Source organism: Aotus nancymaae, unplaced genomic scaffold (genome assembly GCF_030222135.1).
Source record: "Aotus nancymaae isolate 86718 unplaced genomic scaffold, 86718_ANA_hifiasm-v0.15.2.pri h1tg000014l, whole genome shotgun sequence".
NCBI lineage: Eukaryota > Metazoa > Chordata > Mammalia > Primates > Aotidae > Aotus > Aotus nancymaae.
In genome coordinates this window covers 98,861,801-98,933,889 of record NW_026988425.1, presented here as the reverse complement: position 1 = coordinate 98,933,889, position 72,089 = coordinate 98,861,801, and positions in this window count along the sequence as shown.

The following is a 72,089-nucleotide window of genomic DNA, read 5'->3' as shown; positions in this document are numbered from 1 at the left end:
TTGCCACCAATAGTATTGTGCTCTCAAGATGCAGATTTTTGAATGACACAAAAATCAGATTTATTTTCTGAAGATCGTAAAAGAGGGTAACATCTTTCTGAAGATGGTAGAAGAGAGACTTCTCTACAGAAGTCATGTATATCTGGATAAATGGGCATTCTATGGAAAACAGAAAATTAAATAAGCAAATACATTCTGGACTTAGGCAGAAGATTCTTCTTTGAGAAACTTAGCAACATAAGAGAAAATACTGAAGACAGTATTGAAAATTTCCAAGTAGAAATTAATACTTTATAGCAAAATCTAATGTTGATAAAACCATGTGCTCAGAGCTTCCGATTGGCTTTATAGCATCCTACTCTTAAATATGAGATAGTAACCAAGGATCACCACGTTTTGAAGGGAAGTAGAGACAAAATAAATTAAATTGATAAATAACTTCAAGTAAACTTTCATTCAGTGTGCTGGAGCCTACTGGCTCAGGGGCAAGAGTCAACTTTGATATCTGCTCTCAAGTTCTCATTCTGTGATTACATGTTAGTAGTTTGAAATCCACCATGGTGGGAGAACTCCTATCATTGAAATTGGCTAGCTCTGAAATATCAGGCTATTATTAATTTTCTCAGAGACATACAGGAAGAATTGTATCTGTAAACAAAATGAGGATGCTCTATTTTCAAATAAGGACAAGTCAAAAACTAAAACAAAACTCTTAGAAATTAAAAACATAAAACCCAAAATGAAAACCTCAATGGAACTTTTGGATATCAAAGTTTTTGCTCCCCAAACCTAGGGCCAAACAAAACAAGATAAAATAGAAGAAAGAAAAATATTAAACTGCCCATTTAGAAGTCCAACATCCTAGAGATACAAAATCCTCCCCTCTCCCAAAAGGCAGCAGAGAAAATGCAGTGGAAGAAATAATAAATAATATTATTCATGTTTCCCAGATATAAAAATTATTAATTTCCTTATTGAAAGGCCTCACTAAATATCCAGAACCATGAATGAAAACAAACGTATGCCATGATACATCATCACTGATTTTCAAATCATGCAGATAACAAGAAAATCTTACAAGCTTCTCCAGAGAAAAAAATAGTCTTATACAAAGACTCAAAAAAAAAGGTTTTACCTTTTCGATTTCAATTTAGGAGGCTTGAAGGCAGAAGAGCAATGCCATCAAATTACTGAACAGGAATGATTTCCAATACAGAATTTTGTGTTCAGTTAAATTCTCATACAAAAATAAGAGTTGGAAGTAGCTAAGACTACTGGACATTTTTGCCGAAACTGAGAAATGTAACAACAACAGAAAGAGGAATATATGTGATGGAATCCAAAAAACAAGTATTCAAATATGGCAGAGATGCAAAGAAAATCTCCAGGATTATGATGAAAGGAGAATTCTATACTTGTACTTTAGACGTAGATTGAAGTAGGTGAGAAACAGCCAATAGAGATTCTTTGAGAAAATATACTTGATGGGATACCTGCTAAACCGAAATGTGTGTCAAGTAAATTTTTACAATTGCCTGGATATTTGAAGTTCTACAAGTAGAAACTATTTAAACAAACAGCAACATGAAACAAGATAAAAGTCACTCTGAGGAAAATAAGTTGTTGCGACAAGAGAAGAATTATAGTATGTTCCATGGCTCAGTGATGAATACCATTTATATAGTCATGTTAAACACTGGAAAATGTTCTAACTTAAGATTTGATTATAACTGCATTAGTAAGATGGAAGTTAAGTACGCTTGTTTCTGTGAGGTTGAGGGAAGGAAAGGGAAAAGGATAACAGAGAAAATACCATATATTTCTTAGTGGGAAGTTAATAGATAATGCCTAAAATTAAGTAGGTAACTATGTAATGATACTTTTCATAGATTCGGTGACACAAATAAAAAATACAAACAGAAATACTAACATATTAGCATAAAATTGAAAGTAGGTGACTCTGGGAGGAACAAATGGCAGGGTCTGTAATAAAGGTTTTTCATAATAATCTTTGTGAAACTTTTTGACCCTTCAAACTGTGTATATCTTAAACTTTGATTTAATTTAAAAATATTTGATTATAAAATGTTACACATGTACACAGTGTGTACAATATTTAAAATCACTGGCTCTGGAGTCAGGTTGGGCTAATTCTGGAACAACAAATAACTGATTCTATAATCTTAGAATTAACTCTTCTATCTTCTGACTTTGAAAAACAGTGATTATGCTAGAGCCTATTGTTTATTTTCATGTAGATTTAATACATTATTTTTTGTAAAATAATAAAAGTTCTTGCCTCATGGCTCTTGTTGTCATTGTTGGTATTGTTGCAAATACTCCTGCAAATACTAGTAGTACTATTACATTGTAATACAAACTTCTCATTCTAGACCTCTAGTCCTTCAGTTCCCCACACTAAAAAAAACAACCAAAAAACCTAGTAACTTTTAGTGTATAGGTATGAGAAATGCATATATTTTCTATTTTTAAAACAAAGAGAAAGCCAATATATATAAGATTTACCTAGCGTGTATTATTTAAAAGATAATGTATAGCCTGTAAGCCAGTAGATATGTATCCTTTTCTTCATGCTGCAAGAATCTTTCATTATATAAATGTCCTGTAGTTATCTCCTTACTTACTAACGGTTATAAAGTAGGCTCTAGTCTTAGATTCTGAAAAAGTAATATTTTCTCAAGCAAGCATGCACAGCTGCTGTATAATTTCCCTGAAGGTGTAATATAGGACATTTAAAAAGTTTTGAACTGATTTGACTGAACAGTAAGACTCTCTCAAAATCTAAAACTTAGCATGTTGCACACTCTGCCAGCCTTTACAATCTGAGGGTTTAGTGGATTAAAGCAGTAATTGAGAGATTGTGTGCAGAAATATAGTATGGTATTTTTTCATGAAATCAGGATAATCTCACCAGGCTGATGAGAATTCTAGCATGAGGCTGGAATAAATGAATTAACATTGATACAATTTTGTGCATTTATAATTTTTTATTTTAACAAATATTGGTTGAATACCTACTATGTTCCAGTAAGTGATGGTTGCAGTAGAAAAAATGGACAATATTACCAACTGGTTCATCAAATTTTCAAGGTTTCAAAGTAGAAGGTAGAAAATACTGAGGTTCATTATACTATATGACAAGAATTTATTAAACTGCATTTGGAGCAAAACAAAATAAAATGAAATAACAAAAAACTCAAAAAAAAGCAAAAAATAGAAAATGAAAGAAAAAACAAAACCCAATACTTTAATTTTTTTTGCTTGAATTATTGGACTAATTACATTTCTTTTTCTTAGCCTAAATGCATTTTAAACACATGTATCTTATGAGTTATAAAAAGACTTTGTTTAAATGACCACATTTGATTCAATTTAATTCCTTCCTTTGCTATTTTCTGATGTTTTCTTCGGGCATTTGCTCTTGTAATTATCTAGAGCATTACACAGTCCTGAGATGACCGTGAGGACACTGTAAATGGATGTTCCTGTCTTTCCAGTAAAATTATTAATCTATCCTTTATGTTGATGTAGTAAAAGTTACATCAGACAGAGTATTTGTGAAGAAAAAGTAAAGATGTTCAATTTATCAAGGTCTCCAACAAACCACAAGCCTGGAATGGAATATAATTTAATGAACAAGTATTTACAGGAGAAATGATTGGGAAGATTTGTGATAAAACAGTAGATGTAATTTCCATTATTTTCAAAAAATAAAAATTAAGTTAACACTTTCCAGTGATATTTCTAGAAAAAAAGTCAAAAAGCAAAATATGATATTCATGTGCCCAGTTCTAGACACAGAGAAATCTAGATGGTGTCAAACATAAAAATAATTCTGAAGTTTAAGAATATAGGAAGACTTCATATGCTAAACATCTACTGCTCAGACATAGCTCACAAATTATTTGACTAGAACATGGTGTTCAAAATATGCCGTCAGTTAAAAACCAGGAGATTTTTTATACGAATCCAAATTTTCTGGGTTTTCTTGAACAATCTGTATAGCTGGCACATTAGACCTAATCCAAGTAATGGTACACATTTTCTAGCTTGCCACCATCTTTGTCAATTTGCAATAATGCCATAGCCCTGACATTGAATCTTAGTTTCCTTGTAGCATCATGTTTCCTTTGTTGCCTTTCTTTTCCTGGTACAATCAAAAGTAAAGAATGAATGACAGAGTTTCATGTTTTAAGGAAAATGAGAGAAGTACTTTTTAGTGGGAACGAATATTCTTACTTTTTAATATATACAGTATGTGTTTCCAGAATGTCAAGATAGCATTTATATAAAGCCAGCCAAATTTCCTTATTTGTTTTTCTGTCTGGATTCTGTTAGTTTTCTGATTTTGAGATACTGCATTTTAGATGATACAAACAGAATTTTTGTTTCTGGTTAGGAACATAAATGACAATGCTAAGTTCTAAGTGCTAAATTCTAAATGCTAAGTCCCATGCAGGGCAACCAGAAAATGACAATAATAAAAATCTGTTGACTACATTTCCAGTGCAATGAGAAGTAAGAGGAAAACCAGAAGTCCAATTATCATTGAATGATACCCAAAGCATCTGAGACCAAAAGAACCATTTAGGAAGCCTGTGCAAGTCACAATGTTTCCATGGGAAAGAAGGAAGGGTGTGGAGGGGCCATGTGATGGTGGACCATAGAAATCTCCAGCAAATATTCTTCCTCAGATAGACTCCCCTCTTTCCCCTGAAAGATGGAGCAACTCTGAGCAAGACTAACATGGTAAAGCACCCTAGTAGTGAGGAAAAGGTACCAGAGATGACAGATTTTAGGATTTGGCATAAAAATATACCTTCAAAAATGAACACAATACCCAGGAAGACAATTGCAGTCATTCCTAGACAGAGCAGTCAGTGAAGAAACCAGACAGATGTGGGATTGTTGGGAAAGGCTATCACGAACAAGAGCAGGCTCCCTGACAACTATACATATAAAAACAGCTTGTTTCACAACAGTTTATTGCCATAGCCAGAGACTACGAAATCTTTAAACAAGAAATCAATAGAAAACTCTCCTCCTATCACCATATCAATACTGCCACAGTAATCTGCTACTAGTTCAGACAAAAACACATCTCATTAAAAAACGGGCAATAAAAATCAAGTTTCCATTAAAATATTACAAAAAAACCGTGAAAAATAGCACAACTTCTGCATAGATGATGACAATAAGAAAAACATTTTTATAAAGGGATTAAAATTGTACCACCAACCTGTACATGATGAAGAATAAAAGCAAAATAAACCATCAGTGAGGCATTTGTATCTATAAAGTGACATTCCAAAACAAAAGTACAAGAACAAAGGAAGGACACAGTCAGATAACAGGGGGTGATGGATTGATTTCAAGACAATGTGGAACACAATGGCAGAGTACAAGAGAAAGAGAAAAACATAGAAAAGTTTCTTTAGAAGACTCAGTTTTAGAAATGAAGACTAAATTGTAAGGAACAGGAAGGAGGAATATAGATACTATGGAAAGCCAGCAGAATTAGTGAGATAGATTGTATTAGTCCATTTTCACACCGCTATAAAGAACTGCCTGAGACTGGGTAATTTATAAGGGAAAGAGGTTTAATTTACTCACAGTTCAGCATGGCTGGTGAGGCCTCAGGAAACTAACAATTATGGTGGAAGGCAAAGAGGGAGCAAAGTACCTTCTTCACAATGTGGCAGGAAGGAGAAGGGCTGAGCGAAGTAGGAAGAGCACCTTCTAAAAGCTATCAGATCTCGTGAGAACTCACTCGTTATCAGGAAAACAGCGTGGGGGAACTGCCCCCATGATTCAATTACTTCCACCTGGTCTCTCCCATGACACATGGGGATTATGAGTATTACAATTCAAGATGAGATTTTGGGTGGGGACACAGCCAAACCACATTGTAGATGATTAAAGAAAAAAGTATAGATAATATGCAAAGGTGATTCAAAATATATTTAACTAGAATTCTTCATAAATCAAGCCAAAACAATGGAACTGATGAATAGTAAAACCATAACTCAAGAAACTTTTTTCTCAAGTTAGAAAGGAACTGAATATCTGTATTGAACTTAACACTGTTTTATGAAGGAGAATCAGTCTAGATTCATCCAGAATGAAAAAATCTCATTAACTGTAGCTTTGGGATTCAGAGGTGAAACACCTGTAATACATTCAGGAAAACCAAGTGTGAGCCCAAAACACTAAACATTCTACAGCCAGTGAAGACATCTCTCAGGTTTAAAGGATATATTCAAGCTGTTTTGAACATATAAAAACTCAGGGAATATTTTTTTCCTAAGAAACTACAGGATAATAAGGACCAATCACCTGTTATAAGGGGGTTAATGCATGAAATAGTTTTGTTAATTTTGTTATGCTATGATTAAAACAATTTAGTTTTTGTTTATGGATTACATTTAGAATTAGACAAAATGAATAAAATGTCTTATGAAGTCAGTATAGAGAACTTTCTGTTTTTCAGAGTTCTAAGGCAATTTTCAAAGAATGAGAATTTTTATTATTTTCCTTTTTAATTTACTAGTTACTAATTTACAACATCTTTTTCTTTCTAAATTGTACTGTAATAAAGACATTCCTATTTACATATTTTACTTTTTTATGTCATCTTTTGTCATTCTTTCTTTAGGCTTGTTGCTATGAATTCTCATCTATGTTACATTTTTGTTGTATCTTATGAGTCTTCATATATGTCAACTATTTTTGGTGACTGATTCCATTTATTTGGAATTTTAATTTTTTATTCTAAATCATTTGGGAAAGTCTTTTTTAACTACCAAAATTTGTTTATACTCCAGACATTTCTCTTTTTAAAAAATGTAGGTCAGTCCTGTAGCCTAGATAAATTAATCTTATGCTTCGGAATACACTGATGCTTTTCTTTTGAAACTATATTTAATGTGAAAGAGGCTTTGGTCTTGTCCTAGTAATTTCCATTCTAAAGAAACAAATGTTAATATGAAAAGTAATAACACTTCAAGTGAATTAACAAGTATTTAAAAATGACCTAAATAGAAATAATTTAAAATATATGGATATACATTTTAGGGATATTCTCCAAATTCACAATGTTTAAATGGAAAGTATGAATGCCTTTAAAATAATGGATATAAAATTCAAGCAATATTCATTAGTATGAAAATCTTTCTTACAGAATACATAGAAATGATAGCTAAATTTTATCAAATGTCCTTTTAAATGTGTATTTAAGGTAACAGGAAATAAACCATTAAAATCTCATAGAGAGCTGAAAACCATAGTAGTGAGCTGCTTGAAGCAATAGTGACTTGTAACATTTTGGTCATATTCATATGATTAATAACAAGAGTTATATTTTATTTGATGTTTGTAGAGGCAGTAAAAATAATTCAGCAGAATAAGATGAAAATTTGTAATTTAGAACCATTCTGTTCAAGGCAAGCTTCTTATGGAGGCATCAGCAAACTGACATAAGAACAGAAAATCAAACACCGCATGTTCTCACTCACAGGCTGGTGTTGAACAATGAGAATACATGGACACAAGGAGGGGAGCATCACATACTGGGGTCTGTTGGGAGGGACAGCGGTGGGTAGAGAGTTGGGGAGGGATAACATGGGGAGAAATGCCAGATATAGGTGACGGGGATGGAGGCAGCAAACCACATTGCCATTGATGTACCTGTGCAACAATCCTGCATGTTCTGCACATGTACCCCAGAACCTAAAGTGCAATTAAAATAACAACAATAATAAACCAGAATAAAAGTCTACCCTATCTCTTTCATCTTAGGAAACTTTTATATGTTTCATCCTAGGTCTGAGAACAAGACTGTTTTGTTCTCAAGTGTATGTCTCCTTCCAATTTATGCTGTCAGTATGAATCAGGAGAAAGTGCAATCATTTAAAAGGATGTACAGGTTGATAATCCTTCTATCTTCTACAAATAAATATAATAATTATAATAATAGCAGGAGGAAGAAGAAGGAGAATTATCTGAATGAAAGTAGAAGTGCAAGAAATCATGGAAAAAATGGTAATAGGAGATTAAAAAGTCAGTGGAACTCAAGCAGTAAAACTTGAAATTAATACTAAATCAGGAAACAAAGTTCTATATCTGAAAATTTTAAAAAAATGGTAAACCTCTTTCACTAGACAGAGCTTCAATAACATAACAATCTAGGTGTCTCTCTGGTGATCCATTCATTCACTCCTCCCTAGAAGATAATGAATGTGGCTTCATCTGACTGGTGATTTTTGGAAAAACAGCCTGCACATAGTGGTTTACTCCCTTTCTTTAACCCATTTCTTTCTTGTGATCCTGGCCTCCTGTAGCATACATGATTTTGGTTCTGCTTCTCCAGTCACTCACTTTTCCAGGGACAGAATTTTTCTTTGGCTAGCTGAACGAAGGCCTAGGAATAAACTCTTTTGGTGGAAAAATTCAACTTAGGAAGTTTAAGATCATTAGTCTAGGAACCCTGGGAATCAGATATGAAGTAGAATTTCAAAGAACACTGGTGTGAAGATACTTTTAGGGCTTCAGTGTGTGAATTTAATTTTAAATATTTATTTATTGTTTATTATACTTTAAGTTCTGGGGTACATGTGCAGAATGTGCAAGTTTGTTACATAGGCTATACATGTGCCATGGTGGTTTGCTGCATCCATCCCTCTGTCATCTACATTAGGTATTTCTCCTAATGTTAGCCCTCCCCAATCCCCCCCACCCCCTACTACCCCTCTCCTAACCCCAAAACCCCCTAATAGTCCCTGGTGTCTGATGTTCCCCTCTCTGTGTCCATGTGTTCTCAATGTTCAACACCCACTTATGAGTAAGAACATGTGGTGTTTGGTTTTCTTTTCTTGTGTCAGTTTGCTGAGAATGATGGTTTCCAGCTTCATTCATGTCTGTGCAAAGGTCATGAACTCATCCTTTTTTATGGCAGTATAGTATTCCATGGTGTGTATGTGCCACATTTTCTTTATCAGTTTATCATTGATGGGCATTGGGGTTGGTTCTAAGTCTTTGCTATTGTAAACTGTGCTGCAGTGAACATACGTGTGCATGTGTCTTTACAACAGAACAATTTATAACCCTTTGGGTATATACCCAGTAATGGGATTGCTGGGTCAAATGGAATTTCTATTTCTAGGTCCTTGAGGAATTGCTACACTGTCTTCCACAATGGTTGAACTAATTTACACTCCCACCAACCGTTTAAAAGTGTTCCAATTTCTCCACATCCTATCCAGCATCAGTTGTCCCCGGATTTTTTAATGATCACCATTCTAACTGGTGTGAGACGGTATCTCATTGTAGTTTTGACTTGCATTTCTCTAATGACCAGTGATGATGAGCTTTTTTCATATGTTGGCTGCATAAATGTCTTCTTTTGAGAAGTGTCTGTTCATATACTTTGTTCAGTTTTTGATGTGATTGCTTTTTTTTTTCTTGTTAATTTGTTTTAGTTCTTTGTAGATTCTGGATATTAGCCTTTTGTCAGATGGGTAGATTGCAAAAATTTTTTTCCCATTCTGTTGGTTGCCAATTCACTCTAATGATAGTTTCTTTTGCTGTGAAGAAGTTCTGGAGTTAGTTAGATCCCATTCATCTACTTTGGCTTTTGTTGCCAATGCTTTTGGTGTTTTAGTCATGAAGTCCTTGCCTATAACTATGTCCTGAATGGTATTGCCTAGGTTTTCTTCTAGGGTTTTTATGGAGTTAGGTCTTATGTTTAAATCTTCAATCCATCTCGAGTTAATTTTTGTATAAGGTATAAGGAAGGGGTCCAGTTTCAGCTTTCTGCATATGGCTAGCCAGTTTTCTCAACAGCATTTATTAAACAGGGAATCCTTTCCCCATTGCTTGTTTTTGTGAGGTTTGTCAAAGATCAGATGGTTGTAGATATGTGGCGTTACTTCTGAGGACTCTGTTCTGTTCCATTGGTCTATATCTCTGCTTTGGTACCAGTACCATGCTGTTTTGATTACTGTAGTATAGTTTGAAGTCAGGTAGCATGATGCCACCAGCATTTTTTTTTTTTTTTTTTCCCCCACTTAGGATTGTCTTGGCTATGCAGGCTCTCTTTTGGTTCCATATGAAGTTAATGTGGTTTTTTCCAGTTCTGTGCAGAAAGTCAATGGTAGCTTGATGGGGATAGCATTGAATCTATGAATTACTTTGGGCAGTAAAGTCATTTTCACAATATTGATTCTTCCTAACCACGGGCATGGAATGTTTCTCCATCTGTTTGTGTCCTCTCTTATTTCCTTGAGCAGTGGTTTGCAGTTCTCTTTGAAGAGGTACTTTAAATCCTTTGTTAGTTGTATTCCTAGGTATTTTATTCTTTTTGTAGCAATTGTGAATGGGAGTTCACTCATGATTTGGCTGATTGTCTGTTATTGGTGTATAGGAATGCTTGTGATTTTTGTATATTGATTTTGTATTCTGAGACTTTGCTGAAGTTGTTTATCAGCTTAAGGAGATTTGGGGCTGAGATGATGGGGTCTTCTAAATATACAATCGTGTCATCTGCAAATAGAGACAATTTGACTTCTTTTCCTATTCAAATACGCTTTCTTTTTCTTGCCTGATTGCCCTGGCCAGAACATCCAATACTATGTTGAATAGGAGTGGTGAGAGACAGAATCCTCGTCTTGTGCCAGTTTTCAAAGGTAATGCTTCCAGTTTTTGCCCATTCAGTATGATATTGGCTATGGGTTTGTCATAAATAGCTTTTATTATTTTGAGATACGTTCCATCTATACCTAGTTTATTCAGGGTTTTCAGCATAAAGGACTGTTGAATTTTGTCGAAGGTCTTCTCTGCATCTATTGAGATAATCATGTGGTTTTTGTCTTTGGTTCTGTTTATTTGATGGATTACATTTATAGATTTGCATATGTTGAACCAGCCTGGCATCCCAGGGATGAAGCCGACTTGATCATGATGGGTAAGCTTTTTCATGCGCTGTTTGGATTCAGTTTGCCAGTATTTTATTGAAGATTTTTGCATCAGTGTTCATCATCGATATTGGCTTGAAAATGGACCATAACTGGAAGTAAATCACTCCTCAGCCAATGCAAAAGTATGGAAATCATAACAAACAGTCTCTCAGATGACAGTGCAATCAAATTAGAACTTAAGATTAAGAACTCCCTCAAAAGCACACAACTACATGGATATTGAACAACCTGCCCCTGAATGACTACTGGATAAATAATGAAATGAAGGCAGAAATAAAGATATTCTTCAAAACCAATGAGAACCAAGACACAACATACCAGAATCTCTGGGACACATTTAAAGCAGTGTTTAGAGGGAAATTTATAGGACTAGATGCCCACATGAGAAGTGAGGAAAGATCTAAAATTGACACTGTAACATCATGATTAAAAGAACTAGAGGAACAAGATCAAACAAACTCAAAAGCTAGCAGAAGACAAGAAATAACTGCAGTCAGAGCAGAACTAAAGGAGATAGAGACACAAAAAACCCTTTAAAAATGAATCAATGCAGGAGCTGGTTTTGAGAAAAGATCAGCAAAATAGATAGACCATTAGCCAGACTAATAAAGGAGAGAGAGAAGAATCAACAGATGCAATAAAAAATGATAGAGGATTATAACCACCGATGCCACAGAAATACAAACTACCATCAGAGATTACTATAAACACCTCTATGCACACAAACCAGTAAATCAAGAAGAAATGGATAAATTCCTGGACACTTACACCCTCCCAAGACTAAACCAGGAAGAAGTTGAATCCCTGAATAGACCAATAACAAGGTCTGAAGTTGAGGAAGCAATTAATAGCCTACAAAACCAAAAAAAGTCCAGGACCAGACAGATTCACAACTGAATTCTACTAGAGGTGCAAAGAGAAGCTGGTACTATTCCTTCTGAAACTATTCCAAACAATATGAAAAGAGGGAATTCTCCCTAACTCATTTTATGAGACCAACATCATCTGGATACCAAAACCTGGCAGAGACAGAACTAACAAATTTATTTATTTTTTAGAGATGAGGTCTCACTGTGTTGCCTAGGCCTGACTCAAACTCTTGGCTCAAGCAATTCTCCCACCTCGGCCTCCTGAGTAGCTGGGACTAAATATGTGCACCACTGTGCCCCGTGGGTACATGCATTTAGATTTGGACAATTTTATTTATTTATTTACTTACTTACTTATTTATTGTGGAGAGAATTATGTAGAAGGGTCATGCACTGGATGATCCCGAGATAGCTTTAGTCTATCGGTCTCAAACCCCCGTTCTGGGAATGCAATATACTGAAACGGGGAAGAAATTCCTGAAATGGATAGGGATAGGGAGGAAATGTCTTGTTCTTGTCCCTCTAAGGAAATGTAACATCTTGAATTAGAAAGGAACTGCCCAGGACAGCTTAGTCTTTGCTACTGTCTCCCAAGAAAAAGAATGTCCTTCAAAGCTTTGCCCAGTGGGTCTATATCGAACCTAGAGCAAGCTGCCTTTCAGATACCCTTAGCTATGGCACAATGAGAGCACTTGCAGTCAAGATTCCGTCTGCCCCAGGCAGGCTTGTTGAATCTTGCGGGACTGACTAATAATAGCTCCTAGGCTTCCATCGTCCCTTGCCTCCTATCTGTAAGGAGTACATTCTCTTCATGTACCTTGCTGCCAAGCTTAAGTGGACAATACTCGACAAGCTGCGCCAAATTTGACTTTGCATTCAGGATCAAGGAGGAAACTTTGGAACAGATAATCTTGAATTCTTGCGATTAGTTCACTGGCTAAATAGTAAAAACCTCAAAGAACTGTTGAGTATGATTTAAGGTGACATAATCATTGTGAGGAGGCATCCAGATATTGTTGATGTGCTAGGGAATGTGCCAGAAAAATTTATGGAAATAAGTCTGTAAGTGAAGTCATGCTAAGGGCAAGTCATATTAAGGGAGAGTTGGTTAGGACAATACTAAAACAGGTCTAAGCCTGGATGACAGGAGAGAATATTTCTTGGGTGGATTTGTCCAATTTAAGAAAGTGAAGGTGGTAGAACCAGTTTTAACTATGGGTTTTTGGGGGAGATGCAAACTGAAATCTGTGGGACATAAAGCAAAGGATAAATAGATAAGAAATCACAGGTTCAGTGAATAGTTCCAGTTCATGAGGATAGCGGAGGAGAATTAGTGACTTTACCTCATTTTAAATGTTACAAACAGGTAAGCTTTATTGGGAAATTGACTAGAGACATATTTCACTACTGCACAAGAAAAAAGTGGTAGAAAAACTGCCTTTTAATGACTGGGGCATTTCTTTTCTTTCTCCCCTTTCTTTGAATTTTCCTTCCCTTCTATTCTGTGCCTCCATGAAGAGAGGTCATCATGTTTGCCTCAGTGTTTCCTGTGACTGGGTGGGCAAGTCTGTTTGATTAGGACATTCAAATATGGTCAGCACTCTCCAGTTCAGCTTTGTGTCACATAGACAATGGTTAGTAGCCCAGCACCATACTTGCAAGTTAGTTTTATGAGCATTCATTAGGAAAATCTTCTAGAGACTTGGTCAGTAGGCTGGTATGGGTCAGCCCACACCAGTAGGGATGGACTACATATCAGAGCCCAGGAGGGAGAACCTGACCCTTGGGATGCAGGATTCCTTAATCTACATGACTATGGAAACATTAAATCCTTTCCTGGTTACAATCAGGGCCCACAAACAAATAGAAAATATGATGTGGCAGAGCCATGGTTTCATCCCCATTGTGCCAACCCCATGATTGTAATTGGGTTTGGAAAAGATCAATTACCTACATCCTTGGCATGATCAGGAGCAGAAGTCAGTCCAAGACTTAGAATTCTTGTATGACTCCGGCAAAGTGGTGGCAGAATTTACCATACTATGTTTGTGTCTGAAGAATTATATGCATGCTGGGGAAGAGGGGAGGAAATTCTGGAGTCCAAGTCATGGGATGACAAAGTTAACCCAAAGGATGACAGAGTTAAAGTTGATTTCCCTGGGTCCTTATACTTGGCCAGTTTATTTTCCCAAAAGAAGTAGTCTTGGGCAATTTAACCCTTACCTTTCAATAAATAATGATGATAGCATTTTAATTACTCACTGGCCCTGTACTTCTGTTAGAGATTGGAATAGGTTGAACTGGGAGGGAAAATGATTATTATTTCTTGACCCCATCAAACATCCTAATGATTTTAATCAAATCTTTTCTAATATTAAAATTTTCAAGATAAAATTTATAGCATCTAATATTTATTTTAATGAATAGGAAAATGAGCCACAATGTATTGCACATCCAATTCAATAACTTAGAAAATTTACAATATTTAGGAAAACAGGATGTGAATTAAAGTAAGATAAAAAAAATGCCAACAGACTAGAAAAAAATATAAAAAAATTCAAACCCAATAGCTGACATTTTTTTAAAAGGAGAAATTAAAATACTTTAATAATGAATGGTGAGAGGACATTAATTCGAGAAACTGAAAGCCATCATTAGAAACTACTATGACTGATACACAAAAAATGTTTGGAAAAATACAATTTAATTCCTGAATACCTATCATATATTGTTACAATTATATGAATATGTTTATTTATGTTATATATACACACAATACACAAAAAGAGAGAAACATGAATCTCCATTGAAGAAATAGAAAACATTTTCTTGGGCCGGGCACGGTGGATTAAGCCTGTAATCCCAGCACTTTGGGAGGCCAAGGCAAGTGGATCACGAGGTCAAGAGATTGAGACCACCCTGGTCAACATGGTGAAACCCCGTCTCTACTAAAAATACAAAAAATTAGCTAGGCATAGTGGCGCGTGCCTGTAATCCCAGCTACTCAGGAGGCTGAGGCAGGAGAATTGCCTAAATCCAGGAGGCGGAGGTTGCGGTGAGCCGAGATCGCGCCATTGCACTCCAGCCTGGGTAACAAGAGCGAAACTCCGTCTCAAAAAAAAAAAAAAAAAAAGAAAATGTTTTCTTTTTTTTTTTTTTTTTTGAGATGGAGTCTTGCTCTGTCACCCAGGTTGGGTGCATATTAAAATGATGACTTGAGTCAACACTTATTTATTTATTTATTTATTTATTTTTTGAGACATAGTTTTGCACTCGTTGCCCAGGCTAGAGTGCAATGGTGCAATCTTGGCTCACTGCAACCTCCGCCTTCTGGGTTCAAGTGACTCTCCTGCCTCAGCCTCCAAAGTAGCTGGGATTACAGGCACTTGCCAGCACACCCAGCTAATTTTTGTAATTTTAGTAGAGATGGGGTTTCACCATGTTAACCAGGCTGGTCTCAAACTCTTGACCTCAGGTGATCCTCCTGCCTAGGCCTCCCAAAGTGCTGGGATTACAGGTGTGAGACACCGTGCCTGGACTATAATTCTTAATAAAATGTTAGCAGAAGTTGGAAAGCATAACTTACTTTAGTGGGGTTTATTCTAGGAATAGATTGGTTCAATATTAAAATATATATATTTACATAACACGTTATTTGTGATGTAGTAAATTATTATCTGAGCATTTCTGTAGATGCTGAAAGCTGATTTGACAAAATTTAGTTCCAAAGTTTGTTTTTAAAACTTTCAAAAATAGAAAAAATGAGAACTGATGAAAAGTTTTCCCAATATAGTAAAACATATTAATCTCAACCCAAAGGCCAGCATTATTTATAATGGGAACACACTAGAAGCATTCCCACTGAAATAAAAAATGACTAGAACCCTGGGATGTGCCTCTAGTCCCAGTCACTCAGGAGGCTGATTGGGGAAGATCACTTGAGCCCAGGACTTTGAGGCCAGTCTGGGCACATAGTGAGACTATGTCTCTAAAAGGGTAAAAAAAGAGAATACCCTCTATCGTTACTATTTTTTTCAGGAACTCTGTGTACCCATTATACAATATAATTACCAAAAAATGAAAGGTATAAACATTGATAGAGTTTAATTATTAATATTTATCAAAGATTTGATTTTATACCTATAAAGTTAATCAAGTGAAAGCAACTTACGGTAATGAAAAATAATTATTTTTATTTTTAGAGGACTAATACAGATGTCCTCAACTTACAGTGGAGTTACATCTTGATAAACTCATCATTAATTGAAGACATCATGTCTAAAATGCATTTAATACTCCTAATCTTTCAAATATGATAGCTTAGCTTAGCCTGTTTTAAACATGTTCAGAACACTTACATTAGCCTAAAGAAATACCTAATTCTTCAATATCTAAATAAATCCTTGCCTTTTATAATTATTACAGTTTTGATTTTGAGTGGGGACCCTCTTCAATATAAAACAACAATTTATATAGTGAAGAAGAAGACAAGAAATATGATGAAGGAAATGTCCCATTTATATTAGTAACAAATAAGATATATTAGATGGAAAATTAACTTGGCAAGAAATGCTCAAATTCTACTTTTAAAATATTTTAAAAGATTCAAAGAAGACACAAAGTTGTGAACAAATGGAAAGGCTATTTTCTTAAAAAGTAAGTCTTTCCATTATCTTATCTGTACCTCTTATCACATTGCATGCTTAAAGTTATAACACTTCAAAAAGCCATCAGGATTTTATCTGAAATATTCCTAGTGTTTACTATTAACTGCTTCATTCCCCACTTCAGCCCAACAGGACACTGGCCTTCACAGGCTTATACAAGCAGGACTGTCTGACTCATTTTTAACAATAAAACCACAGAGGAACTTGCTGTGTTATTTCCAGGCTGAGGCAGTGAAAAGTCTATGGGTACTTCCATTTCTCTCTCCCACTTGTGACAACCTTAAAAGACACTTTCTTTTGAGATGGTGAGTCTGACCCTTGGAGCCATCTGAATTGTTGAATTACTTTGTTGAATGGAGCCATGTAGGGCAGTTATTTGGACATGGCAGAATTTGTCTGAGCCAACAAGAGGAAACAAAACAAACTTTGCTTTAAGCCACCGAGAATTTGTAGTTATTTCTTCTTACAATGTAACCACTTCTTCACTAATAAGAAGGAGACTTGGTGTTGGAAGTATTTTTGTAAATAGACCATAAAATATGTGATGTTGAATTAACAATAAAAAGTATTAAAAATGTGACATGCAATAGATAAATGAAACATGGAGTACATACCTCATTAAAAGATAAAAAATAACATCTGGTCATATTCCACTTATAAGTAACCAAAAAAAAAATAAGAAGAAGAAGAAGAAAAACTGAAAGTATCTGATAAATATATTCAAGCAATGAGATCCAAATATAGGCCATTATTACAATTCCTATTTAAGAAGATAATAGTAAGCCCTTATAAAAGTGGATTGAAAAATATAAATAAAAGGTTTAAGATTCTCAAAAACCTAAAATACCTAAAGAATATTTTGCCATTTATAACACTTTTCATAAAAAATGCAAGACTATAGTGACAAATTCACCTCATTAATAGGAGTGATTAGCATATTTTTAAAACATAATAAAGTTGGGTTTGGTTCCAGGCCACTGCGATAAAGTGAGTATCACACTCCAGACAGCCACATACATTTATTGGTTTCCCAATGCACATAAAAGTTACGTTTACACTATACAGTAGTCTAGTAAATGTGGAATAGCATTATGTATAAAAATATATATATATACCTTAATTAAAAATGCTTTATTGCTGCACGATGCTAACAATCATCTGAACCTTCAGAAAGTCTAATGTTTGCTGGTGGAGGGTCTTGCCTCAATGTTAATGGCTGCTGACTAATCAGGGTGGTGGTTGTTGAAGGTTGGTGTGGTGTCTAAATCCATTCTCACACTGCTATAAAACTACTACCTGAGACTTGGTGTTTCCTACAGGAAAGAAGTTTAATTGACTGACAGTTCCACATGGGTGGGGAGGCCTCAGGAAACTTACAATTATGAAAGAAGGTGAAAGGGAGGCAAGCACCTTCTTTACAAGGTGGCAGGAGAGAGAATGAAAGCAGGAAGAGCTACCAAACACTCATAAAATCATTGAATCATGTGAGAACTCATTCGCTAACACAAGAACAGCATGGGGGAAACTGCCCCCATGTTCAGTTACCTCCACCTGGTCTCTCCCTTGACAGAGGGTATTATGGGGATTATGGGGATTATAATTCAAGATGAGATTAGGTGGGGACACAAAGCCTAACCATATCAGGTGGCTACAGAAAAATAAGACAATAAAACTTACACATTGATTGACTTTTTTCACAATTTCTCTGTAGCTTATGATGTTGTTCAGTAGCGTTTGACCCAAAGTAGAAGTTCTTTCAAAACCAAAGGCAATACTCTCACATCTTGCCACTGCTTTTTCAACTCAGTTTATGGAATATTCTAAAACGTCTGTTGTCATTTCAACAATGTTAGTATTTTTACTAGGAGTAGATTCTAATTTCAAGAAACAACTTCCTTTGCTGATCTATAAGAATTTGTCACTTGTTCAAGTTTTATTATGAAATAGCAATAATTTAGTCAGATTTTCAGGCTCTACTTCTAATTCTAGTTCTCTTATTATTTCTACCACATCTGCAGTGACTTCCTCCACTGAATTCTTGAACCCCTAAACATCAGTCATGAAGGTTGAAGTACATCCTCCAAATCTCTATTAATTTTGATACTTTAGCCCCTCCCCTTAAACCAAAATGTTTTTAGTGACATTTAGAATGGTGAATTCTTTCCAGAAGCTTTTCAGTTTGCTTTGTCCATATCCATCAGTGAAATTACTATCTATGATAGCCATAGCTTTACGAAATGTATTTCTTTTTTTTTTGAGATGGAGTCTCATTCTGTCTCCAGGTTGGAGTGCAATGGCATCATCTCGGCTCACTGCAACCTCCACCTCCTGGGTTCAAGCAATTTTCCTGCCTCAGCCTTCTGAGTAGCTGGGACTACACAAAATGTATTTCTTAAATAATAAGACTTAAAAGTCAAAATTATTTCTTGATCCATACGCTAAGGAATGAATAATGTTTTAGCAGGTATTACAACATTAATTTTTCTTGTACATCTTTATCAGAGTGCTTAGGTGGCTGGGTACATTGTAACTGAGTGGTAATATTTTTACACGTAATCTTTTTTGTGAGCAGTAGATCTCAACATTGGGTTTGAACTATTCAGTAAAACATGCTGTAAACAGATTATGTGGTCATCCAAGCTTTGTTGGTCCATTTAGAGAGCACAGAAGAGTAGATTTAGTATGTTTCTTAAAAGTCTCAGGATTTTCAAAATGGTAAGTGACCAATGGTTTAAACTTCAACTTGCCAGCTACGATAGCCCCTAATAAGAGACTCAGCTTTTCCTTTGAGACTTTAAAGCCAGGCATTGACTTTTCCTCTCTAACCATAAAAGTCCTATAATGCATGTACTTCCAATATAAGGCTGTTTGTCTACATTAAAACTCTGCTCTTTAGTGTAGACACATTCATCAATGATCTTAGCTACATAGTCTAGATGACTTGCTACAGTTTCTATATCAACACTTGCTGCTTCATCTTGCACTTTTATGTTCTGTATACAGCTTCTTTCCTACACATTGTAAACCAGGCTCTGCTAGCTTCTAACTATTCTTCTGCAACTTCCTTACCTCTCTTACCCTTTACGGAATAGAAGAGAGTTAGAGCCTTGCTCTGGATTAGGCTTTGGCTTAAGGGAATGTTTTGGCTGGCTTGATCTCACCAGACCACTCAAATTTTGTTCAAATCAGCAATAAATCTGTTCTCCTTTTTTAAAAAAATAATTTCTGTGCTCACTGGAGTAGAACTTTTAATTTCTTTCAAGAACTTTTTCTTTGCATTTACAACTTGGCTAACTATTTGTCACAAGAGGCTTAGCTTTTGACCTATTTCAAATCTTGACATGCCTTACTCACTAAGTTTAATTAATTCTGGCTTTTGATATGAAGTGTGAGATGTGCAACTTTATGTCACTAGAACACTTAGAGGCCTTTGTAGAGTTATTAATTGGCTTAAAATCAATCTCGTATGTTTCAAGGAATAGGAAATCCCCAGGAGATGGAAAGATATCAGGCAGTGGTCTATCAGTGGAATAGCCAGAACACACAACATTTAAGCTCACTGTCTTTTGTGCGCATGTTTCATGACACCCCAAACAATTACAATAGTAACAATAAAGATCACTGTTCACAGAAATTCAAAACAGATATAATAATAAAGTTTGAAGCACTGTGAGAATTATCAAAATAAGACACAGTGATAGAGTAAGCACATGATGTTAGAAAATTGATACCAATAGACTTATCAGATACAAAGTTGCCACAATTTCTAAATATATATATACATATATATATCTGGGCAGTGCAATAATGGAAAGTGCAATAAAATGAGGTATACTTGTACATAAAATGTCATTTGTAATAGCAACAATCATCATAAAGTGTCTCAGAATAACTCCAACAATATCTGTGCAATGTTTATGGAGCCCATTAAAAACTTTATTGAAACATATTAAAAATAAATGTTACATTGAAATATATAACATATTCATGAGAGGAAAAATTAGTATCCTAAATATAGCAATTATCTTTATAGTATTTCATAAACTTTTCATAATCTCAACAAAAAAATTCTTTTTTAATGTAGCAGGTGGATTTCACCATCACATGGAAAAGAAAATGGCCAAGAGCAGCCAAAGAATTTTTGTGAAAAAATTTAGTGGTAATCAACCTAGCATATATTAAGTTGTAATATAAATGTCTAGCAACTAAGAATCTAACAAAATCAGTTTTTGTATCAATTAGTTATCCACAATAAAACAGCAAAATTTCAACCTCATATGATACATAACATACTTCAATAAGTTTATAAAACTATATAGAAGAATGTGTGGTATTGGTAGGGAAGAATTTTATAAACAAGATACGAAATCAAGTACTTTTAAAAATTGCTAATTCTAATAATAAAATTGGTATGAATTGAAGAGCAATTTAGGAATATTTAGCAAACTTGAAGATGCACTCACCATATGGCACAGAAATGCCACCTCAAATTATGGACTATAGAAAATCTTTCATATATTTATACCAAGAAACATAAATAGACAGGACTGTTTCTAGCAGCAGTATTTTTAAATAGCAAAAACAAAATAAAACAAAAAACAATGGAAACAAATTTTCATCTGCAGAAGAATGAATACATAAATTGTTTGTTCATACAATGGATGTATATACAGAAATAAAAATAATCTATTGTACATAATAAATATGAATCTCAGAAGTATAATATCTAAGAAAAAAGAAAGTTCCATATTATATAAATGATAATACATTTTATAGACAGTATTTGCATAAACAATACAATATAAATTTTGTATATATAACCTTTGTAGAAAATAATATGGTTAATATTGTGGGAAGAATAGAGGAATGAGATTTCTGAGGGCCACATTGGTTGCTTCAACATTATGTAAAAATTGGATTAAGGATATTTAGGATTCTTAGAGTACTTTTTAGTTTTTAAAAAACTATATGTTTTTTAAACATTCAGTTTTTAAAAAACTATATGGTTTTTAAACATATAGTTTAAAAACATGTCTAATATATTTTATAATATGTTTTTTTAAAAAACACTAAAAATAAAAATAAATTTATTGTTTAGTAGTAAATATGAAAGACAACTAATTTAATAACAATTTAAAAGGAAAATGTTGACTATATGTGAGATAAACATTGTTTTAGAAAAAATTAAATTATAACATAAATTAAAAGGTTACTAAATAACAATCCTGGATAATCTACATGTATTTTAACAATGAATGCTAACTGTATTTAGAAGAAAGCTTAGGAATAACAATTATAAATTGACACTACTTCTACAAAAGTGGTTGAGAGGATGAGTAAAATACCATATGAATCTTAATCTGTAAACATCCTGTATTTTTTGCCTTAAATTTTTAAATTGAGAGAGAAAAACTTAGGAAATCACATTCATAAAAAATATCCATTTTGTTAAAGAATGGAAAGTGAGGCAATTTAAAGAATGTAATAGGGATTCAGGAACATGAAATCAGTGGACACTTGATTCAAGTTTAGTACAGCTAGTTACCTATCCTTGAATTTAATTTAGCCAAGGTGTTCTGACTTATGTTCTTGTCCTTTGCTTTTTAATAAGTATCAAGGCTAAAATAGCTTGAAATTTGAGCATATGTGAACTAGCCTTGTCAAGGTAACTTGCAGACATAATGAGTGTGCTTTGGCAAACATTGGTAAGTACAGATCATTTTGTTAGGAGATTCTATTACAAGATCATGATGATACCTTTGAATTCAAACCATAATGCTTAAGTAGTTGCTGTCTAAAAGGAATTTACCTCTATTAAACTGACTTCAGAAAATTCTATCTTCTTCACAAATGTTTGAAATGAAATGTTACATGTAGAATTAATGGTATATGGAAATCTGCTTTAAAATACCACATGAAAAAGTGTCTATGCTATCCTGCCTCAAGAAAATTCACTGGTGTCATTTTTCCAACAGCATGTGCTAACTTTGTGTCTCTATGTCAAATTTTGATAATTACAACAAAATTTCCAAATTTATTGTTATAACTGTTATAGTGATGAGTGATTTTTAATTTTTATGGTTACATAGTAGGTATATATATTTATGGGGTTCATGAGATATTTTGCTATAGCTATACAATGTGTAATAATCACATCAGAGTAAATGGGGTATCCATTCCCTCAAGCATTTATCATTTCTTTGTGTTACGAATATGCCAATTGTACTTTTTAAATTTACTTGTAAATATACAGTTAAATTACTGCTAACTGTAGTCTTGCTATTGTATTATCAAATTCTATTCATTCTATCTATCTGTATTTTATTGTACCCATTAACCATCCCCACTCCCCAGCCCTCTCACTACTACCCTTTCCATCATTTGGTAACCATCATTCTATTCTATTCTATTCTATTCTAGTCTAGTCTATTCTTCTATTCTCTATGAGTTCAATTGTTTTAATTTTTAGCTCCTACAAATAAGTGAAAACATGCAAAATTTGCCTTGCTGTGCTTGGCTAATCTCACTTATTGTAGTGTTGACCAGTTCCATCCATGTTGTTACAAATGACAGGACCTTATTTGTTTTTATTTTTTATTTCCATAGGTTTTGGGGAACAGATGGTGTTCGGTTACATAAGTTCTTTAGCGGTGATTTGTGAGATTTTGGTGCATCCATCACCTGAGCAGTACACACTGAACCCAATTTGTGGTCTTTTATTCCTCACCCCTTTCTCACCATTTTCCCCCAATTCCCGAAAGTCCATTATATCCTTCTTATGCATTTGTATTCTCATAGCTTAGCTCCCACTTATGAGTGAGAATATATAATGTTTGATTTTCCATTCCTGAGTTACTCCATGTAGAATAATAGTTTTCAATTCCAGCCAGGTTGCTGTGAATGTCATTAATTTATTCCTTTATATGGCTGAATAGTATTCTATTATGTATATATACCACAGTTTCTTTATCCACTTACTGACTGATGGGCATTTGGGCTGGTTCCAAATCTTTGCAATTGCAAATTGTGCTGCTATAAACATGCATGTGCAAGTATCTTTTTCATATAATGACTACTTTTCTTCTGGGTAGATACTCAGTAGTGAGATTGCTGGATCAAATGGTAGTTCTACTTTTAGTTATTTAAGGAAACTCCATACTGTTTTCCATAGTGGCTCTTCTTTCTTATGGCTGGGTAGTACTCCATTGTGTATATGTATGACATTTTCTTTATCTATTTGTCTGTTGATAGACACTTAGGTTGTTTCAAATTTGAAATTTTGGCTGTAATGGCAGAGTTTACCAGGAGTTGTGGAAGAGACTATATGGGCTGCAAAGCCTCAAATATTTACTATTGGATTCCTTGCAAAATAAGTTTGCTGACTCCTGGATTAGGATATGAGTTACAAGGAAATCCTCCTATATACACATACACATGTCCTTTGGTAAATATTAAATCTGAATAGACCTTATTTTATTTGTGTTTATAAATTTTTTAAAGTTCTGAATACATTTTTACATAAATCATAGAATATTATGTGCATGATAATGATGTAAAATGTAAAATGATGTAAAGAAACATTAATGATATAAAGAAATTAGAACAAGTGTTTCCAAAAAAATAACACAAGACATTTTTTAAGATCGGCATATTTATTCAGATTAAAAATTTTCAACAACATTCTAGGAGATGTAATACATCACAAACACACACACACACACACACACATACACACACGGGAAAACACTTAAAAATATCCAAGTAGGAAAAGCATGTTGAATATAAAAAGAATTACCAGTGTGGCACTAGACTTTTCCTCTGCAATAATAAATTAAGACTAAAGTAAAAAGCTTTGAGACATAAAAGTAGTAGTCAATATTTTCATGTCAATTTACTTGTTTTGTAGATGTGCAAAACAACAAAATACATACTCAAATATGTTTAGAAAACAAAATTTATAAATTCATTTTAAAATAATTACCTAAATAGAAAGTGCAAAATATGCTGAATGTCTCTTACACTTAATGGCATAAGAGACATTCACAAACTTTTTTTTAATAGGCTTGCTTTTACTGTGCATAAAATATGTCCTTTATTATGTTTTATTGTTAAGTATGTAATTATCCTTGTACATATAATGATTGGAAATGTATAATAAAGTTATTGTCATCTTTTTTTATGCTGCAAATTATGGAAAATTTGTGTTCATGTTTAACTTCTTTATATTACATATTTCACAATAAAAACTATAAACATATTTGAAATGCATATATCAAAGGTTACTTTTTATATCAGTTGTATTGGAGATGAGCTATACTCTTTGTATTTACCTTAATGTAATTTTTAATTAAACTCAGGATTGCTTTTACATTTAAAAAATTAGTGTGTGACTAACTTAGAGCCTCATTTTTTTTTCTGAGATGGAGTCCTGCTCTGTCACCAGGCTGCTGGAGTGCAATGGTGTGATGTTGTCTCACTACAACCTCTGCCTCCTGAGTTACAGCAATTCTTCTGCCTCAGCTTCCTGAGTAGCTTGGATTACAGGTGCGTGCCACCATGCCCAGCTAATTTCTGTATTTTAAGTAGAGACTAGGTTTCACCATGTTGGCCAGGATGGTCTCAATTTCTTGACCTCGTGATCTGCCTGCCTCAGCCTCCCAAAGTGGTAAGATTACAGGCTTGAGCCACTGCACCCGGCCTCTTGTTTTATAATATAACTGACTACATTACAATATGGAATAAATTCTATTTGGTAATGAGGAATATCTATGCTTAATAGCACCACCACTTTTGTCAAGTTATTTTCAAAGAAGTTGGGTTATGGATACACAAAGTTAAATAAACATGTGTTTATGTATTATTAGCTTTCTTCTGTTAAGCTGTAATGCTTTGCTTCTAAATCTACCACCATTATGAAATAATGTGTTATCTCGATAAATGAGAGTCACCCATGTTTTTAATGCCAGATCATAATAATTAAAATTGATTTCTAGGAAAGTAGGTCAGGAATGCTTATGTGACAGAATGTTTTATGTCTGGTGTTTAGTAAAATAAAAAAATGCAATGATAGAAAAAGTATGTATTTATCTAAAGCAGTGAAACTGCGATTCCTTTGTGTCATTTGGAACTTTCATAATTAGGGAAGCAGGGTGGCCTGACCTCCAGGGAAGAAAGGTAGGGAGGGGAAGTGGAAGCCAAGAAGATAGCTGGAGATAAAAACCATATACAGCCAGACCGCTGAGCCTGGGCAGTGAAGTGGGCAGGGGCAGGTGAGGGTGCAAGTCCTCATAGAGCAAAAGCAGCTTTATGTGCATTGGTTAGAAATGAGGCTAATGCAGAACTGGGACAACAAACTCGTGGGCTGAAAAAAGTGGCTGTGATTTACAAGAAGAGGCTCTGCGAAAAATCAAAGAAGTCTGGCAACATATTCATGGTCATTAAAGCAGCTGGGTTTCATAAGTTTGGAGTCTGCCAGGATCATGATTCAGAGGTCCCCATGTGTAAAATCAGCTTGTGGGCAAGGAACTGGCATATGCAATTATTTGTTAATGGTAGGGACATATACAGGATAATAAAGCATTACCAATAAAAACCGTTTTTATTTTTAAACAATTTGTTCATAAGAAAAATATTAAATGTTATGATTTAGAATTTCCCTGTGTGGAAATAAAATAAGAAAACTCAAAATCATAGCATTGAAACTATTCAAAACATGCAAATATCCAACAGTTAATGTTTACAGTATAAGCAGAATTAGAAACTTAATTACTTTTAGTTTAGGTGAATATACAGAAAATTCCTTTGTGAGACAGCTCGACTATGAAGTTTTTTAGTAAAAATATTAAATGTGACATATACTTAGAACACTAGGTAAATGATGGGAGTGAAAACAAATGGAAGGAAATCCTGACAGCATATTTAATAGTACTATTAATTCAATGCAAAGTGAAAATCCTCAAAGCAATAGAGAAAAGTGACTTTTAAGAAGAGGGAACATAGACAAAGTCGAAAGAAATAATGTAGAATTCAGCTGCTAACACAAAGGAGGAAATCGACTCAGTAACATTTCATACTTCTTGGCATCCTTCTACTCTAAGGTTTTCCGTATTTCAATTGTTGATGTTCTAATCCATTAGGGATTTACTTTTTGGCAAGGTAAGAACAGAAAAGACTTCATTGTGCCACTATAAACAAAGTTTAAGTAATTATAACGCAAAAACTTTCCAAAAATGATTTCTCTTCTCTGGACTCTGAAACTGGGTGTTGGAGAAAGCTTCCTGGTGTGGTATTTCTCAGCTTTCATTTTCACCCTGGCTAAAAGGACTATTTTTGCACTGCCTTTTTCTTATTTGGTAAATCCAAGTTGGTTTCATTTCTTGAGTAGCAGATTACCCTGAAATTAGTACAGGTGGCTAAGAGGTTTTGATTTGTCTCAAGTTAGGTAGACTTCAATATATTTGTAGTTCCATTTGTGTAGCAGAAGACTACTGGCTTGCCTTTGCTTGCCCATTTTTATGCCTTACCAGCTAGCTTATCATTAATGTTGTATACTTTATAGATCTAATAAACTTGAAATCATTGAGAGATTTGTCTAGATTAGAGTTTTGCTCTCAGTAATGTCAGGATTCCGAAAACCAAACTGAATAGAAAAAAGATTTTGTTTTCATATTTAGTAGGTTGTCTTTTGTATCCTAGTTCCATATATTTGATAAATTCACTCTTAATTCTAAGTCTTTTATTAAGCCATAACTATGAAATAACTTGTCCATGTATCTTTATTGTATGTTGGTTTGTTTTATCAAAGTTTACTTCCTCTATCGAACCTTATTGAAGTAATCTGATCTAAATTTGATAATTCTAATCATTACTGATTGCCTTATCTTCTATGTAAATAGGTCATTGGCTTTTATTTGGTTAGAGGATTTTACTATGTACATTTATCTTGGGTAACAAAAAAACTGATAAGTTCACATTTCTAAGGCAGTCTTTCAGCAAAGAAACAAGAGTAAGAAGCCATGTAATATTTATCAAGCATTGGGGAAAGTACTTCTTATTCAATAAATGGTGCTGGGATAGCTGGCTAGCTATATGCAGAAGATTGAAACTGGACCGCTGCTTATGACCATATACAAAAATTAAATCAAAATAGAATAAAGATTTAAATGTGAGATATCAAACTATAAGAACTCTAGAAGAAAATATAGTAAAAGCATTCTGGACATTGGCCTTGGGAAATAATTTATGACTAAGTCCTCAAAAGCGGTTGCAACTATAACAAAAATTGACAAGTGGTACCTAATTAAACTAAAGAGCTTTTTCACAGCAAAAGAAAACACCAACTGAGCAAATAGACACTTCACAGAATGGAATAAAATATTTGCCAACTGTGCATCTGACAAAGGTCTAATATCTAGAATCTGAAAGTAAGTTAACAAGTCAACAAGCAAAAAATAATAACTCCATTAAAAAATTGGTAAAAGGCATGAATAGACGCTTCTCAAAAGAAGATAAACAAGTGGCCAAAACCCACAATTAGGTATCATCTTACACCAGTTAGAATGGCTATTATTAGAACATCAAAAAACAATAGATGCTGGCAAGGCTTTGGAGAAAAGGGAACACTTAAACAATGCTGGTGGGAGTGTAAATAGTTATTGTGCAAAGCACTTTGAAGATTTCTCAAAAAACTTAAAACAGAACTACCATTTGACCCAGCAATCCCATTACTAGGTATATATTGAAAAGAAAATAAATTGTTCTACCAAAAGGACACATACACTTGTATGCACATCACAGCACAATTCACAATAGCAAAGACATACAATCAACCTGGATGCCCATCAATGGTGACTGGATTTTTTAAAAATGTAGTACACATATACCATGGAATACAATGCAGCCATAAAAAGAAATAAAATCATGTTCTTTGCAGCAACATGGATGCAGCAGCATGGATGAGCTGCATCTTCTCATTTATAACTGAGAGCTAACCAATGGGTACTCATACACATAAAGATGTTGGCAATAGATGCCGGGGACTACTAGAGAAGGGAGGAAGAAAAGGGGGAAAGGGTTAAAAAACTAACTATTGGGTACTAGGCTCAATACTGGGTGATGGTATCAGTCATACCCCAAATCTCATCATTATGCAATACACCCAGATAACAAACCTGCACCTGTACCCCGAGAATATAAAATAAAAGATGAAATTATAAAATAAAACTTGCTTTACTAATATAATTTTAGAAACAGAAAGTATACAAGGATGAGGAAACTGAACCATAAAGATAAGAAGCCAAGGTCATATAGTGAGTACGTGGCCAGGCTTTAGACCCAGACAATCTGGTGCCAGAGCTTAGCTGCTCACATACCTACTAAATAACACCTGAAATTGGGTTCTGATAATAATAAACCATGGTCCAAGAAAAGTCACTGCCACCTATCTTTTTTCTCTTTAGAAAATATGCTTGGTCTTTGAAGGTTCCTGACTGGTCAGTCATAGCTGGCAGAGTGTGATAACTTTCCTACTAGTATTTTTTGTGGAAAATAGACTTGTCTTCTAAGACACAGGTTCTAAGGGGCTTAATTCGATTTTCCCATGTGTATGGTTTGGTGAAACTGAGATAGTTCCCTTTTTCTATCCCAGTTTAAAAAATAAATTCAGAAACTGCACAATAATATTGTACTATTATTTATTTGTTGGTTAAGGTTATTTGTAGGACTTAATTAACTTATTTTATTTATATAAGTAATAAACACATCTTTGTATTTTAAGTAACTGGTATGTTCTTTGTCTTCTGTTAGAACTGGATAATGCCAAAAATATAATAAATTACAGTCTTTTATATCTACAAATAAGAAAGACCTTAGATACACAAGGCCTATGTAACTTGCTTGTGGGCACATTGTTCTCTAGTGACTGAATCAGAAGAAGAATTCAGCAGGGCAGACTCTAGGCTAGTTCTCTTTTTGCCATAACATTTAGAGGCTGGATAAAAAGTTATGTTTCATGTACTAGGTGAAATAATTTTGAAATTCATCCCAAGACATACATAGAATTGATGAGAAATAAAACTATATTAAAAACAATTTAAGTAAAAACTAATATGTTGTTTTAACATGTATCTAGATTTATTCTTGTCATCAGAGAAAATCCACTAAGGACACAATCCAGGAGGCTTCAGTCAGCAAGATAAAATGTTTTGATCTGCTATGAGTCTGATCACATGCTTAGAGTGCTTAGAGTTTGGGTAAAGCACTCAGACACGTTTATACTACAGACAACATTTGCTTGAACTATCTGCTCTGATTACTTATTCGTTGGCAGGGAAAACTATTCACACATAATTGTTAGAAAGTACTTTAGATTCAGACAAACCTTGATTAGAATCTTGACAATTCCATGTGCTACCTGTGTGACCTTGGCCCAACTACTTTAAACAATAAAGCCTTAGTTTATTTGTCTATAGCATGGAGATCCTGTAGTACATGATTGTTGTTCTGAATGAAATAAAGTGCTTAACTATTTCTGACACATAGTATAAAATCTAATTTAAAAATAATATTTTATTATCTTTATTACTGTTCTCACTATTAAGTGTCCAATGAACAAATTGATTGCAAATTTTTCTCATATCCTTCTAAAGGATTTAAATCAATAGACAAAGCACTTTTTCCTTCCAATTGGATAGATAATCTTTTGGGGGAAAAGGCTGTAAAGAAAGTGAAGTTGTATAAGGAATTCTAAATGAACTCAGTTAAAGCTAGATGCTTAAATTATGCCTTGGGAAAGTACAGGACTAGAAATGTACAATTACTCATTTAATGCTTGCATGAACTAAATGCATGTGGGAAAATATAAAAGATTACAAGAAAAATTATTACTAAATAAGATTTCTAGAATTCCTTAAGTAAATGTTAAAGAGAATTTATAATCAAATCTGAATGTGGATCACTTAGAGTGTCTTTATGCAGCAGTGAACTTTAAGGAAGATGTAAGCAAAGAGGTGAGGCATGGAGAAGAATAAAATGGACTCTCCAATTGTGAGGGTTGGCTTAAGATAAATTTGCAATACTGAGTTAATAAGCTCTACCTGGTTTTTCAGCAGAATTAAAAGTTCTTGCCTAGGAGTTAGAGAATATAAGAGCATGAACAACGGTTCAAAAAAACCCTGCTTTTCATTTTTCAATGACAGGAAATACTAGATCAACACAAAATACTAGATAAACCCAATAATGAGATCTGCAATGTCTTTTAAGTTTTTGGCAAAAAGCCCACTAATCAGAATAGTATTACTGTCCAAAAGTTGTATCATTTAAAAATAATTTTATTTAAGGAATATATTATAGACTTGAGTTGGATCTACCATTTAGTTGTTGACCTTTGTTCTTGTAGTTGATTTTGGTAATCAATGTTGGCTTCTTCCATGACTGTATTGTTTACTTTTATATAACATAAATTATAGTCTTGGTTTTGTCTTCTATCAAAGGTAGTGAATTTTTAGTTCAAAAATTTGTTAGACTGTTTATTCATAAGAAGCAAAAACAACCTCCTGCTTGAACAGCTCTAATTGTAATCAATTTCACTTGTGAAGTAATTTTATGATAATGTGTCATTCATATAAAATAAAATTTTTAAATCCATAATCCATCGGTTTGTTGGCGAATGTTTCTCAGTTCAGCCTAAAAATTGGATAAACTGCAAAGAATAAAGTATCTAGAGTGATTTTCAAATTAAAGAATACAAAAGATTGTGAGTTGCCTAGTAAAAAATTTCTATAATTCCCCTGTGAGGAGTGCCTCTAATTGTTTGCCTAGATTGCTATGGGCAATGGCAATTTTAAATGCTATCATATTCATATATTTATCACTGCTACTGTATGACATAGATATGCGCAGCTCAGGGAGATTTTCATCCACTCTCTTTCTTACTCTACCATCTAAATATGCACTGAACAAATTTCAAAGGCAATCATCTGGTAGAAACCTTAATTAGCAATATAGGCAGAAGTTGTTAGTGATCACATTGCATTGTATACACCAAGACTACAAGATTTTAATTTTTTTTGGACCAGAAGGGATGAAAATATGTTGCTCCAATGAAAATTTCTCTCAGAATTACTTGTATTGAATTAAAATGATTTTGCCTACTCTTATGAATGCATATGTTCATCTATTACATAGAATGGTATAAATTACACATGGAGGCAATATAATATAGTAAATGGACTTTTCAGTCAGACAGGAAAATGTTCAAATTTTTTGTTTAAATGACACAAAATATGAATGTTGATATAAATCTGTAATTGTTTCAATGACCAAAACCATTTTTTTCTCATATGTAAAACAGAGACCAAATGTTATACAATTTTACTGAAACTCCTCCATATGGTAGTTACTGTCATTATTATTAGCATTTTATATTAGTTACTCCATTTGAAAGTAACTTGCACATAGTTCTAGTTTAATTCTTATCATATTGCTATGTCTCTCTCTTCTCTCTGGAATTATACAGAATATAATACCAGTGCATAGGGATATTTGCTAAATGAATAAATAATTTGCTATGAGATAACATAAATCTATTCATAAATCATACAGTGAATGTTATCTTACATTGACTGTAGGGATGTAAATATAAACAAAATATTTTCTATATCAGAACACATTTTAATTTAAATAAAATATAAATAGATACTCTAATGTAAACAGAAACAAAATGCAGATTTAATATTGACATATTATCTTTAAATATGTTTAGCATCACATGTAAAATAATTAATTCTATTTGCTAACTTTAAGCATTTAAAATATGATAGAAAATTGCTTTTACAAAAAGGTTGTTGGTCCCAGTGCATATATGCAGACAGCTTGATAAAGTAGAAAGAAAATGGTCATTGAAGTAAGAATGACTTGGGTTCAAATCTAATTTTTTAACCTTGACATATAAGGGAATGAAGATGGAGTACAGAAGAAAGGCATAATAAGAAACAATAAAGGAAGGTTGATGCAAGAACATGAATCACAAAAATGGGAGGAGAAACTTAACAAGGGAGACCAAATGCAGGCAAGATTAAGCTAAAGATATAGAGACAGTGAAATAGTAGAATAAATGGTGAAAATAAGAAAAGATATATTTTCTCATTTACTCAGAACTACTGTAGCCAACTAGCCTTCATAAAGAGGGTTGCATAAGTCAAATCAAAAGGAAAATCAATTTATGTCACTTTTATCCCTTCCTGGAAATGGATGGTGAGATATAAGAAAAAGACAGTTGGTTCTGTTGTGCTAAATAGTGTTTTTTGAGTAGTTTGTCCTTTGTTTTGGCATTAAAGAGTCTTTGAATATTGCAAAATATGTGTATAAATTGCATGAGAATAAAAAGGAAAAACTGAACAGGGAGGTAAGGAGTTTGAAGTAAAGAAGGAGTAGAGCTATGCAGAACCCCTCTGTTGCACCAGAATGTAGGTTATATATGTCCACACTTGTGTGAGTGATGTTTGAGGGGAATCTTAGGGGGTGGGAGCTGAGTTCCACACCTGGGATATTATACTAGAATGTTAGATCAGCAATGCAAAGACTGTGTGATGGTCCATAAATGAGGAACTATAACTAGCAGTGATTATGAAAATCACTCATTACACCCTTCTTCTTTTCCTGACTCTTCCCAGAAGTTTTGGAGAGATTTCCTGGACCCTAGGATTCCACCACAGCTGGAACAGATTTTCAGTCAATTATATTTACAAAAAATCTAAAAAGATAGGATATCTGGGTTGACATCTGGCTTAAAAGGATTGGAGCTAGACACGCATTGTAATATACTCAAATGATGTGAGTCAATTGTTTCTAAAGATGAATCAGTTATTCAAACAAACAAAGGAACAAACAAATAAATAAATGAAAATTGAAAATTGATTTCTTCAAAAAAAGTTAGTGCTGATTTTGTTTTCAGCCATTTGGATGGCAGTTAGGTGTAATATATTTACCCCTCCAACATTTTTTTTTTAACCAATTCATCTTTTCTAACCAGTTTTTGCCCAAAGACCCAGCTTTAGTTACTACAAGAAGACAGGATGACCCAGGCTGACTCTATACAAAGTATCACCAGAGGTTGCCTTGACTCCAGTGAAGGGATGTTGCTTGCGTCTCTCATGGAGTGATCCATTAAGGAATTGGGATTTTAGAGGCAGGTTAACCTTCTGTATAGTTTCCTAAAGAACTGTGTGAACAGATACGGTCTTCCAGTGTACTTGATTTTGAAATGTCATGACCTTATTATGCCTGTTTATAATATTTGTGAAAGCAATCTAACCTAAGCATGTTTTACTTCCTTTTCACTCTCAGAACAAATTGGACTTAGTGGCAGGAAACTGCTATACATCAAAACTTATCCAGCTATGGATTCAACCTTAATGGTAACAGTATCATTTTTCTCTATAACCTTAACCTTTAAACCACTTTGCACTGACTGTTATTGTCAGTGAGCTGAATTAAATAAAATGGTAGTTAACATATTTCCATTTTTATAAACATTTTATTGGATTATATCATACATAATGAAAATATACAACTTATAATTATCACAAAGTGAGCACACTCATTTATCTATTCTATATCTATATCTATCTCTGTATTTAAATATATATCTATGTATATGCAGGATATTTCAGGTATATAAAACCAGATATTTCTGGTATATTAAAACATATATCAGTATATATTATTTCAAAGGTACTAGCTACAAAAATTAATTCTTGGTGTGATTTAGTTTTTTTTAATTCATCAACTGAGAAAGACCAAAGCAATTACATATGTATTATTGCCAAATATAAATTAAACAAGAACTTTGGTATTCTGTTGCTAAGAAAAAATTCCAGAGGACAATTTGGCAATACATACCAAAACTCTTAAAAATGTGCATATATTTGCTCAGCACTTCTTTCAAAGAATTTATCCTAAGAAAATAAACATGAATGATTCCACAAATAGTTTATATTAGTAGTACTTTCTTAACCATAGTGAAATGTGGGGAAAGTAATCACACTCGGTTTTTCCAAAGTAGGAAATATTTTACATAAAATATGGTGCATTCATAGAAAAGAATAATCCATGGTCATTAAAATTTTATGAAAGCAAAATACTCATTGTTATAAGGAAATGAGTCTAATATATATTTAGGCTAATGAAGAATAGGTATTATATAGAAACCTTATTTAGAAGTATAACTTATACACACATATATTTATGCAATAGGATAATAATATCAGGACTTATGACACAATAGAAGTTACATACAAGTAAGATGACAGACCAAAGTGAAAACTAATGTTTGAGAATGGTTTTATGATGTGAAGGCCTTTCACATAGCGACCTCAAGCCCAGATAATAGGTAGAAACAGGTTCAGAGCATAAGAAGCAAGTTTGTAAAGAGTTTTCTTTGGTTTTGCTTTCTTTTTGGAGAGTGAAGTTCCTGTGCTGGGACTCCCAACCTCCCCCCATTTGCTTTCTCTCAAGTCCATTTACAGAAGCTCAAAAAAGACCCATCAGGTTGCTAGAGATGTATCACCTATACTATGTAAAGGGACACTTTGAGCTGTTCTCTGGAACATGCTGGAAGGATAACAAGGCAAAAAGGACATGGCTATTCCCCCAAAGCAGCTAGGCAGAAAGAGGGTAGTAACATTTGGGAAATAAATCTTTCCTAACCCGGGCATAAGAATGTTTGGAAACCACAGGAAGGAGAGTGTAGAGCTACTATAATGACTATCCACGAAAAGTACCTAGAAGGTTCTATAGGGACATGAACTGCAGGAAAAACCGGGCCTGCAGGAAGAACAGTTACTTGGAAAAAAGCTGTATCATACCTATGATGGAGGTGTGGCAGGAGTGGACAGGTGAGGGACCTGTGAAGTGCCCAGGAAGGTACCATAAGGGACAGAGACAGAAATCAGATATACCCACTGCTGTAGAATGCTGTGTCATCTTGAGCTTGAATCTAATGAGATCAGAATCTAAATTACTAAGCAGTAGGCAGAAGGACATGCTCTGAGCAAAAAAGAGAGAAGAGGGAACACTTTCACCACAGTGGCCCTGACTGTGGTGAGAGAAAAGAATCCAAATGTTGAAGTTCACAATTTTGAGTATTAGTATTTGATTATTTCATATTAGATGTTTTTACTGGACTTTAGAAAATTCTTCATTTTGTTGCCCACTTTCTACTGGTACATTACCTTTCTAAAAAATATTATTTATGCTTAATTATTAAGGACGTCAAAACTTTGACTTTCTGTATCATTCAGAAAACACTCATAAAAACAGAAACCATATTGACTGTTTCAAACAGAATGCATTTAATACATGGGATAGGGCACTAATGTTTTGAAACCTCTGAAGGAAGAAAAAGGAGAGGAGACTAATGTAGGAGTATAGGAAGGATGTTAGATTTTTACAGAGATCAGAAAGCCGCAAATGTCCCTGAGTTGCACATAAGCCGACACCTGCTGCTGTGCTGCTGTATGTGCCGCTGCAGCAATTCAGTCTCCAAATCAGCACTGATTCTGCTGGGCTGGATCTCCAAAGAGGGGCCTCTGTTTGGCCTGCTACTGCTGCAGCTGCTAAAGATTATGACTGTCTCTCCATCAGTGCCAACAGAGCCAACGTCAGCAACTACTTCCTCTTTTAGAGCTAGATGCAGAACATGCTTCTTCCTTCAACCTGCCTTTTAATATCTATTCCCTATCACCCACTGGCAAAGCTTACCAAAAGCCAGCTACTTAGGAAGTCTAGAGAAAGTGCTTTAAAGGGCCCCGCTTTGGGGACACAAAGCAGAATATGTGAGGTAAGGACCAATGTAGGGCCAAAAGAAAAGTGATATATAATTTGCACAATGAATATAAATTATAATTTTTTCAAATTCATTTATCTTTTTATTTTACATGCCTTATGAACATACAAAAGTTCTAAATTTCATTTATTAAATGTTTTACACTTTTCTTCTGTTTTTTGCTATTAATATTTTGGTTAACATGCCTTCTATGTATAATTATATACATACATAATATACATATTAATATATATACAAATTTCCCCTAACACAACATATAGATATGTTTATATATATTTAAATTTTAATCTTTCTGAGTATTTATTTGTATTTTGAGAGAGATATCTAGTTCTTTCCTTCCTTCCTTCCTTCCTTCCCTTTTACCTTCTGTCCCTCCTTTTCAGCAATTTATTATCATTATTTTTGGAAGTGGTAAACTAATTTTTTTAGCACTGTTTATTTTACAATTTATTATTTCATCAACAATTGTAAATGCCACCACGGAGAGGTCTCTAAACTTACTGGTTCTTATTTCTCTTTTCTAATTCTCTCTTTTACTACACTAATCAAGATTTAGCTGATATTTGAAGACCATTAACCATTATCCATTGTTATTATCATGACCTCTATGTAGTTTACAAAATCCAAATTTCAATTCTCAGTTCTTGTCTGCTGTATCACCCATCCCACCATTTGGCCCCCTTGATTAGCTTCTTACTTTCTCTTACCTCACCTGATGCTCCTTCTCAGCCTCCTTTAACAGTTTCTTCTTCTAAGTTACTGATTTTTAATGTTCAAGTTTCCTAGTGCTCAGTCCTTGGACTTCTTCTCTTCTGTTTCTACATTTAGTCCCTAGATAATTTTATTCAGTCTTTTTGGTTTAAATACACCTATATGGAGATTTATATCTTTATTACAGAACTTTCCCCCATATTTCATATTTATACAGTTGTATACCTTTGTGACATGACCAAGGAGCATCTCAAACAAAACAATACTTGTATTTGGTCCCAAACCTCTTTCCCCTGTAATCCTTATCTCAAAAAATAGAAATTCCCTTCTTCATGTTGCTCAGGACTAATACCATAGATTCATATTGGTTCTTCTAGTTCTCTGAAACCCCACAACCAATCAACGATCATAGACCATCAACTTTTCCCTCAAAATATATTAAAAGTTGACTACTTCAACTGCTACCATTCTAGTCAAAGCTACCATTATCTTTTATCTGGATTATGTCAATGGTGAAATTGAATCAGTCTCCCTGATTTCACTATTTTTCTCCTCCATTCAATTTTAAGAACAAAGGCAAATATTTCCTTTAGCATACAGGACAGATCCTACACTGCTTCTGTTCCTAACCATCTAAAAAATATCTCACCTCATTCATAGGAAAATCTCTATATCTCTTATGAATCTCTTCAAGAATATCAACTACATCATTTCCTTGCTCTGACAACCTAAAACTGTCTCCTTCTTCCTTGTGTTACTTACACTGGTTCACTTGTGTGCTTTTGAATCAGACTAGCATACAGATGTTTCAGGACCCTTCCTTTGTTACTGTCTGGAGTGATCTTTCCCTGCAAGTCTCTACGGTTCACTCCCTCACCTTTCTCAGTTTTTCTTAGATCTCACCTTTTTAGTAAGGTCTCTTTGGCCAACCCATTTAAAGTTGCTACATCAGAGCTGGCACTTCATATTTCCCTTGCTTAGTTGATTTTCATTCATAGCATTTACCTACATCTGAAACATACCATATTTTACTTATTTGTTTATTGCCTGTCTCTTTTACTAGAATGTGAGCTTAATGAGGACATTTTTTTGAGTGTATTTTGTTCACTGCTTTATCTTCATTGTCCAGAATGGTGCCTGGCTCTTAGAAGATTCTTAATAAATATTTGTTTAATTAATGATTTATAAGCTAAGTATGTAATCCTTAGCTATATTTCTAGACTAATTTTATGCAGTGATTTGTGTTTCCAACTTTCTACCAGTATTGCGATTTATAAATAATAATAGCTGTGTAGTGGACTTTAATATTTGGAATTCCAAATATCCTTTTTTAAATAAACATTTAAAAGAACTTTAGACATGTTTCATATTTACAGAATAATTGTGAATATCACATAGAAGGTTGCTACTCTACATTCAGTTTTCCCACTATTAACATTTTATATTAATATGATGCCTTTTTACAGTCAATGAACCAATATTGATATATTATTATTAACAAAAGTCCATACTTTATACAAATATCTTTAGTTTTTACCTAAAATCTGTTTTTTTCTTGTTCCAGTAATCCTTCCAGGATACCATATTACAATTAGTCGTCTTTCCTCCTTAGTCTCCTCTTGGCTCCATAAGTTTCTCAGACTTTCTCAGTGTTGATTACCTTAAATTTGATGAGTACTGGTCAGATATTTTGTAGACCTTTACCTCTACTGGAACTTTTCTGATTGTTTTTTCATGATTACACTTGGGATACGAGTTTTCAGAGGCAACACCACATTAAAAAAGTGTTCAGCTCATGACATCATTTAAGAATACACACTATCAACATGACTTACCACGATTGTTGTTAATATTGATCAACTGGCTGAGATAGTGTATGTCAGGTTTCTCCACTGTAAAAATCACTCTATTTTTGCTTCCTATCATGTATTCTTTAGAATGAAGTTATTATGTGAACCCCATGCTTAAGAAATGAGAAGTTATGCTTCATTTACTTGAGGGTAATGTCTCTACATAAATTATTTGGAATTCCACATAGAAGATTTGCATATACGCTCCATGTATTTCTTTAATCATTTATTTGTATAAGCATAGATTACTTTTTGTATATTATTTTATGCATTTTATTGTTGCAGCTTTGGCCATTGGAAGCTCTTTCTGTTGGCTTGTGTGTTTCTTTCACATACCCACTTGACTGCGGTTTTTTTGAGCACTTTCTTCTATTTTTTGTTTTATTATACTTTTAAGTTCTGGAGTACATGTGCAGATCATGCAGGATTGTTATATAGGTATACACATGCCATGGTGGTTTGCTGCATCCATCCCCATACACTGACACAAGAACAGAAAACCAAACACCACATGTTCTCACTCATAAGTGGGTGTTGAACAATGAGCACTTTCTTATTTTCTAGCATTGAAAGATGCTCCACATTGATATTGTATATTTCCTGCCTTAGACTTAGAATCATTCATTTATCCAGGGGTATCTGGTTTCTTTAACTGGTTGAAGGTTTTAAAAACCAAGACCGGACAGGAGTGGTGGCTCACGCCTGTAATCCCAGCACTTTGGGAGGCCGAGGCGGGTGGATCACGAGGTCAAGAGATTGAGACCATCCTGGTCAACATGGTGAAACCCCATCTCTACAAAAAAAAAAAAAAAAAAAAAATTACAAAAAATTAGCCGGGCATGGTGGCGTGTGCCTGTAATCCCAGCTACTCAGGAGGCTGAGCCAGAATTGCCTGAACCCAGGAGGCGGAGGTTGCGGTGAGCCGAGATCTCGCCATTGCACTCCAGCCTGGGTAACAAGAGCGAAACTCCGTTTCAAAAAAAAAAAAAACAAGACCTGGGCGGCATTAGGCCTAAAATATTCATTGTTGAGTGATTGATTCATCAAATATTTCTTGTTCACATTTGTCTACCTATTGCATATGGATGCTAAAATTATTTCACATTTAAAAATATATTCTATTAAAGTTTGTATTATAATTGCATATAATATTTATACATTGACTTGACTTGAATTAACAAATTTACAATATTGAGTCATCCCCTTCAACCAAGGTTTCCCTCTAACCCAAGTCTTATTTACTATCCTTCACCAATGTTTATATTTTTCTTCATATTCACACCGCATTTTCCTTGTTAAGTTTACTCTCATCAAAAATAATATTGCTATTGTGGATGGGTTCTTTTGTTTCATTTGCATAATTGGCCATGGTATTATATTTATTTCACAAATTAAACTTTACTAAACTCATATATTTTAATAGCATTTCCATTTATTTTTGAATAAATTATCATAACATTGTAAACTAATTTTAGCTTTAATCTGCTGCTTTTTCATATTTACACTTATTTCCTTATGGGAAAGAAACCTCCAAGAAATATTAAATGTAATGGTGAGATCCTTTCCTTATTTGTGTTTCAATTCTACTAAAAGAAGATATAAAATGAAAGCATATTCTGATTCAGTAATAGAATCTTGTCAGCCTATGGTAAAAATTCAGACTTATGAAATGATGGGCACTTCAGATGTAATTCTGAAAATACATCAGCAATTTTAAGAAATCACCTAGAAGAGGAAATGTCAAAATGCCGTAGGATCTACTCTAGGTAAAATTGATACCACAAAAACTTTATTGCAGTCATTACAATTCTAAACTGCACATCAGCTTTTATCTGGATGTTTCTAATATAGCTATATATTTCTTATATTTAAAATAAATCTGTGTAATCATTAGGTTTAGGGCTTCCTTTTTAATAGAAGAGGATGCCTATTCTTTAAAATGTGAATTTGGTAACACATAGTGATAAAACTAATATATAGCATTTGACAGAGGGTTATCATAGTTTTCAAAATGAATTTCATTTCATTTCTGATGGTTTTATCTTAGAGGTACTTAAATACACAACTGCTTAAAATAAATGGAAAAAAATGCCTCTTCCTTTGATGGATATTGATATTCTTCAAAATAGATTATTAAATCAAAAGTGAGTTTGTCTGTTTAGTTTGTTAGGTTCTCCCAAAAATAGGGGCAAATGAAGGCAGGATGATCCTAAAGATCATTGTGGGATATTATGTAGGGTTTTTTTGTTTTGTTTTGTTTTGTACGGAAGTTTTTGTTTCTGATCGCTAATGTGGAAGGAATGGATAGTATTAAGAAAACACACTGTAATGAAAACTCACTAGCTATTATTGAACTGGCCACCATGATATTGAATGATAACCCTTGGTATGAGATTTCCACCTGACAAAGGAAGATTAAGTAGTGAGATCAGTCTATGCTTGATGGAAGCATAGAATACTGGCGAAGAAGGATTTGAAGTAGGAATACAAAGTGGCCATCTTTTTTTAGTTTTTTTTTCTGTGATACAGACTTAATAAAACTAAGTGCTACTTTATTCCACTGTTAATGCTGATACTTGACTAAACATTACAAGCTCATTAGAAAAAATTTTTAAAAACTCATCTACACTCAAAGAAATGATGATTTTAGAACTTTTTATATATTGTGAAATATTTTTTTAATATTGTAATATATTCTATTAGATATATAGAAAGTTTATAGCTAAGTAGTCACACTGCTGTGGTCTGAATGTTTGTTTCTCCTTCAAAATTCATAGATTAAAAGCTAGCTGCCAAAGTGACGACATTAGGAGGTGAGCCGTTGGAAAAACAGAACCCTCAAAAGTGGGATGGATTAGTGCCCTTGTAAAAGTGACTCCAGAGAGCTAGCTAGCAGGTCCACCATTGAGAACACTATGAGAGAAGGCACCATGTGTGAACCAGAAAGCAGGCCTTCACCAGACATCAACTATGGCAGTGCCTTGATTTTATACTTCCAAGCCACCATAAATGAGAAATTTGTGTATTTGTTGGTGATAAGTTACCCAGTTGTAGTATTTTGTTTAAGACAACACTACATAATGTGTGTAGTTAGAATATTCTTGAAATCCCATCATTTTCTATAGTTCTTCAAAACTTCAAAACTTATTCTATTGTTAACAATTCTCCATCAGCATAAGACAATAAAAAACCAAGATAAATGCAGGAAGTATTTATTTTTTCATGGACATATGAGTTCTATTTGTCATCCCAGGATCCAAAAATTATCTGAAGGCATTTTTGTCTGAAGTATGTGTACAGCTGGGTGATTTGTGCAGGTTACCTGAATTTCTCCAGGAAATGGAGTGAATATGTGAATAATGAAAGCACTGCAACTATAAACCAGGGGTTGGCAAACCTTTCTGTGAAGAACCAGAATGTAACTATTTTAGGCATTGTGGACTATACAACATCTGTCACAATTGCTCAAGGTGAAGTCAAGCCTGTTACTCCTCTCTCTGCCCAAGTTGAATGTCATTCAAGCTTTACCTCCAGAGCAGGATGAGGTATCTGGAAAAAGGCTAGTCGTGGGAAGCCAGGGATCTAAATGAAAGCATCAGGCCATATTAACTTGGAGGTGAAACTGAACATGCTAAAGAGATTAAAAACAGGCTTGCTAGATACATTTCATTTAAAACTTTTATATAATTGGTTGCTTAAGACTATTCCAGATAAACACAATCTTCCACTTTTAATTAAAGTAGACCATTTAGGACAGAATTAAGTCTACTGATGGTCAGTCTTTCCTTTTGGTCTTTAAGGTGAAGAACACATGATTTGAAGGCAACAATCTGTAATGAATAAATGACGTGTTTTTTCAATTGTAAAGAAAAGAAAAATGATGAGTGAAAATTCAGAATGTATTTCAAATAACTTGGAAAAATTTCTAACCATGTATTGATCCCAAGCACTGATTAGACTCTCTAGTAATTGAAAATAAAGCTGTCTTGTTGAAAGTAACAAATCATCTATATATTTTAAACTATAAATTGTTTACTTGGCCTTGACAATTATAAAGGAGAAAGATCCCTATATTGTGAAGATATTATGCTGTAATGTTTATTTATCTCAGATTTGCAACATGAAATGTACATTCTGAATATTTAGGCATTTTATGTGCAGTATATCAAAATCTGAATAATTTCTCATTGGTTGAAAAATATTTTTCATATTTTATATATTTTTGGCTTATTTAATATATGTCTGGAGATTATGTTGAGTAGTTTGAGTTCACTTAAATAATATATATTTTATTGTGTACACATAGGCACATTGAGTACAATCGATAACATGTCTCAAATGTCTAGTGCCATTCAAAATCTATGACTTTATATGATAATTGACTTGAAAGTAATAATTCCACATTGACTTCCCAAACTAGTCACAGAAGGCAGGATAAAAATGTCTATTGAAATGTTTTAATCAGTGTCCATTCTCCACCCAGGGTTGAGGTTGAATAAAATCCAGAATGATTTATCTTCCTCATATTTACCAAATGCCAAAGTAGAAAAAAAGGAGCAAAAAAAAAAAAAAAAATCAACTTGTTACAAATGGAAAACCTTAAAATTAACTATTTTTGTCATTCTGAGATTTTATAAGATCTTAACATTTGGCTACAGAAAAACAAGGTGGTTTCCATCTTTTCAAGACACAACGCAGTATGTTTTTCATTGGGTCAGTAGGGCTGCCAAAATTCCTTGGCAAAGGGAATTCTCTGTCCAGCTAACTGTGATATAATAAATGATCAGACCAGATTGTCAATGAATTGAGAGCTGCCTTGGGGGATGGGAAAATTATTTATTTATTTTCAGTTCTTGCCCCCAAAATACGAAAGCTCTGAAAAGTATACCACAAACCTGTAGATAATTATTTAGCAAGTAATGGTGTGTTTCTCATCTAATATTATAAGTCCTTTATTTATTTACAAGGGTATTTTCATTATTAAACATTTATTCTGTCTGATTTTAAATATAACACATGTCCATTTGGATAATATGGCAAAGTTTAAAGAAAAAAAATAGCCAGCCATCATTTTACTACCTATACATATCAATTGTTAAAATTTTGATACATTAATAGCTGTTTTTTCTCTGCATTTGTAGAATTTATTTTATATATATATATATATATATATATATATATATAAAATGTTACTTTGTATTCTACCTTTTATAGCTTCATATTACAGCCCAAACAATTTACCAAGGCATAAAATTTTCTCATAAATATTTTAATATTTAAAAATGTTCAATTATATAATTGTATAAAACATATTGGTAATTTAATACATCTACATACCAACATCTTAAAATATATAACATTTAGGATTAATGTAGCTGTCAGTAATATAAAACTTGATATATGATAGCATAAATGAAAACTTGTGAAAATTCTATTATGACCTTGGAGAGAGGAACCTGCTGGAATTGGTCCCACAGTTCATTGGCATCATGGTCAACACTTAAAAAAAAATTATCTTGGACTTCTTTGCCCATGGCTGGAAGAGAGCAGCTCCATCTCTAGATTTTGCATTAATATGCAATGCAGGAAGAAGTAGGAAGAGTAGAGAAGTTGCACCAGCTAGGCCTGTCCCTTTGAATCAGAAAAAAACGAAAGCTTTCTCTCCATCTCAACTCTACTTTTCAATATTAGAAAAATATTTCTCTTCTATTTTTCAAAGTCAACTCTTCCACAGTTTCTTTTGCTTCCAGTCTCTTCACTGTTTCTTCATCACCACCCCGCTTCTCTTCCTCTGAGCACATTGTTAATTTCAAACTTCTGTTTCTCTGCTCACTTTTTCGTTTTAGCCAAATAAAAACAGGCAAATCCTTTACAATAAAAATGCCTCTCCCTTCATCTTTTCTCCCTCATAACTATAATCATTCTCTCACTGACTCACACTCCATTAAATTCTCAGCCCAAAGTAATCTTGTTTTGTCCTCTCTCACAATTCTAATACATTATCCTTTCAAAAGTCTCTGATGATCTTTATAATGTCAAGAGCACATTTTTTGTTCAACACCTTTTGACTAATTAAACAGTGATAAATAGTGTTTATTTTTCTTGGATTCCATTTAAATGTCTTCTCTTGAGTCTCCTAATGCTTCTGGAATGATATGTTGAAAAACTTTTTTGAAGGTCTACCTTTGGCATATCAATATTGCCTCTAAATTTTAAACTTGTAATTCTGGTATTGATTCCCTCCGAATATTTGCCAAATGTGATCTCAACTACTCTCAGGATTTTCACAAAATAGAAAATGCATTGATTGAACAGTGATATTTCTATTCAGATATCCTCCCAGATAACTTACATGACACCTAACTGCATAACCCATTATGTAACTCTACCAACACCAAGTTTATCATGTCCAACAATCTTTTCTTCTACATTCACCTCAACACCGCAAACCCCCAAAATACTGAGACACACACTAGTTATCTCATTACAATGCCACCAACAATGCTATTATCAAGTAGTAAGTCTAAATACTTAAATATATTGATGCTTATTACATTTACTTTATATTTATGCTGCTGTAAGCTCTTACTGGTTGTATTTCAATAGCTTTGTAATGAGGTCATGCTACTTAAATTATTTCTCACACTGAAGAAAAACTACCACACCTGCTGCTCAAAATCCTTCAATTATTCTACATCTCTCATAAGATAATCCTTCAGTTTTTCCCATTATTCTTAGGATAATTAGTTATCTTAAGATAACTGGCATTTCATGGCAGTTAGTATTTCTGACCTGGTCCTTGTCTGAAACCTGGTCTTCATATGACCACACAGCTTCATCTTGCTTTATTCCTTTCCCCGCACTTTGTGTATTGGTAAAACCAAAGTGTGTGGAGCTCTGGGGAACTCTGCAATGATATACAACTCCTGCCTTTCTTCATACTATGTGCTCTTCTGAGACTATGCTTCCTAGCTTGCTGCCTTGACCCATTTAATTATTGCTGATTTTGTAAATTTAGTTTGACACCACTTCTTAATACTCTATGCCTGACCTAGATTTTTTCCTTAAGTTTTCAGCTCTCTCCAGTCTCTGGATAACCCTTCCTCCAAAAATATCAAAGTAATTTCAGTTTCCCCAAATGCCATGATCCTTTCCCCCTATGGATTTTTTTTTTTGCATGAATCTGATCTTTCCTTTTTTCTCACTTTAAACCACCTTCAACTTCCTCCAGCTGCCCTCTAGCTATTTCCATTTTTATAGTAGATACAACTTTCTCACAGAAGTCTTCTTAAGTATCAAAGTCTTGATTTGATTTCTTTAATGTCATTTTATTGTATGACAATATCAAACACATAAAATATTTAACATGTGTCAGATACATTTCTAGGTATTTGACCTAAACTAAAGTATTTAATTCTCATGATAATGCTGTAGGGTGAATGTGATTACGATCCCCACTTAACTGATAAGGAAACAGAGGCAATGGGAAGTTAGTTGGTTTACATCCTGTTGAGCAGTTAGGAAATAGAAGAAACAGACTGTGCAGAGGCAGGCTGGTTTCCCTAGTGCTTACTTTTACTATATTATACCTCTGCAGGTACTTTTCTAGTCATACAGATAACTTTGTTTACTTACTCTTAACAATCACAGTGATATAAACTCCATGAAGATTTATTCATTATTAAACATCTATCCAAGCATCTCTGAACATATTTTGTGCTCAAAAAAACTTTAATAAATGACAAAGAGATTTTACTAACTGCTTATTTTCGGTGCTCCCATATCGCCCTGGGAATAGCTATGGTTTTGCTGAGTTCTCACCTTTATTTACTTATAGCCTTCCTGGCCTTATTGAATTCTAAGCCCCTCTAGGACCAAACACTTTACTTATCCATCAGTGTGTCCCAAGTGAAGCACCGATGCTCAATAAATGTTTGTTGAACAAATCTGTAAATAATACTGGTGGAAGAAATGTGTGTAAGATGTTTCTGGGTAGACCTCAACAATCCCTATCTGTCTTTACTTCTATGTGGCTCTAGGAAAATATTTATTAAATAATTCTTGCATTAATCATCTATTTTTTGAGACACCTTTATATTTTATTGTAAATGAAGATGACTGTGAAATACATTTTCTTTCTAAATTACTAAAACTGTTTTGTGAATCTTAATTCTCCTCATATATAGTACTACTATCTAAAAAAGAGGAAAGTGCATATTAACAGCCTACTAAGTGCTCATACCAAGGTTGCCACTGTAGTTTAAAAATGAAGCAGAAAATGTATTTTCTGCTTACAAGAACAATGCAATGTAGAAGTTAGTGCCATCATGAATAAATCTCTGCAAAGATAATGATAGAGAAATGTATATCCTATTAATACTATTGATATATCAAGATACACACAGTGAAAGAATGTCTGAAGTGATTAGACTCAGGTGGATTTAGTTTGACCAGTTTCTAAGAGGTGAATCAAGTAGAAACATGAAGGAGGGTGATATGGTTTTATAGATTTAAGAAAGGTATTAGCCAAGGAACTATAGTGAGAACATAATAGCATACTTAAAACCATGTGGAGTATAATGTGACATTTTTCCTTTCATTTTTTTTTAACTTTAGTACTTATAACAAGTCACAACGTTGCATATAGTAGCTTCACCTGCTACTCTGAGATGAACTCATAAAAGTCCCTTTTCTTTGTCAAGTAGGCCAGGCATGGGCTTAATTTTTATTTTTTATTGCCTCACTCTGTTTGTATGTCTGCAAAGTGGAGTCTCACATGTCTTTCTACCTCTGCTGTGGTCAGCTTTCACTCTCTTTTCTTCTTTTGTCTTCTTTCTGGTTTGATCAGTATTCTTTGGCTTTTTGTTCAGGAACTCTTAGAAATCACTGCTTGCACTTCCAGTACTTTATTAGTTTGTTTTACTTTAACAATCTCTTTTTGAAACAACAAAATGTGACATATAAGTATTTTGGTGTCAAATATTAAATAAATATGAATACTTACAAATGTGAAGGGTATATGCAGTCACTGTTTTTACATAATTGAATTTATTTTAAATGCTCATCATATAGCATGATATGTCTTACATGGCAGAAAAAAGTAATCTGAATGAGAAAACATGATTAGTGTCAAGATGTGGTACCTATTTCTGACAAAATTTTAGACTGGACTCTTTCCCAAAAGGCCATTATAAACTTGATTTGAATAAACCAAAGTCTTCCCTAAAGAAACCCCAATTTTCTTTTTTGTTGAAAAGTTTCATTTACATAATTTTCTCATAAAGCATTATCTGCAACTTGAGTGGAATGGTGAAGTGGCATTTCCTCACTAACAATATAAATTTATCTGAGTTGAAACATTAAGACCATCTCTCCAGTTTAGGTCTTTACATGACGTCAGTCTACAAGAAACAGGATAAATGAAGTATAGAGACAAAACCTAAAGCAATGAAACAAAGAAAGAAAACTCACCTTGTTGTGCTTTCACGTGGCCTTTTTTTTCCTCCCATACATTCAGTGTTATAAAACATCTAATCTGGAATTTATTCCTTTCCTTTTTCAGGAGAGGATAGAATCTGGGATTCATTCTCTGGCATAGTGCTTATCAGGAAAATACAGGATTATATAAAAGTCTAAGCATTGCTCTGTCTTTTCCAAACTCTCTTTGGTCAAAATTCCATTTGCCATCCACAACTCACAAATAATTTATGTTGCTTCTTAATAATTATTTCCTTGTTTTCTATGCAGAAACTGTTCAATAAATTAGAAACAATAGTACAAATGAGCAGCTACAATTGGCAAAGTGTTTCTTGTATTTATTCCTGGGAGGGAATCATTTGACTCTTCAACCAGAATGTGATGAGAAAAATCAGAACCATATACAGCTTTATCACTCCATTAATAAAGGAAAAAGAAACAAATGTTGGCCTTATATATAAATAACAGATAATAAAAAGTTAATATTCAGTGAATGTTTACTATGTACCAGATGCTGTTTTAACTAGATGCTTTACTTGTGTTATCTCTTCATATGGGACAGATACCCTTCTCATCTCTGCTTCATAGGTAGGAAACCTGAAGCTTTGGAGTTTGACATCTTCTCAGTGATCTTAGCTATTGAAGAGGAGAGCTGGATTAGAGCCCATGACAATTTGACTTGAGAACTTACAGAAGTTTACATCATTCTGTATCTTAATGTTCCAAATTCCAAGAGATGTTTACTGTTAAAGAGTGCTTAAATTATGTATTCTATTAAGTTCTCTATAATTTCAATTAAAGCAAAGTTTAATAATAACTTTTGAAACATAATACAATAAGGAAATCAAACAATTGGGCAAAGCTATATGTCAGAATATTTCAAGTGTTCAAATGGACTTTTTCACTTGCAAACATATTTCATATAATTTTTATTAACATTTCATATAATTTGTCTACACCAATCTTTTTATTAGTTTCCAAAACAAAACTGCTCATTGTTCTGCTTTGAGCCCCTATTCATCTTATATTTAATTATTCTCTCTCTGCTTTTTTTTTTTTTTTTTTTTTTTTTTTTTTTGAGACGGAGTTTCGCTCTCGTTACCCAGGCTGGAGTGCAATGGCGCGATCTCGGCTCACCGCAACCTCCGCCTCCCGGGTTCAGGCAATTCTCCTGCCTCAGCCTCCTGAGTAGCTGGGATTACAGGCACGCGCCACCATGCCCAGCTAATTTTTTGTATTAGTAGAGACAGGGTTTCACCATGTTGACCAGGATGGTCTCGATCTCTTGACCTAGTGATCCACCCGCCTCGGCCTCCCAAAGTGCTGGGATTACAGGCTTGAGCCACCGCGCCCGGCCTTCTCTCTGCTTTTTTAATCCATCATCTTTTCTCATCCTCTCTCCATCATCTAGAAATTCATTTAAATACTTTGCTTCCCATGGATTTCTTCCAGGGATGACATTTATTTCCTTTCTATGCATTATTTTAAAATAAACTTTTTTTAATAGAATAATTTTAGATTTATGATAAAATTGAGCAGGAAGTACAGAGACTTTCCATATACCACATGGTCCTCCCCACACACAGCCTCCCTCAGTCTCAACATACCCCACTACAGCGGTACATTTGTTACAATGAAGCTACACTGACACATCATTATTACCCAAATTCCATAATGTACAATAGAATTTATTCTTGGTGTTGTACATTCTATGAGGTTTGACAAATGTATAATGATGTGTATCCTCCATTATAGCATCATACTGAAGAGTGTTACTGCTCTGAAAATCCTTTGTGCTCTATCTATTCAGCTCTGTCTCCCAGCTAACATCTGACAATCATTGATATTTTTACTGTCTCCATGGATTTGCCTTTCTTAATTGTTATATATTGGACTTGTACAGTTTTTAGACTCCTTTAGATTGGCTTCTTTTACTTAGTAATATGCATGTAAGATTCCCTTATATCTTTTCATTACTTAATAGCTTATTTCTTTTTAGTGTTTCAATAATGTTTCATACTCTGGACACTTTGTTCACCTACTGAAGGACATCTTGGTTGCTTGCAAGTTTTGGCAAGGATGAATAAAGCTGTTGTAAATATCTGTGTGCAAGGTTTTGTGTGGACATAAGTTTTCAATTCCTTTAATAAATTACCAAGGAGTTCCATTACAGGATTATGTGGTAACAACATGTTATTTTTATGTAAGAAACTTCCAAACTGTCTTCCAAAGCAGTTGTGCTATTTTGCATTATCACCACCAATAAAGGAGAGTTTCTATTGCTCCACGTTCTGGCTAGCTTTTGGTGTTGCCAATATTTTAGATTTTTGCCAGTTTTGAATGTTAGTATCTTAATGTTTTGATTTGCAATTCCCTAATGGCATATTTTATTGAGCACATTTTCATATGCTTCTTTGAATACTATGGAAATGGGCTTAATATCATAAGTCATCTGTATGTCTCCTTGGTGAAGTATCTGTTTAGGTGATTGGCCCATTTTAAAATTTGATTGTTTGTTTGCTTGTTGTTGCGTTTTAAGAATTATTTCTACATTTCGGATAACAGTTCTCCATCAGATACATCTTTTGCAAATATTTTCTCCCAGTGAGTGTCTTGTCTTTTCATTCTCTTATCAGTGTCTTTTGCAAAACAGAAGTTTTTAGTGTTAATGATGTTCAGCTTATCAATAATTCTTTCATGGATTATGACTGTTATTGTATCTAAAAAGTCATCACCATACCTAAGATCATGTAGATTTTATCCTATTTCATCTTCTATGAGTTTTATAGTTCTGCAATTTACATTTATGTTTGACATGTCTTTTGATTTAATTTTTGTGAATGGAGTGGGGGTCTATGTCTAGATTCATTTTTTCCATTCATATGTCCAGTTGTGCCAGCACCATTTTTCCCCAGCCTTATTATGATATAAATTGACAAATAAAATTTGTATATATTTACAGTGTACGATGTGATATTTTGATATATGTATACACTGTGAAATGACTAAGCCAATCAATATATCATCTCACAAAGTTATAACTTTCTGTGGTGAGAACATTTAAGATATAATTTTTTAGCAATTTTTAAGCACATAATACATTATTATTAATAGTCACCACTTGTAAAGATTATCTATTTTCATTTTATTGCCTTTGTTTCTGTATCAAAGATCAGTTGTCTATATTTATATGGCTCTATTTCTGGGCTCTCTATTCTGGTCTATTCATCTTTCTATTGTTGCACCAATACTACACTGTCTTGATTACTGTAGCTTTATAGTAGGTATTGGAATCGGATAGTGTCAGTCCGCCAGTTTTGTCTCTGTTCAATGTCATATGGCTATTCTGGGTCTTTTGTGTTTTTGTATAAACTTTAGAATCAGTTTATCAACATTCACAAAATAACTTGAGGAGATTTTGAATGGCAGTGTGTTAAATCGATAGATTAATTTGGGAAGAACAGACATCTTGACAACATTTGACAACATTGAGTTTTCCTATTCATAATCATAGGAAATCTCTGCTGTTTTTTAGTTTCTTTATTTCATTCATCAAGTTTTATAGTTGTCCTCATAAAGATTTTGTACATATTTTGTCAGATTTATACATAATTCATTTTTTAGGTGCTAGAAAAGTGATATTGTACTTATAATGTCTAATTTCACTTGTTTATTACTGGTTTACTTACTTAAAAGTGATGAACTTTTGTACATTACCCTTGTATTCTGTAACTTTGCTGTAAGTGCAGTCCCAGGAGTTTCATCGACATAGTTTAATGTATCTTGAAAAAATATATAGAAAATAAATAATTGTTTTAAAAATAACAGCAATTATATTAAATTCACCTTATCATAAACTATTTGAAATTATAATGAAAATTATACCCATTAATATATTTAAATTAATCACAATATAAAGCTGGCAATTAAACTGTCTCTAGCTCCATGTAAGTTACAAATGTCTATAGTTATAATATATATGATAGTTACTGCAATAATATTCCAATAATTTTTATTCACAAAATTGTTTATTATTTATTGAATTATTGAATTATTTAAGAAATTCACTGTGGTATTTGAAACAAGTTTTATTTATCTAATTGTTAAAATGACAGTGATAAAATAATTGTTACAGGTATATTCTGTGTTTAATATCAACACTGAATGAGTCTACCTGTTCGACTCTACTCTTCTATATATTTTTTTTTATTTCTGTATTTTCTCACTCAAAAATAAAGATTAAATCTCATTAAAATAACTAAACTAGTTTGATTGTTTTCCCTTTCTACCTTAGGCTGCTTCCTGGGATTTGTAACTAGATGAAATATAAAAGAGTTAAGAGGAGTGAAACACAAATATGAATAAAAATAGTATTAAAACAATTCTTGAAAATAATATTAAAAATAGAATTTTATAATTATAGAAATGTGCAACTTATATGGAGATAGGAACAGTCCAATTGCTAGTTTTATAAATTCAATGCTAGGGAAAATTATCATTAATTTACATATATTAATGTGAATAATTTTCATTATACTTTCAAATAATTGATGGTAAAGTGAAATTTACTGTCATTGCTTTTCTTAAAATTATTAATTTTTTTAAAAATTTAACTTTTAAGTTCAGGGATACATGTGCAGTCTCGTTATATAGGAAAACTTGTGTCATGTGAGTGTGTTGTACAGATTATTTAATCACCCAGGTATTAATTCCAGAACCCATAAGTTATTTTTCCTGATCCTCTTCCTCCTCCCAGCCTTCATCCTCCAATAGGCCTCAGGGTGTGTGTTGTTTCCTTCTACGTGTCTATGTGTTCTCATTATTTAGCTTCTACTTATAACAGAACATGCAGTGTTCGGTTTTCTGTTCCTGCATTAGTTTGCTAAAGATAATGGCCTCCAGCTCCACCCATGTCCCTGCAAAGGACATGATTTCATACTTGTTTATGACTGAATAGTATTTCTTGGTGTATATGTACCACATTTTTTTTTATCGATTCTACCACTGATGGACATTTAGGTTGATTCCATGTCTTTGCTATTATGAATAGTGCTGCAGTGAACATATGCATGCACGTGTCTTTATAAAAGAATTATTTATATTCCTTTGGGTATATGCCCAGAAATAGATTTGCTGGGTTGCATGGTATTTCTGTTTTTAGGTCTTTGAGGAATTGCCAAACTATCTTTCACAATAGTTGAACGAATTTACCCTCCCACCAACAGTGTATATGCATTTGCTTTTCTCTGCAACCTCACCAGCATCTGTTATTTTTTGTCTTTTTAATAGTAGCCATTTGGACTGGTGTGAGATGGTATCTCACGTTGGTTTTGATTTGCATTTCTCTAATGATCAGTGATGTTGAACTTTTTTTCATGATTATTGGTCACATATATGTCTTCTTTTGAAAAGTTTCTCTTCATGTTCTTTGCCCACTTTTTAATGTTTCTTTTTTTCTTAGAAATTTGTTCATGTTCCTCATAAATGCTGGATATAAGACATTTATTCACATGCATAGTTTGCATTCTCTCCCACTCTGTAGGTTGTCTGTTTATTTTGTTGATAGTTTCTAGTTGTGCAGAAGCTCTTTAGTTCAATTGGATCCCATTTTTCCATTTTTTCTTTTGCTGAAATTGCTTTTGGTATCTTCCTCATGAAATCTTTGCATATTCCTAAGGTTAAAATGGTATTGACTAGGTTGTCTTCCAGAGCTTTTTATACTGGGGCTTTATACTTAAGTCTTTAATCCATCTCAAGTTAATTTTTTTATATAGTGTAAGGAAGGGGTCCAGTTTCAATCTTCTGCATATAGCTAGCCAGTTATTCCAGCATCATTTATTGAATAGGGAGTCCTCTCCTTATTGCTTATTTCTGTCAGTTTCATCATAGGTGTAGAGTCTTATTTCTGGCTTCTCTATTATGCTGTTTCTGTCTATGTGGTTGTTTATGTACCAATACCATCCTGTTTTGGTTACTGTAGCCCTGTAGCATAGTTTGAAGTTGGGTAGTGTTATGCCTCCAGCTTTGTTATTTTTGTTTAGGATTGCCTTGGCAATTCAGGCTCTTTTTTTGGTTCTATATGGATTTTAAAATTGTTTTTTCTAGTTCCATGAAGAATGTCAATGGTAGTTTAATAGGAACAGCATTGAATCTATAAATTGCTTTGGGATGTATGACCATTTTAACAATATTAATTCTTTCTATCCATGAACATGGATTTTTAAAATTTGCTTTTGTAATCTCTGATTTCTTTGAGCTGTGTTTTATATTTGTCCTTGTAGAAGCCCTTCACCTCTCTGGCTAGCAGATCATTCCAGATAGAAAATTAACAAAGATATTTAAGACCTGAACTCAGCACTGGATCAAATAGACCTGATAGATATCTACAGAACTCTCCACCCCAAAACACCAGAATAGATATGCCTCTTATTTCCACATGGCACACACTCTAACATCAATCACATAATTGAAAATAAAACACCCCTCAGCAAATACAAAAGAACTGAAATAACAACAGTCTCTCAGACAACAACACAATGAAATTAGAAATCAAGACTAAGAAGTTCATTCAAAACTATAAAATCCCATGGACACTGACTAACCTGCCTCTGAATGACTTTTGGCTAAATAATAAAATTAAGGTAGAAATCAAGAAGTTCTTTGAAACTAGTGAGCACAAAGATACAACATACCAGAATCCTTGGGACACAGCTAAGGCAGTGTTAAGAGGGAAAGTTATAGCACTAAAGGCCTACATCAAAACATCTCAATGTAGCAACCTAACATTACAACTAAAAGAACTAGAGAACCAAGAGCAAACCAATACCAAAGCTAGCAGAAAACAAGAAATAACCAAAATCAGACCTGAGTTGAAGGAGACTGAGACATGGAAAACCACTGAAAATGTCAAAAATAAAATCAGGGTTTCCTTTTCAATTAATATTTATATCATATGTCTCTACTTAGGCATTGCTATTTTATATCTTCTGAGATTTAAAACATTCCTGTATCTGAAGATTGCTATATAAATGCAGCACATGTCTCATCCTCTGAACAAGGGCACTATTTTCATGATAAATTTCTGTTATGAATTACTCCATGGTCCAGGTCCCCTGACTCCCTCAACCTATGCTCCTACTATTGTGACCCTCAGGAGTGCTGCTTTCCATTTTTCTACTCTGGAATAAGGGTGCAGACATCACCTTCTCTTAATTCCCCTTAAAACAGGTGAGGCTATAACTTTTAATAAGAATTTCTGGAAAGAATTCTGGACACAATGACAGAAAGCAAGCAAACAGAAGTACTTATAACTGGCTACTGTTTGCAGTCAGGGAGGATTGCAGAGTTTTCAGAAGTACATATAACTGGCTACTGTTTGCAGTCAGGGAGGATTGCAGAGTTTTCAGACTTTTACCAATTCGTCCAGGTAGTTGACCATTTTTTTTTTTAATATATATTTTACTGCATTTTAGGTTATGGGATACATGTGAAGAACACGCAGGATTGTTGGATAGGTACATATATAACAATGAGGTTTGCTGCCTCCAACCCCATCACCTATATCTGGCATTTCTCCCCATGTTATCCCACCCTAACTCCCCACCTCGCACTGTCCCTCGCCTAGTCCCTCCCAACAGACCCCAGTGTGTCATGCTCCCCTCCCTGTGTCCATGTGTTCTCATTGTTCAACACTCGCCTATGAGTGAGAACATGCATGGTTTGATTTTCTGTTCTTGTGTCAGTTTGCTGAGAATGATGGTTTCCAGGTTCATCCATGTCCCCACAAAGGACACGAACTCATACTTTTTTATGGCTGCATAGTATTCCATGGTGTATATGTGCCACATTTTCCCTGTCCAGTCTATCATCGATGGGCATTTGGGTTGGGTCCAAGTCTTTGCTATTGTGAACAGTGCTGCAAGGAACATACATGTGCATGTGTCTTTATAATAGAATGATTTATAATCCTTTGGATATATACCCAGTAATAGGATTGCTGGGTCAAATGGAATTTCTATTTCTAGGTCCTTGAGGAATTGCCACACTGTCTTCCACAATGATTGAACTAATTTACACTCCTACCAACAGTGTAGAAGTGTTCCTATTTCTCCACATCCTCTCCAGCATCTGTTGTCTCCAGATTTTTTAATGATCACCATTCTAACTGGTGTGAGATGGTATCTCAATGTAGTTTTGATTTGCATTTCTCTAATGACCAGTGATGATGAGCATTTTTTCATATGTGTGTTGACCTCATAAATGTCTTCTTTTGAAAAGTGTCTGTTCATATCCTTTGCTCACTTTTGAATAGGCTTCTTTTTCTTGTAAATCTGTTTTAGTTCTTTGTAGATTCTGGATATTAGCCTGTTGTCCGATGGGTAGATTGCAAAAATTTTTTCCCATTCTGTTGGTCACCGGTTCACTCTAGTGATTGTTTCTTTTGCTGTGCAGAAGCTCTGAAGTTTAATTAGATCCCATTTGTCTATTTTGGCTTTTGTTGCCAAGGCTTTTGGTGTTTTAGTCACGAATTCCTTGCCTATGCCTATGTCCTGGGTGGTTTTGCCTAGGTTTTCTTCTAGGGTTTTTATGATGTTACGTCTTATGTTTAAGTCTTTAATCCATCTGGAGTTAATTTTAGTGTAAGGTGTCATGAAGGGGTCCAATTTCTGCTTTCTGCACATGGCTAGCCAGTTTTCTCAACACAATTTATTAAACAAAGAATCCTTTCCCCATTGCTTGTCTCTGTCAGGTTTGTCAAAGATCAGATGGTTGTACATGTGTGGCATTGCCTCTGAGTCCTCTGCTCTGTTCCATTGGTCTATATCTCTGTTTTGGTACCAGTAACATGCTGTTTTGATTACTGCAGCCTTGTAGTATTGTTTGAAGTCAGGTAGCGTGATGCCTCCAGGTTTGTTCTTTTTGCTTAGAATTCACTTGGCTATGCGGGTTCCCTTTTGGTTCCGCATGAAGTTTAAGGTGTTTTTTCCAGTTCTGTGACAAGGGTCATAGGTAGCTTGATGGAGATAGTGTTGAATCTATAAATTACTTTGGGAAGTATGGCAATTTTCACAATATTGATTCTTCCTAACCATGGACATGGAATGTTTCTCCATCTGTTTGTGTCCTCTCTTATTTTGTTGAGCAGTGGTTTGTAGTTATCCTTGAAGAGGTCCTTTACATCCTTTGTTAGTTGTATTCCTAGGTATTTTATTCTCTTTGTATCAATTGTGAATGGTAGTTAGTTCTTGATTTGGCTCTCTTAAAGTCTGTTATTGATGTATAGTAATGCTTGTGATTTCTGCACATTGATTTTGCATCCTCAAACTTTGCTGAAGTTTCTTATCAGTTCAAAGAGATTTTGGGCTGAGACAACGGGGTCTTCTAAATATGCAATCATGTAGTCTGTAAATAGAGACAGTTTGGCTTCCTCATTTCCTAATTGAATAACCTTTATTTCTTTTTCTTGCCTGATTGCTCTAGCTAAAACTTCCAATACTATATTGAGTAAGAGTGGAGAGAGAGGGTATCCTTGCCTAGTGCCCGATTTCAAAGGAATGCTTCCAGTTTTTGCCCATTTAGTATGATATTGGCTGTGGGTTTGCTGTAAATAGCTTTTATTATTTTGAGATAGGTTCCGTCGATACCTAGTTTATTGAGAGTTTTTAGCATAAATGGCTGTTGAATTTTGTCAAAGGCCTTCTCTGCAACTATTGAGATAATCATGTGGTTTTTGTCTTTGATTCTGTTTATGTGGTGAATTACATTTATAGACTCGTGAATGTTGAACCAGCCTTGCATCCCCGGGATGAAGCCTACTTGATCTTGATGGATAAGCTTTTTGATATGCTGTTGCAATTAGGTTGCCAGTATTTTATTGAACATTTTTGCATTATGTTCATCATGGATATTGGCCTGAAGTTTTCTTTTCTTGCTGAGTCTCTGCCGGGTTTTGGTATCAGGATGATGTTGGTCTCATAAAATGATTTGGGAAGGATTCCTTCTTTTTGGATTATTTGTAATAGTTTCAGAAGGAGTGGTACCAGCTCCTCTTTGTATATCTGGTAGAATTCGGCTGTGAACCTGTCTGGACCTGGACTTTTTTTTATCGGTAGGCTATTGATTGCTGCCTCTACTTCAGCCCTTTTTATTGGTCTATTCATGGTTTCTACTTCCTCCTGGTTTAGTCTTGGCAGAGTACAAGTGTCTAGGAATTTATCCATTTCTTCCTGATTTACTGGTTTATGTGTATAGAGTTGTTTTTAGTAATCTCTGATGGTAGTTTGTATTTCTGTGGAATCTGTGGTGGTATCCCCTTTATCGCTTTTTATTGCAACTATTTGATTTTTCTCTCTTTTCTTTTTTATTTATCTGGCTAATGATCTCTCTATTTTGTTGATCTTTTCAAAAAACCAGCTCCTGGATTTACTGATTTTTTGAAGGGATTTTTGTGTCTCTATCTCCTTCAGTTCTTCTCTGATCTTAGTTATTTCTGGTATTTTGGTAGCTTTTGAGTGTAATTGATCTTGCTCCTCCAGCTCTTTCAATTTTGATGATAGGGTGTCAATTTTAGATCTTTCCTTGCTTCTCATGTGGGCAATTATTACTATATATTTTCCTCTTGACACTGCTTTAAATGTGTTCCAGAGATTATGGTATGTTGTGTCTTTGTTCTTGTTGTTTTTGAAGAACATCTTTATTTCTGCCTTCATTTCATTGTTTATCCAGTCAACATTCAAGAGACAGTTGTTCAGTTTCCATGAAGTTGTGTGGTTCTGAGTTAGTTTCTTAATCCTGAGTTCTAATTTGATTGTACTGTGGTCTAAGAGACTGTTTGTTATGATTTCCATTCTTTTGCATTTGCTGAGGAGTGATTTACTTCCAATTATGTGGTCAGTTTTAGAGTAGGTGCGATGTGGTGCTGAGAAGAATGTATATTCTGTGGATTTGGGGTGGAGAGTTCTGCAAATGTCTATTAGTTTTGCTTGGTCTAGATCTGAGTTCAAGTCTTGGATATACTTCTTCATTTTCTGTCTCGTTGATCTGTCTAATATTGACAGTGGAGTGTTATAGTTGCCCACTCTTATTGTGTGGGAGTCTAAGTCTCTTTGTAGGTCATTAAAAACTTTCTTCATGTATCTGGGTGCTCCTGTATTGGGTGCGTATATATTTAGGATCGTTAGCCCTTCTTGTTGCATTGATCCTTCTACCATTATCTAATGCCCTTCTTTGCCTCTTTTGGTCTTTATTGGTTTGAAGTCTATTTTATCAGAGACTAAGATTGCAACTCCTGTGTTTTTTTGCTCTCCATTTGCTTGGTAAGTCTTCCTCCAACTCTTTATTTTGAGCCTATGTGTGTCCTTGCATGTGAGATGGGTTTTCTGGATACAGTACACTGATGGGATTTGACTTTTTATCCAATTTGCCAGTCTGAGTCTTTTGATTGGGGCATTTAGCCCATTTACATTTAAGGTTAATATTGTTATGTGTGACTTTGATCCTGCCATTTTGATGCTAGCTGGTTGTTTTGCCCATTAGTTGATGCAGTTTCTTCATTGTGTCGATGCTCTTTATAATTTGTTATGATTTTGGAGTGGCTAGTACTTGTTGTTCCTTTCTATATTTAGTGCTTCTTTCAGGAGTTCTTGTAAGCCAGGTCTGGTGGTGATGAAATCTCTGAGTTATTGCTTGTTCATAAAGGATTTTATTTATCCTTCACTTATGAAGCTTAGTTTGGCTGGATATGAAATTCTAGTGTGAAAGTTCTTTTCTTTAAGGATGTTGAATATTGACCCCCACTCTCTTCTGGCTTGTAGGGTTTCTGCTGAGACAATCACTGTGAGTCTGATGGGCTTCCCTTTGTGGGTAACCCGATCTTTCGCTTTGGCTGCCCTTAGTATTTTTTCCTTCATTTCAACCCTGGTGAATCTGATGATTATGTGCCTTGGGGTTGCTCTTCTTGGGAAATATCTTTATGGTGTTCTCTGTATTTCCTGGGCTTGAATATTAGCCTGCCATGCTAGGTTGTTGAAGTTCTCCTGGATAATATCCTGAAGAGTGTTTTCCAGCTTGGATTCATTCTCTCAGTCACATTCAAGTACACGTATCAAATGTACATTAGGTCTTTTCACATATTTCTTGGAGGCTTTTTTTCATTTCTTTTCACTCTTTTTTCTCTATCTTGCCTTCTCATTTTATTTCATTGAGTTGATCTTCAATCTCTGATATCCTTTCTTCTGCTTCATTGATTTGGCTATTGAAACTTGTGTATGCTTTGCAAAGTTCTCATGTTGTGTTTTTCAGCTCCATCATTTCATTTATAGTCTTCTCTAAGCTGTTTATTCTCATTAGCATTTCATCAAACCTTTTCTCAAGGTTCATAGTTTCTTTGCATTGGGTTAGAACATGTTCTTTTAGCTCAGAGAAGTTTGTTATTAACCACCTTCTGAAGCCTGTTTCTGTCAATTCACCAGACTCATTCTCCATCCAGCCTGTTCCCTTGCTGGTGCAGAGTTGTGATCCCTTGGAGGAGGAGAGGTGTTCTGGTTTTGGGCATTTTCATCCTTTTTGTGCTGGTTTCTTCCCATCTTTGTGGATTTATCTACCTGTGGTTTTTGCAGTTGGTGAGTTTCAGATGGGGTCTCTGAGTGGATGTCCTTTTTGTTGATGTTGAAGTCATTTTTTTCTGTTCTTTAGTTTTCCTTCTAACAGTCACGCCCCTCTGCTGTAGGTCCATTCCAGACCCTGCTTGCCTGGGGATCATCTGCAGCAGCTGCAGAATAGTAAGGGTTGCTGCCAGTTTCTTATTCTGTTACCTTTGTCCCAGAAGGATACCCTCCAGATGTCAGCCTGAGCTCTCCTTTATGAGATGTCTTTTTGAATATATGGGGGTTGGGGAACTGCTGGAGGGGACAGTCTGTCCCTTATAGGAGCTCAAGTGCTGAGCTGTGAACTCCGTTGTTCCATTTAGAGCTGCTGGGCAGGTACGTTTAAGTCTGCTGCAGTCGAACTCATAAATGCCTTTTTTTCCTAGTTTCTCTGTTCTGGGAAGGTGGGGCTTTGTTTATAAGTTCCTGATGTGCTGCTGCCTTTTCTCAGGGTTGCCCTGCCCAGCAAGGGGGTAGCCTAGTCACAGTATGCCAGCAGAGGCATTGCTGAGCTGCTGTGGGCTCTTCCCAGCTGCTGTGTGAACTTCCTTGTGGTTTTGTTTATAGAGGCATAGTTAGAACTGCATTGGTAATGGCTGACTGCGTCAGTAATGGCGGTCTGCCTCAGTAATGGTGGACTATCTCTGTAATGGTGGACTGCCTCAGTAATGGCAGATTGCCTTGGGAATGGTGGACTGCCTCAGTAATGGCGGACTGTCTTAGTAATGGCGACTGCCTCAGTAGTGGTGGACTGCCTTGTTAATGGTGGACACCCTTCCCCCCACAGACCTGGACTGTCCCAGCTCCAGCTGTGCTTGCTGTGAAACTGTCAGTCCAGAGCATTTCAGATTGCTAGTCTTTGTTGGGGTGGGACTGGCCGAGCCAATCACCTGACTCCCTGTTTCAGCCCTTTTTTCAGTTGAATGGTTGACTCTGTCTCCCAGGTATTCCAGGTGTCAGTTGAAAGGACACCCAGATTTGTGTGAGTTTTTGTGCAGAGAACCACTGTGCCAGCTCAAACAGCCATGCTGGAGGCTCGTGGCACTTTTCCGCCTGGGAATCTCCTGGTCTGCGGGTAGTAAAAATTTGTTTGGAAATGCAGTGATCACTCATGCTCTGCGTTTTCACTGGGAACTGCAATCCAGAGCTGTTCCTATTCAGCCACCTTGTCGACCAGTAGTTCACCATCTTAATGTAGAGACACCCTCCCTCCTCAAGTCCTGGTATCTTATTTGTGCCAGGACAGGGAGAAGGGTAGAGGTATGACATGTATTACTCCAGCGAACTACTATTTTATTTCTTTTTAAGTTGTAAGTGCTTATGTGACTGATATTACTTTATAAAAATTTTATTTATTTTGGGTGCCTGGAGTTTCACAAGGTGCCTCTATGAAAATCCTGCAGGTTCATTCCCCTTAATATTACCATAAACTGAGAAATTCTAATTTGACTCAACCACATTTACTCTCCTATGGCTTTTCTTCCCACCTCCTCCACGACACATGCTGCTGGCATTTTTGCTGCTAGGATTTCCTTGATTTTTTGATGAGATTTTTCCAGCAGAGCTACCTTTCCTGGTGCCCACGTGATCCATGCAAAACCCATAAGCATCTTTCTCTGGTCTAGAAACTGTCATTTCCCTCTGTTCTGATATGAAAAGGGGGCAGATCAACAAACAAGTCCACAACTCAGGTACATGTCATCCATGGAATGGAACACTAGATTCTTCTTTTTATGGGCTTCCTTGCCTTCCCATTCCCTTGATAATCTCACCCCCAAAACACTACCTTTCCAGGGGGAAAATCTAAAGACTCACCCCCGCTTGTTTTCTTAGACAGTGATGATGGGTTAATGACTGCAGGACAAATTTTACAATTTCTAAGCCTTGGGCAAAGATGACTGGACCCAAATGTGTGAAGGTTACATTAGAATGTGGGTTTTTTAAAGCCTCTGTTATTTTCTGATTTTTGGCACAAATCTGAAAAAATTAAACTTCAGTGGTTGAAACCATCTGATCATTCTTCACATATTTGACTGGGTCTCTGATATTCTCATCTTGCATTTAGTAGCATGTTTCCATCCTACTTATTTTCAAATTGTAATAGATCAATTTGTTATAGTGTAAGATCACTGAGTTTATGTATGTCATTCCTACTTAGATATATCTTGAGATTTTACTGTGATCAAATTACTTTCTTGCCTTCTCATAGGCACTATATTATTACCTTTCCTTATACACTTAATGTTTAAGAATAAGTAAAATAGCTTTCTCTTTGTGCAGCACATATTCTCCCAAATAGAGTAATTATGCATTGATTTTCAAATAATAATTTCGTTATTTTTCTAAAAGTATTAATAATTTCTTGTCTAAATTTTGACATGATTTCTTAAGAAGGAGAATTTTCCAACTAACCATTTCCAAAGCACTGTAATCTCAAACTAACTTTGAAAATAAATATATTCAAAACAAGAAAGGAAATTTTCACAGGGGGCATTGGCTATGTAAAAGCATGAAATTTTTATTACTGTTTTATAAAGTATTAACTTCTCAGTATAATAATTTAAATGCAATGACTAGACCTTAATATAATAAAAGAAAGAATATTTTGTGTGAGAGACTAAACTTTGTTCCATGAGAAAAATACTATATAACACATTTCATAAACAATTTAGTGATGAAGAGTTTCATCTGAATTATAGAAGCAACAGAATTCTAACTTTGCTTTACTTGGTATTTGGTCCTAACAGGAATTTGAGTCATTCAGCTAGGCTATCAATGTGTTCTCTCTCTCTCTCTCTCTCTCTCTCTCTTTCTCTCTCTCTCTCTGAACATTGTAAGATTTTGTTTTTGCTCACTAATCATTATGCTTCCCACTTACTAGAAGTTGAATCAATAGAGTTTCTCCTCTATGTGGATTTAAAAAGTGAATCTAGATTCCAACAAATGCTTTGTACAACCAAGGATTTCTAGGGCATGACTATGTTAAATACAGGGCAACTTTAAAATTGATCCTGACTCTTGTAAAGCTTAGAAATTATTTAGAATGCCTTGAAGATAGGCAATCTATAATTAAAAGACTCTGTTCTTAATGAAAATAACCATTACAGCATCTTTACAAAAATAACTTAGCTCAATTAAATATTAATTCAGACGTTATAACGGTATGGCCACTAGTGATATAAACAGGGAAATTATACATAACCAAATTTAATTTTAGCAGCATTATTCTTTCTTTAACTTGCTCTTTATAGGTAAATGTGATAAAAGTTTAGGAATTCGAAGAATCTGAAAAATCATGTTAACTTAGAAGCACCTGACTGGCTGTGACCTGTGGATATACTTTCTGTTATTTTTATCTAAGAAAGAAATTGATTATTATATATACATTATTTAAAAAATATGATTTATTGTGCTTTTAAAGTTAATAATAGCTCTAAATTACATGAATAACTTGTTAACAATATTTCATATTTATCATTTTACTTGACCTTTGTTATCGATATTAACAATAATATCTAGACTCTCCAAGATGGCCCAATAGACACAACTCTGGCACACAGCACCCAGTGAGAGAGATGCAGAAATCCAGAGATCCCCTAGCTCCAACCGAGGTACCAGGTGCATTTCAGCATTTCAACAGGTCTGGTCCGATGGTGAGCAAAGCCCACGCAGGGCAGACCGAGGCAGGGAGGGGTGCTGCTTCACCCAGAAAGTGCATCTGACTGGCAAGTCAGAGGACTCCCCTCCGGCACTCTGGTCCAGAAACAGAGCTTCTCCCAAAGCCTCAGCAATACATAGAACAGGGGATCTTTGCCAGTGAAGCACCGGGAATTTAGAAGCGCAGAGTTGAATAATAATCCAGGATGGTGTCCCGGATTGGCACACAGACCTAAACAGACACATAAGCCCAAAAGGTGGCCTAGAGAGCCTGCGGACTAGCTATCGCCCTTCCCCTCCCTGCCCCGCCCCACCCCGCCTGGAGGGAGAGGGAGCTGTAAGCGGGAGAAGCTGGGCAGGCCCCTACCCCATGACCGGAGAGAGAGGGAGCTGAAAGGGGGAGATGGTAGGGTGCAGCTGGGGGCTGAAGCTCTGACTCTAGCAGGTTGTGCAGCCAGTGTCACAGTCTGAGCTGAACCCTGAATGATCCAGCCCAGTGGAGGAAGGGCGCAACCCATCATTATAGGGGTAGGACTGGGCTGCATGTTTATTTTTATTTTTATTTTTTGAGACGGAGTTTTGCTCTTGTTACCCAGGCTGGAGTGCAATGGTGCGATTTCAGCTCACTGCAACCTCTGCTTCCTGGGTTCAAGCAATTCTCCTGCCTCAGCCTCCCGAGTAGCTGGGACTACAGGCATGCACCACCATGCCCAGCTAATTTTTGTATTTTTAGTAGAGACGGGGTTTCACCATGTTGACCAGGATGGTCTTGATCCCTTGACCTTGTGATCCATCCACCTCAGCCCCTCAAAGTGCTGGGATTATAGATGTGAGCCACCGCACCCAGCTGGGCTACATGTTTTAATAATAATAATTAAAAAAACAGGAAGCCTATGTAGCAACGGGACTGCATTCTTGACCACCCAGTAGCACCACCAGGTCAGCAGAAGAGGTGGGCCTAAACCCCCAGTGTAAATAAAAAAGATACAGGAAGCTTCCCTAATAACCTGAAGGAGTCCCTAGAAACCCAGTAGCACCTTGACAGGCAGACAAGCGACCTCATCAAGCAGCTCCCTAAGACCACAGCCAGGTAAATCCACAAAGATGGGAAAAGAAAACAGTGCAAAAAAGATGAAACCATCAAAGACCAGAACACCTCTTCTTCTTCAAGGGATCACAACTCCTCAACAATGTGGGAACACAACATGACCGAGAAGGAGTGCGATGAATTGACAGCAACAGGTTTCAGAAGGAGGATAATAACAAACTTTTCTGAGCTAATGGAACACATTCTAACTCAATGCAAAGAAACCAAAAACCTTGAAAAAATGTTAGATGAAATGCTAACTGGAATAACCAGCTTAGAGAAGAACATAAATGACTTGATGGAGTTGAAAAACATAGCACGAGAACTATGTGAAGCAAACACAAGTTTTAATAGCTGAATCGATCAAGCAGAAGAAAGGATATCAGAGATTGAGGATCAACTCAATGAAATAAAAAGAGAAAGCAAGACAAGAAAAAAGAGTGAAAAGAAATGAACAAGCCTCCAAGATATATAGGATTATATGAAAAGACCTAATATACACTTGATTGGTATACCTGAATATGATGGGGAGAATGAATCCAAGCTGGAAAACATGCTCTAGGATATTATCCAGGAGAACTTCCCAAGCCTAGCAAGGGAGTACAACATTCAAATTCAGGAAATACAGAGAACTCCAAAAAGATATTCCTCAAGAAGAGCAACCCCAAGGCACATAATTGTCAGATTCACCAGGGTTGCAATGAAGGGAAAAATGCTAAGGGCAGCCAGAGAGAAAGGTCAGGTCACCCACAGAGGGAAGCCAGTCAGACTCACAGCAGATCTCTCAGCAGAAACCCTACAAGCCAGAAGAGAGTAAGGGCCAATATTCAACATCCTTAAAGAAAAGAACTTTCAACCCAGAATCTCATGTCCAGTCAAACTAAGCTTCGTAAGTGAAGGAGAAAGAAAATCCTTTATGGACAAGCAATTACTGAGAGATTTCATCACCACCAGACCTGCCCTACAAGAGCTCCTGAAAGAAACACTAAGCATGGAAAGGAACAAGTACCAGTCACTGGAAAAGCAAACCAGTTGGCAAAGACCAAAAATGCAATTAAGAATGTGAGTCAACTAATGGGAAAGAAAACCAGCCAGTAACAAAATGGCAGGATCAAATTCACACATAACAATATTAACATTGAATGTAAATGGCCTAAACACCCCAATCAAAAGACATAGACTGGCAAACTGGATAAAAAGTGAAGACCCATCAGTGTGCTGTATTCAGGAAACCCATCTCACATACAAAGACACACATAGTCTCAATATAAAGGGATGGAAGAAGATTTACCAGAAAATGGTAACAAAAAAAAGTAGGGGTTGCAATCCTAATCTCTGATAAATTGGACTTCAAACCAACAAAGATCAAAAGAACCAAAGAAAGACACTACATAATGGTAAAAGGATCAATCCAACAAGAAAAGCTAACTATCCTAAATATATACGCACTCAGGAGCACTCAGATATATAAAGCAAGTTCTTAACGATGTAAAACAAGATTTAGACTCCCACACAATAATGGTGGGAGACTTCAACACTCCACTGTCAATATTAGATCAATGACAGAGAAAATTAACAATACAGATCAACAACACAGAAAATTAACAAGTACATCCAGGACTTGAATGCAGAGCTGGACCAAGCAGACCTAATAGACAAATATAGAGTGCTCCACCCCAAATCCGCAGAATATACATTTTTCTCAACAACACATTGCACTTAGTCTAAAATTGACCACATCATTGGAAGCAAATCACTCCTCAGCAAATGCAAAAGAATGGAAATCATAACAAACAATCTATCAGACCACAGTGTAATCAGACTAGAACTCAGGATTAAGAATCACACTTAAACCCCCACAACCACTTAGAAACTGAACAACTTGCTTCTGAGTGTTGACTGGATAAACAATGTAATGAAGGCAGAAATAAATTTCTTCGAAACCAATCAGAATGAAGACAGAACTTACCAGAATCCCTGGGACATCTTTAAAGCAGTGTCAAGAAGAAAATTTATAGCAATAAATGCCCACATTAGAAGTGAGGAAAGATCTAAAATTGACACCCTATCATCAAAATTGAAAGAGCTAGAGGAGAAGGATCAAAAAAAACTCAAAAGCTAGCAGAACACAAGAAATAAATAAGATCAGAGTAGAACTGAAGGAGATAGAGACACAAAAAACCCTTCAAAAAATCAATAAATCCAGGAGATGGTTTTTTGAAAAGATCAGCAAAATAGACCACTAGCCAGATTAATAAAAAAGAAAAGGGAGAAGAATCAAATAGATGCAATAAAAAACAATAAAGGGGATATCACCACTGATCCCACAGAAATACAAACTACCATAGAGATTACAAACAGCTACATGCACATAAACCAGTAAACCAGGAAGAAATGGATAAATTCCTAGACACTTGTACTCTACGAATACTAAACCAGGAGGAAGAAAAAACTGTGAATAGACCAATAACAAGAGCTGAAGTAGAGGCAGCAATCAATAGCCTACCAACCAAAAAAGTCCAGGTCCAGATGGGTTCACAGCCGAATGCTACCAGATATACAAAGAGGAGCTGTTTCCATTCCTTCTGAAACTGTATCAAACAATACAAAAGGAGGGAATCCTCCCTAACATCATCCTGATAGCAAAGCCGGCAGAGACTCAATGAAAAAAGAAAACTTCAGGCCAATATTCATGATGAACATAGATGCAAAAATCTTCAATAAAATACTGGCAACCTAATTGCAACAGTACATCAAGAAGCTTATCCATCACAATCAAGTAGGCTTCATCCTGGGGATGCAAGGCTGGTTCAACATACACAAATCCATAAATGTAATCCATCACATAAATGGAACCAAAGACAAAAACCACATGATTATCTCAATAGATGCAGAGAAAGCCTTTGACAAAATTCAACATCTCTTCATGCTAAACACTGTCAACAAACTAGGTATTGATGAACCTATCATAAAATGATAAAAGCTATATATGACAAACCAAAGCCAATATCATACTGAACAGGCAAAAGCTGGAATAATTCCCTTTGAAATCAGGCACTAGACAAGGATGCCCTCTCTCACCACTCCTATTCAATATAGTATTGGAAGTTCTAGCCAGAGCAATCGGGCAAGAAAAAGAAATAAAGGGTATTCAATTTGGAAAAGAGGAGGTAAAATTGTCTCTATGTTCAGGTGACATGACTGTATATCTAGAAGACCCATCATCTCAGCCCAAAATCTTCTCAAACTGATAAGCAACTTCAGCAAAGTATCAGGATACAAAATCAATGTGCGGAAATCACAAGCATTACTATACACCAATAACAGACAAACATACAGCCAAATCAAGAGCGAACTCCCATTCACAATTGCTACAAAGAGAATAAAATACCTAGGAATACAACTAACAAAGGATGTAAAGGACCTCTTCAAGGAGAACTACAAACCACTGCTCAAGGAAATAAAAGAGGACACAAACAGATGGAAAAACATTCCATGCTCATAGTTAGGAAGAATTAATATCATGAAAATAGCCATACTGCCCAAAGTAATCTATAGACTCAATGCTATCGCCATCAAGCTACCAATGACCTTCTTCACAGAACTGGAGGCCGGGCGCGGTGGCTCAAGCCTGTAATCCCAGCACTTTGGGAGGCCGAGGCGGGTGGATCACGAGGTCAAGAGATCGAGACCATCCTGGTCAAAATGGTGAAACCCTGTCTCTACTAAAAATACAAAAAATGAGCTGGGCATGGTGGCGCGTGCCTGTAATCCCAGCTACTCAGGAGGCTGAGGCAGGAGAATTGCCTGAACCCAGGAGGCAGAGGTTGCAGTGAGCCGAGATCGCGCCATTGCACTCCAGCCTGGGTAAAAAGAGCGAAACTCCGTCTCAAAAAAAAAAAAAAAAAAAGAACTGGAAAAAAACACTTTAAACTTCATATGGAACCAAAAGAGAGCCCACATAGCCAAGATAATCCTAAGCAAAAAGAACAAAGCTGGAGGCATCACACTGCCGGACTTCAAGCTATCCTATAAGGCTACAGTAATCAAAACAGCATAGTACTGGTACCAAAACAGAGACAGACCAATGGAACAGAACAGAGGCCCCAGAAGCAATGCCACACATCTACAACCATCTGATCTTTGACAAACCTGACGAAAACAAGCAATGGGGAAAGGACTCCATGTTTAATAAATGGTGTTGGGAAAACCGGCTAGCAATGTGCAGAAAGCAGAACCTGGACCCCTTCCTGACACCTTACACTAAAATTAACTCCAGATGGATTAAAGACTTAAACATAAAACCTCACACCATAAAAACCCTAGAAAAAAACATAGGCAAAACCATCCAGGATATAGGCATAGGCAAAGACTTCATGACTAAAACACCAAAAGCAATGGCAATAAAAACCAAGATAGACAAATGGAATATAATTAAAATTCAGAGCTTCTATACAGGAAAATAAACCATCATTACAGTGAACCAGCAACCAACAGAATGGGAGAAAATTTTTGCAATCTACCCATCTGACAAAGGGCTAATATCCAGAATCTACAAAGAACTAAAACAGATATACAAGAAAAAAACAAACAACCCCATTCAAAAGTGGGCAAAGGATATGAACAGACAGTTTACAAAGGAAGACATATATGAGGCCAACACACATATGAAAAAATGCTCATCATCACTGGTCGTTAGAGAAATACAAATCAAAACCACATTGAGATACCATCTCATGCCAGTTAGAATGGCGATCATTAAAAAATCTGGAGACAACAGATGCTAGAGAGGATGTGGAGAAATAGGAACACTCTTACACAGTTGGTGGGAGTATAAATTACTTCGACCATTGTGGAAGACAGTGTGGTGATTCCTCAAGGATCTAGAAACAGAAATTCCATTTGACCCAGCAATCCTATTACTGGGTATATTCCCAAAGAACTATAAATCATTCTACTATAAAGACACATGCACATGTATGTTCATTGCACCCCTGTGTACAACAGCAAAGACCTGGAACCATCCCAAATGTTCATCAATGATAGACCGGACAAAGAATATGTGGTACATATACACCATGGAATACTACACAGCCATAGAAAATGATGAGTTTGTGTCCTTTGTAGGGACTTGGATGAATCTGGAAACCATCATTCTCAGCAATCTGACACAAGAACAGAAAGCCAAAGACTGCATGGTCTCACTCATAGGTGGGTGCTGAACAATGAGAACACGCGGACTCAGGGAGAGGAGCATCACACACTGGGGGCAGTTGGGAGGGGTAGGGGAGAGACAGTGCGGGGTGGGGAGGGTGGGGAGGGATAACATGGGGAGAAATGACAGATATAGTATGCACCTAAAGTAAAATAAAATAAATAAATAAAATAAAAATACTAAAAAACAAAACAAAACAAAAAACAATAATATCTAATGTTGTAAAAATATTTACTAAGCTCTAGACAGTTGGCAAAGAAAATTTTACTTTCGAAAAGCATCCTAATTACCATGAGGCATCGGCGTCTATTTTATACTGTTCATTTACTTCTAGAAAACAGTGAAACTAGAATTGTATCCCACACTGATGCTTCCCAATACACTTTATTTCCTTCCAGTGTTTCTCAGAAGAAGGCAGATTAATTATTGCTGACCATTCAGTAGATAAACTATGGTTAGCAAGATCTGACAGGCTTGGGATAAATAGTCTAATCCAGTTTCTGCTACATCTCAATATTACTCTCCTTCAATTGTGCAGATACTGGGTGTGAGGGAAGGTACAACTCAGATTGAAAATCTCAAATCTTTTATGGCAATAAGAAAGGAATTTAAATAACAGTGTAAGAAGACAAATATAGCTACTTTCACATGTGTAGAATTTGAAAGAAGAGTCATGTGGGAAGGCCTTTATTCATCCATCTTAAGAGTTGCTAATAGAGAAATTTTGGTCAACGGTGACATTTTGATTAATTACCTTCATTTTCTAATTCATTTTTTTCCTCATATTTTTAAAGGAATATCACCTTAGAACCACAAAACTTATTTCCTTAACTTTTTTTTTCTTTTTAAATTTCCTTTACAGAATAAACATCAACTGCTATGCAGCTGCTTTGAAAAACTTTGGATGAGCAAACAAAAGCCACTTACTTCCTACTTGCTCTTACAGCTTATAATATAGTATAATAATATCATGTCTATTTTCTTTCTTTTCCATTTCATTATACAATGACACCATTGTTTTTAAACAATAAGAAACATAATACTATGCTTTACTTTTTTCCTTCTAGAAGGCTGG